We start from the raw sequence: 72089 nt of genomic DNA, 5'->3' as shown, positions 1-72089 counted from the left end.
CCTCCGGGAAATTCGTTCAGGATTTCCTCCGGGAAATTCCTTCAGGATTTCCTCCGGGAAATTCCTTCAGGATTTCCTCCGGGAAATTCCTTCAGGATTTCCTCGGGAAATTCCTTCAGGATTTCCTCGGGAAATTCCTTCAGGATTTCCTCGGGAAATTCCTTCAGGATTTCCTCGGGAAATTCCTTCAGGATTTCCTCGGGAAATTCCTTCAGGATTTCCTCGGGAAATTCCTTCAGGATTTCCTCGGGAAATTCCTTCAGGATTTCCTCGGGAAATTCCTTCAGGATTTCCTCGGGAAATTCCTTCAGGATTTCCTCGGGAAATTCCTTCAGGATTTCCTCCGGGAAAGTCCTTCAGGATTTCCTCCGGGAAAGTCCTTCAGGATTTCCCGGGAAATTCCTCCAGGATTTCCTCGGGAAATTCCTTCAGGATTTCCTCCGGAAAAGTCCTTCAGGATTTCCTCCGGGAATGTCCTTCAGGATTTCCTCCGGGAAAGTCCTTCAGGATTTCCTCCGGGAAAGTCCTTCAGGATTTCCTCCGGGAAAGTCCTTCAGGATTTCCTCCGGGAAATTCCTTCAGGATTACCTCCGGGAAATTCCTTCAGGATTTCTTTCAGGAAATTACTTAAGGATTCCCACGGAATATTCCTTCAGGATTCCCACGGAAAATTCCTCCAAGATTTCTTCGGGAAATTCCTACAGGATTTCTGAAAGTGGCACAATTTTCATTTCCCAGAGTACATACCCAGCGGGTGTGGGTTGAAACCTCGGACCAAATTTTTGTGCCATCTGGTCTGGTTGGTTGGCATGTTGTTGGGTGTGTTTTGTACCGGAGGCTTGTGCGGGCTACCACACACTAGCAGCAGCAGCAGCAGCAGCTCCGTCTGTGCATGCCAGCTAACCAGTTACCTACTGTTGCTGCTGCAGGAGTTGCATACAACATTGCACATTCCGAACACGAATATCACGCCCTGGCATTGTCATCAGTATGCACGACGATGTGCGGGTTGGTTGTACGAAACGAACTCACTACTGGCAGCAGTACACTCTCAGTCGTTGCCCTTGGTCGGTTGGTTAGTTTCGCAAATTCTGCGTGACGGTGAACCTATCCTCCAAACAAGTACTTCTGTGTATCTCTGGACAACAAGATCCAGAGATGGGAAACATGTAGAGCAGCTTTAGAGTCAGAGTGGTACATGTTCGTTTGTGTGAAGGTTTCAGGTCCTGTTAGCTAAATGTAAGATGAAGATTTATATCCTGCTTGCTAACACAAATTTGTACAGTTCTGAGATGAACCAGCCTCGGGCTGAAAATCTCATTAATAAAGACATAAAAAAAAAAAAAAAAATTTGTACAGTTATTGAATGATTGTAAACCAAAGTAACATTTTAGGTCAAATAAATTCGAGGAGGCCCTTAAACCTTCAAAAAACCTAAAAATTGACCATTTTGGCTTTATAATAGTTTTAAACACCTCTCTTAAACAAATTAGACTTTAATATATTAATTCAGATACAAAGTTTGTTTGTACATAACCTAACCAAAGTTGGTGAAACAGATTCTAACGCACCACAGATTTGAGAAGGCAAATAAAACGATCAAAAAATTACATCATTTAGGTTTTATGAAGGTTCTCAGACCCTCCTCAAAAGTGTTGGTCATTGAAATGTTTGTATACTCTGAAAATCCTCTCAGAACTCATACCAGTCTGCTCCACAACAACGACTCTTCTCCATACCCCGAAGGAGGCACGTTTTTTTTTGCTTCTCCATCACAGAACGAAATGTGCACATCATGCTGGGAATTTTTCGGACATTTGCAAGTTCTGCATACGCAAAAGCAGTAACCCGTCAGCATCACTCCCCACCAACAACCGCACCCTCTAGGTTTCACCAGGGTTTCTGGTCGTTTATGAGATTATGGTCACCATTCAGAGTTCTTTACTGACAGACAGACAGTCTCCAGATACACGGAATCTCTCTTCAAAACTGCAAAGGGAATGGTGAACGATTCCACACTGCTGGCTGGCCGGCTCAACGGGCAAATAGCTGGAAGCCAACCGACGAACATCCAACAGACGACAGCCCTGCGCACAGAAACACAGAGACCAGAGCCAACCAGCAGGACACCAATCATTTTGTAATGGACACCATTGTTATGCGTAAAAGTACGGACGGGCTGCTGATGCTGGCGGCCGGTGGCTGCCTAGGCGATGAAGCTCGAGATTGAGCAATGCAAATTGTTCGGGAATATCGCAATCGTGTCTAATGCGTTTAGGTTCACAACCAAGTACTACGGACAATAGGAATAGGAACAGATAGGCAGGCAATGACTGTTGGATTGATTTTTTACTGCCCACACTGGAATTCTAGTTCTGCAGTAAGCCATTGTGGATGTTGCTTTTGTGAAGGGTTTTCCATTGCTCAAATTACATCGTTAGCTAGTTCTACTAACCTGAAGTGATTTTTGGATTCGGCTTATTACTGGGCAGTGATTTGAATGGCTCTGAGTGATTAAGATGGAATTGTTGTTGAGCTGTTGAAATGAGTTTTCTCTATGTAGTGTGAAGTTCCAACTCAGATGAAGTCTGTTACCCTGCGCAGAGTTCTATTTCGGAGTACTTCGAAAGTAACTGACTTAGAACTTTATTTGTCAATTGACAATGTTTACAATTTCGGTTAAAGTGCATATTTTGACTCCGAGCATGATCACTAAACATTATCATTCAGCTATTTTACAGCACTTTCACAGCAGTCTTACAGAAGATTATTAATTTTTTTTCTCTTTTTCTCTTCCACAGGTAATAACATCAAAATTTAAAAAATGTACATTGACTGCTGGCTCTGAGGCAACAGGAACAATATGAGATGGTTTCGAAGAATTAAGGTCTGTCAATGTGTACTTTATTTGAAAAATTTTACTCCGTTATATTGTTATTTACTGTGCTACACTGAAGCTATAAAAATAAATACAAAAGGTATATAAATGACTGGAATAGCTATTTATGCAACGAGTTACAATGTTGCAATGACAAAATTTATTCATCATGATTTCTATCAGTATCATCATGCTCCCGGTAGCTCAATGGGAAAGCCCACGTGTTCCATGACATGAAACTTTAAAGTTTAAACAAACTAGCCGTGCTATAACCGTCACAGATTTCCAAGTTCTTTCCGCGGATACCGAGGTTGCCAATCAAACAATTGCATTATGATTCATAATGCAACCGAAATAAGTTGTATTATTTATCATAATGCAATTGTTTGATTCAGTAACGAAAAGTAGGCCGTAGTGATACTGAAATCGTTAGTGTAAAACTTATTTTATAGTGCAGAGTTACAAAAAATATATTGCTGAATTAATGTTGGTCCAGTCCAAGTGGGCTGCTCCACTGTTGCGAGTAAATAAAATAGCCACAATGTACTATTCGAAATAAATGTAGAGATTTAAACATTACTTATTGCTAGGTAATCCAGAACTTTTTGTATACCGTACAACGTCGTCCAACCTCAATTTTTTTCTCGTAAAATTACGGAGTATCAGGGATAATAATGACCGTAAACCGCAAGCGTAGATAACTTGCTTAATGTGATAGATTTGGTAGAACTTCAAAGTTCTGTACTTCAGGACATTTAAGCAACTTTAAAATATTCAACAAGCGAAAAAAGGCCTTCTCGTTGGGTTTTGGAACATCATGGATATCACAGGACAAATAGCTGCAAACGTGGATTGAATGCAAAAGGGGTAGATTCTGTAGAAATTGAAAGTCCTGAACTCAAGAACATTTTGCATAGTATGTCGTACTATACTTAAAATAAATCTCATTGCATTACGGAATACCATGGATAACAATGACCGTGAACCACAAGCGTAGATTCATTGGAAACTGTGGTTGATTTTATAGAACTTGAAAGTCCTGAACTTCAGGACATTTCGCAAACCTTGCAATGTCCTGAAAATGTATAAGGAACTTATCGTTCAATAACAAAGCAACTTGGAACAAAACGGTCAAAGGTCGCAAAGTTATATTGAATTGGACCTGTGGTAGATCCCGTTGACCATGTAAGGCTTAACTCCAGGATAGTTAGGAAATCCTAAAACATCCAAACAAACTGAAAGCAGCTAGTCACTTATGTCTTGTGGCTCTAAGAGTATTCTATTTAACATGAATGTCCCATGAATTTATTGCATTGATTACATTCAGGCGCTTACAGAGCACCTGATACCTTCAACGATTCTGTCATTTTATAATTTCAGGACGCGCACTGTTGTAAACAATACAACACTACCAAAAAAACCTCGCTCGTCGTATTCGCGCGGTGCAGTTTCGGTTGCTTGATGACGCGCGTCCTGAAAGGTTAAGGATTAACCCTAACGATAATATTTAATTTAAGAAACTTGGAATTAAATACACCATTAAAATTACTCCTGGTAGCTGCATATTTTTTACTTTGGAACAGCGGTGCGTGGTCCTCCTAAATTATCAGCCTTGTGTCTGCAACCCAGAAAGCGACTGAAACAACTGGGTCGGTATACTTTAGCCGACTGTTGGACACGGAGGTGTACTTAGGAGATTAAGGTGACCAAAAATTGAAAATTGACTTCATTCAATTGGAACATTGGGCTGCAAAACGGTGAGTCGATAAGGAGAGCATCCAATATAGCTCTGGTCCTCACAAGTTCCTACCTCATGCTTCCACGGGTCAAGCGATGACAAAGACCGCCAGCTAAGAGTTGTGTGCTTAGCTGGTAGTGCAGCCTGGGCACTGTTGTCCTTCTGACTTCAGCTAGATTGAGGAGGTACGATCCGAGTGTCTGTTCACCGAGGAGATGCGGCTCAAACAGCGTCTGTTCTGGCATCCAGCGGCTGAGTAAGAAACGCTGCACCACGCCCAGCTAGATCCAAGGTGGTAGCCCCATCAGCGTGGTCGTCCCAGTGTTGGTTGGGACGTTAAACAGAACTGGCACGATGGCCCTCCGGCGAGACAGGAGTGTTGGCGTAGGCCCAATAAGCCACCCGTAAAAATCCCCATTGCGAATAACATAGTAGAAAATACGACTCGATACAATCGGCAAAGACCCACGCGACGAAATAAGGACTACGATTGGAAACTTGGAACATGGAATTGCAAGTCACTAGGTTTCGCAGGATGTGACAGGGTAATCTACGACGAACTACATCCCCGCAACTTCGACATCGTGGCGTTGCAGGAACTTTGTTGGACTGGACAGAAAGTGTGGAAAAGCGGGCATCGAGCGGCTACCTTCTACCAAAGCTGTGGCACCACCAATGAACTGGGAACAGGATTTATAGTGTTGGGCAAGATGCGACAACGTGTGATCGGGTGGCAGCCGATCAACGCAAGGATGTGCATGTTGAGGGTTAAGGGCCGTTTCTTCAACTACAGCATCATCAACGTCCACTGCCCACACGAAGGGAGACCCGATGACGAGAAAGAAGCGTTCTACGCGCAGTTAGAGCAAACATACGATGGTTGCTCGCCGCGTGACGTGAAAATCGTTGTCGGCGACATGAACGCGCAGGTAGGAAGGGAGGAAATGTACAGACCGGTAATCGGGCGAAACAGCCTGCACGCCGTATCGAATGATAACTGCCAGCGATGTGTAAACTTTGCAGCATCCCGTGGTATGGTAGTCCGAAGCACCTTCTTCCCCCGCAAAGATATCCACAAAGCCACCTGGAGATCACCCGACCAACAAACAGAAAACCAAATCGACCACGTTCTAATCGACGGTAAATTCTTCTCAGATATAACCAACGTCCGCACATACCGCAGTGCGAATATAGATTCGGATCACTGAATGCGCTCAAAACTTTCGACAGTTATCACCACGCGTCGAAGTCGAACGCCGCGGCTCAACATCGAGCAGCTGCGTAACGTAGAAGTGGCTCAAGACTACGCGCAGCAGTTAGCAGTGGCCCTACCAACGGAAGAGCAGCTTGGCGCAGCTACACTTGAAGATGGCTGGAGGGACATCCGATCCGCCATAGGTAGTACCTCGGCTGCAGCACTAGGCTTCGCGACTCCGAATCACAGAAACGACTGGTACGACGGCGAATGTGAACAGTTGAAAAACGAGAAGAATGCAGCATGGGCGAGAATGCTGCAACACCGTACGAGAGCGAATGAGGCATGTTACATACAGGCACGGTGCACGGAACAGGCAGAACTCAGTCTTCCGGATGAAGAAGCGCCAGCAGGAAGAATGAGATCGCGATACGATGGAAGAGCTGTACTGCGCTAAGCACACACGAAAGTTCTACGAGAAGTTGAATCGCTCGCGCAGAGGCTTTGTGCCACAAGCCGACATGTGCCGAGATAATCACGGGAATATTCTCACGAGCGAGCGTGAGGTGGTCGAGAGGTGGCGGCAGCATTACGATGAGCACCTCAATGGCGACATTGCAAGTACCGGAGCAATGTTGCTTGCTGTTCAACATTGCTTTGGAGGGTGTAATAAGAAGAGCGGGGATAAACACGAGTGGGACGATTTTCACGAAGTCCGTTCAGCTGCTTGGTTTCGCCGATGATATTGATATTATTGCTCGTAAATTTGAGACGATGGCGGAAACGTACATCCGACTAAAGAGTGAAGCCAGGCGAATCGGATTAGTCATTAATGTGTCGAAGACAAAGTACATGATGGCAAAGGGCTCCAGGGAGGAATCACCGCGCCCGCCACCCCGAATTCATATCGACGGTGATGAAATCGAGGCGGTTGAAGAATTCGTGTACTTGGGCTCACTGGTGACCGACGACAACGACACCAGCAGAGAAATTCAGAGGCGCATTGTGGCAGGAAATCGTGCCTACTTTGGACTCCGCATCGAATAAAGTCCGCCGTAACACGAAGTTAACTATCTACAAAACGTTGATTAGACCGGTCGTCCTCTATGGGCACGAAACATGGACCCTACGTGCAGAGGACCAACGCGCCCTTGGAGTTTTCGAACGGAAGGTGTTGCGTTCCATCTACGGCGGAGTGCAGATGGAAGACGGGACTCGGAGAAGGCGAATGAACCACGAGCTGCATCAGCTGCTGGGAGAACCAACCATCGTCCATACCGCGAAAATCGGGAGGCTACGTTTGGCGGGTCACGTCATCAGGATGTCGGATAGCAACCCGACTAAAATGGTTCTCGAGAGTCATCCGACCGGTACAAGAAGACGTGGAGCGCAGCGAGCTAGGTGGGTCGACCAAGTGGAGGACGATCTGCGGACCCTACGCAGAGTGCGGAACTGGAGACAAACAGCCATGGACCGAGTGGAATGGAGGCGGCTACTATGTACAGCAGAGGCCACCCCGGCCTTAGCCTGACCGGTAAGGTAAGTCAATTGGAACATTTCAGTGCGGTTGTTAAAACAAATTTGCTTGGTGCAGCAAATACTGCAGAATCATACTATTACCTTTTTTTTGGTAAAATCAATAAATTATTCAGCTTCGCGTAACTTTGGGTTCAATCAAATTTTTTGATTTTTTTAAGATGTTTTTAAAATCTTGTCTAAACCCTTTCTAACATCATATCATATGTAGAAAAATAGATTGCAGTAATAATACTTTATAATACTTTACTCAAAAAAGTGTGGCTTGGGATTTACGAAAACAATCAGGAGTTTGTTAAAGATTTTTCTAAGCAATTTCTGAATTTTGTTCCCGTACGCCAAATCTCCTGCATCAGAATCTTCCTTTGGACGACGAAATGTGCGATGAATCCTAAGGGATCGTAGAGCTGCATCACTATATGCAGCACCTTACGTTTCGTTTTGTGCTTTCCTATCGTCATTTACTGATCGCAGTACTGGTCTCTCGTAATCAACCCCTCACTTCCTTCTCATTAGGCAGTATTTTCCCAAACTGGACACCCGTCGCTGCGCGGATATCTTGCACTTGTTGCATCAACTCTACTACTTGTTCCACCCAATAGACGCCTTCGAGGAAGTCGCCAACATGGTTCTCGATAATTGCTTCCACTGTCCTGGGAAACTGTTCGCTGTAGCCGAAAGCATTCCAGCTCTTCACAAACTGCGCTGTACATGACGAGCTGCTTGCACCGACCATCGCTACGACGATCACATAGACTTGCACTTCTCCCTCCGGACTGTTTCATCTAAGAAAACACTGCGACCAACGGTCTTCATCGCGGATGAGGATTCAGAGCAACATTTCCCGAATGTCAGAGCACACCGCAACTTTTCCCTGTTTGAATCGTAGCAGAACATCCACTAACGATACGAGTTGATCTGGCTTTTAGCAGCATATCGTTGAAGCAGACTCCGTAAGCTATTTTTTAATTTTTATTACTGTGTATTTTAACTTATGTTAATTCTACACATCTCTGTAAGATTTTGAGGTCGCATCCCGTACCATTCAAATTTTGCGAGGCTTGGAATTGATAAACACTCCCAGCGGTACATACCAGACACATCGAGGATCCAGACTGCTGATCTCTTATTGTACAACCTTACAGATGTGCTGCTTTAAATCGGAGCTGTTGAACTGCTCGTTCACCCTTTGTTGCAGTTCGGCATCTCTGCACAAACGCTTCTCCAATCCCAGAAGTCTGCCCAACGCTCCCTAGCAGCTCTTCAAAAAGTGGATATTGTTCTTTTGCCTCAACAAATCAGATTATAGATTCTTGACCCTCAGCGAACTGTAGTTGACTCCAATATGCTGCGAGCTCACTGATGTTCTTCGGACTCAACAAGTGCCTTTTTTTGCGGCGATGGTTTAAACATCAACAGTGCAGTAGCTGATCAAAATATATGCTTCTATCCGCCTAATTATGATTTCAAACCCATTAAATGTTATCAAATCAACGATGCAACTCTAGCCTGTACAATTCATAGTGTTCTCTTTATATTGTCTTTCCTTTTTTCTAAATAAGTTATTAAATTGCGCCTATCTGGGGTAACAAGCTACCCCAGTCGCGTCAACAGCCTTCGTTACCACAGCTTCTTCAATGGCGAAAAACTTCGTCGTATCTTACAAATTACTCATTTCTTGGCCGCAATTTAGATTCAACAGTTACTGTTCTACAGATCCTTCGCTACCTGAACTTCTTTCGTGAACGCACCGTTAAGGGGACTCCCTGTATCACTCCCATTTCAGCACTTCTTTTTCGATTCTTATTTCTAACAATCATCGAGCGCAACAGTGGTCCACTGCACGAATTTCTACTGGCCTGTTTACTCTCACACGAATTTTGACGTTTGAGCGGTGCCGACACCGCTCAAACGTCAAATTTCGTGTGAGAGTAAGCAGGCCAGTAGCAATTCGTGCAGTGGACCGTAGTGGTGTTGCCTTTTTACCTCTTTGTCTCGCTTTCACCAATGTAAACATTTCAAGATTATTAATCATTTAAAAGCAATTCAAGCAGTAGACTACTTTGTTTTGCTAAATAACAATGAAACATGTCGCAATATTACGAAAAACACCGAATTTGATGTGTATTAAGCTAAAAATGATCGAATACCCTTAGTATGCTCTTTCGCTGTTGATGTTTGCAAGCAGCAGCAGTGTTGGCGGACAGTGCGGAGGAGATTTCACAAATAAAAATTATTTGCTTTTATTACTATCATAAGTAATTCAAAGTACAACAATAATCATTCGAAGAATAGTTTTCGATTTTACGACGTATAATCGATAAATTTGAGTTGATCATTTCAATGATTTTGATTGATTTTATTGATGAATTGGCCCGCAAGATCGACATCACTGCATTCAATGATCAATGATTGTGCCCCGGACGGCACCCTCGCGTCGCGCTGCTGCCGTCGTCGTTGTACTGTGGTGAGTGGTAAACATTGCCATCGAACTCTTGGTGCGATTGAGACAAATTTGAATAATTTTTAAGTTTGAGTGAAAATATTTCTTTGTGGTATAGATAGTTCGAAAGAGAATTTTAATTGGAATAGTGTGTTCTATATTTCTCTTCAAAATATCTTGCGTGAACTGAAAAATTTTAGAGAAAAGATAAGCGTCGATTTTCTTACGTAAATGTATTAGTGCAATACTGTGTAAAGTTGAATTTGGATGATGATTCTGAAGAAGCCATTTTGTGATGACACAAGAAAAGGCCTTAAAGGCGAATTTTCTTTGCGACTGGATCACTTCTTTCGCCATCGCGAAGCTTCAAACTGGTAAGTAGATGCAGGTGCTCGATGCTGATGATCTTACCGGGTTTCACCGCCACATAACTGCTGACTGGAACACTTGATATGTGCGGGTTTGATCTTGACAGCTTGGACTAGTTCAACGTTTGATTGGGAAGTCCTAGCATACGCATCGCTCGTAGACACGAAAGTCCACCCACTGTCCTGGCCCCGTCGAGATGTGGATGAACCATAGAGCTTTCTCGAGGAAGCCGACGAGGATCTGCTATTGACGGAATTGCTGGAGGATTTGCCGAATGGCAAAGATCTGGTCTGTTGTCGCTCGGCCATCTATAAAGTCACTTTCCACAAACTCATTCTTTATAGATGATAGACGATGGAAGATGATCTGGGATAGCACTTTATAGGCGGCATTCGGAACGGGGATCGCACGGCAGTTCTCATAAATTATTTGACACCTTTAGTGAAAACTACATAGATCTATCCTTTATCCTATTTGACGCAGAATTGTTTGATGTTCCGATAAAGTCTGCTGTTCAATCAGTGCGCACTAGTATTTATAAGGAGATAGGTTTCAGTCATCAATCCAGGACAGTCGCCAGGGCCAAATCTAAGGGGGTCCGGGGGGCAGGGTCCCCACATTTTAGGGGCCCCACCAAAACCATTTTTGGCTGTTAAAAACAAAGAAAAACTTTGTTGCTTATCGCATTAGTGCCTGCGAGAGGCCTCCACAATCCTTTATCCGGGCATGACAGTCGGTGTAATGCAAATCTAACGTACCGTATCTGAACTTTTTCGATTCGCATTTCGTGGACACCGCGATACGGAGTCCAGATTTGCATTCCATAATATTCAAGACCGCTGCGAAGTAATGAGCAATGCATTGCTTTTGAAGCTTAGATGTCATCGACATCAGCAATGCTATGGAGAGTTATTTCAAGATCCTTGATGGAGTTAACTCTCAAATCTTATCGATTCCTGCTTTCGAGTATAAATGATGTCTTTGAATTTTGATGAATTTGTTTGCATTTCGTTCATTCGACGCTGCAATATCAATCTATCAATATCAGAAAGAAAAGCACAGCAATCCAGCACTGATTTGACTTTGCTATAGATTGTTAGATCATCTGCATATATCAGCTTGCCCAAGTAGTTTCAGCTTTGCGACAACGAGATCGTGAGAAACCTTGTCAAAGGCCTTGGAGAAGTCAATATAAATAATATCAACTTGTTGCCGCTTCTCGATGTTGTTAGTAACGGTGCTGATGAATGCCATTAAGTTGGATATTATCAAGCGTTTTTTTCTCGAATTCATGCTAAAATTTCGATATCGCCGGTTGAACTACCGGGTACACCAACTGATATAGTAGACCTTCCCATACTTCGGCCACACCGTTCAGATTCGAGATTGGGCGATATTTATCAACCAAGTGAATATTTCAGGACTTGATAATCGGTGTAATGGATGCGAGTTTCCAGGCTCTAGCTTGTTACTTGTAGATAGGGTAAATCATCCCTTCCTCTTCCGGTAACTGTTCCGTTTTCCAGATTCTGACAATCACCCGGTTCAGATAAATCGCTGAGTATCCGGGGCCGTCTTGTGAGTTTATCTGCGTTACAATCCTTATCAGCCGCCTTATTATTCTATAGCTGTTGGATGACATCTTCTACTTGACTCAGCGAGGAACAACCGGGCTGAAATAGTCATTTCTTCCGCTGACACGATCATCAGTGCCAGCGTTCTCTGTACCAGCCAGATGTTTGTCGAAATTTTGTTTCTATTTTTCAATAATCCGTTGCGGGATGCGTTGAGCTTCTAGTAGAAAGTTCTACTACGTTTAAAGTTCCTACTACAACGTTTCTTGTCCTTGCCGTTCCTTTCTACTGCGTTTCTTGTGAACGACATAGCAGTTCCATTTCTTTCGTACACCACTTCGTCTGAGCGGCGTTTCTTCTCCTAAAGGGTATGCAGTATGGGATTTTTTCAAGGCGAAACGAAACGAAACGAAATATAAAATTTCTGATATGATGCGGTACGAAACGAAACGAAAATCAAAAATGTTTCGTGAGATCGATACGAAATCCGAGGTCACTCGGTATTTTTCGAAACGAAACGAAATTTTCGAAAAAGTTCCGCGGAATTTTGCAATTACATCAGTTTTGTGCGAATTGATACTGCGTGTTTGCGGTGGCGCGAATTACATTTCCATAAAGACTCTCATATCCTAGTTTCTTTTGCTACCAGTGTCATTTATATTTTTTTTTATTTTTGCGACCTATATTTAAAATTTGGATAATTACACCAATAACCTAATATGATTGCTCCAATGACTTAATAAGAGCAAACCAATAATGCGTTTCATAATTGCGACTATGCTATAAGATGCTCTAATGCTGATTGAAACCTGAAGCAATGAGATGCACACATCAGCCAGATGTTTACCAATCAAGCTTTGTTGAATAGCGTACCTTCTGGAGAAAGCTCTAAACCAATCCTTAGAATTTATAGATGATTGAACGTATAAGAAAATACGCAGAAAAATTTATATAGAAATGGAAAAGAATACTTAAAAAAATTTTGCGCACTCATTAAATTTGAAGGCATACACAAACTTGAAGTTCGAAAAATAAAACACAATCATCTCGAAGCATTAGGCCAAATACTTCGAGATGATTGTGTTTTATTTTTCGAACTTCAAGTTTGTCTATGCCTTCAAATTTAATGAGTGCGCAAAAATTTTTTAAGTATTCTTTTCCATTTCTATATGAATTTTACCAGATAGATCTGGACTATAGTGGACCAAGTGTAAGGGTTAAAGTGCATGTCCTTTTGGCCGAGGACCTGGGATCAAATACCACTCCCAAAAAACATGTAAAATGTGAGTTCTACCTTCGGGTCTTTCGATTCGAGAATGTGGGTTCCGAAATTAGGTAAGCTAGAGCTAAACATATTGTTACAACAGTTGAAGAGAAAAAAAAAATCAGGCCTTATGTAATTGAAAAAAAAAATCATCTGATATCATCAACCCAGAGTATGTTGGTGAATAATCTGATGAAATCCAGCTAACAAACGTCTTTTTTACCGAAATTTAGTATAAAAGTTGGCTGCTCACACAGCGCTGGTAGATTTTGTCAAGCTCGTCTGACCTTTTGACATTTTCAATTTACTTCTGAAATTCATCAAAAAATATTGGTATGAACTCCTACGATCACATACTTTCCACTTGAAATACTTCAAGAATTCCGCTATGAACTCCTACATCGATGTCTTCACCTGAACATATTTTAGAAATTTAACAATAAAAAAAAACATGGTTTAGGATTCCACTTAACTTGAATTCATCTATATATCTCCCACTCTTTTCAGTGTCTCCAAACTTTCTCATTTAAGTAGAACTCTATGAAAAAACATGACGAACATGAAATTTTACGGATTTCTTATCAGCAAAAGAAATAAGAGTTAAATCGTGTATAATGCGTCGTCATACAGATTTGATGTGGAACTCTTTCGAAATTTATTAGACATTCCGCGGAATTCCGTTTGATTTCGTCAAAATCTATTTAAATGAGACGAAATTTTTAGGTTTTGGCGAAACAAAACGAAATGCAAAATCATAAATTTCGCCTATGTGAATTCCGTGGAAATCCGCGGAATTTCGTTTCGAGGTGTATTTGGCGAAATCATTCGGTATACCGCATACCCTTATTCCTAAAAGAGGCGTTGCTGCAATTTCCGCTTCCTTTTCTAGTGCTCCTCGTTCTGCAGGATCTTATGCTGCAGCATGACCGATGGTCCTCTACGGATACGAGCCATGGGCCATGCTCGAGGAGAACCTGCCGGCACTTGAAGTACTCTACCGACGAGTGCTTAGGACGATCTTTGGCGCTGTCCAAGAGAACGGTCGCTTTTTCCCAGTTCGAACGTTAAGAAACAATATCTAAGGAATCGTATCATGTTCAAAAACTACAACATATTTCAAGTTAATTCCTCTCAAATTGAATGCCCCAATTCTAAAAATAATAAAGTAAGCCACATCACTGTAAATGACGGAACCATGTCGAAAGATTTGCACCGATAATCGACACGACACGCCATCAATCTTTCCGCAACCAACTATTAGAATGTGGAAAGCATTACACACACTTCATATCCCTATAGAGAAAATCTCATAACGCCGTAAATAACCTGCTCGGTTATAACTCGCGTGACTTCTTGCACGAACCGTAGATTAACAGCAAAGAGGTACAAACCCGTAAACCTATAAATAGTGAGAAATGTAAGTGGCTAACCTCTGTTTGTTTCCATCATCAGAACATGCCAGCCGGTAGCGTGACCGTGATTGAGTGACAAAGTTGTCCCAACAAAGTAGGTAACACCAAACACCAACTAACGAACAACCGATCAAGTTTTAAAAAAAAAGATAATTGAATTCGTTTTGTCGGAATCTGACGTCTTGATGGGTGGTACTGATCGATATTTCCGTTTCTAATTTCTCCCGTTTTCGGGGAAACCTTCTAGGTATGCCCAGAACCACCAAGTTTTTGATTACCCATTCACCTGGTGGTTACCCAACAACGATACACAACAAGTTTATTAAATATTAAAACGACCACCGCTGGGCATTGCATTCAAGCTCACACACAGACCTGTTGAGCGAGGCGCCAGCTGTATAGGCTGATAGCTGGCAGGTGCCAACACCCATTGCTGGCTGTGTCACGCGATCCACCGCAATCCGGAGGGTTGACTTTCCTTTTCGCTTTTCCTTACCTTGTCCAATCCGGAACAGTCTCACAGTGTGTCAGTTTGTTCCTGGACAGGTGTTAAGTTGCAATAGTTGGTCCCAGCAACACAACGCACGGACCGACCAACAACGGACGACTGTTGCTGTTCAGTCGAGTGTTGGTCCCGCATCCAAGTTATCCACAACCCAGAAGTGAGGGAAACAAACCTCACCTATCTACACGGTGCGGTGGTGTAAGTATATTCGAAAACTATGCCCGTATATTTCGCCTTAATGGTGGATGGGTGACCGCCGTCGTCGCCGGATTGCGCCTGTTGCGCACCACCGCCCAAAGCAAAACCACAGGCATTTGGCTGCCTTTTCTCGGTGGAACAAATCCGGCTGGAACGGGTGTGTCTGGAAAATCTCATTAGGGTTCGCTCATTTCGCATTCAATATTATGCATGAAGCATAGAAAATTATGTTTACCTTTAGTGCCGTCGACGAAGTCTCCCCCGTCCGTTCGCGTGGAATGTGGCGGGTTGCCGGAAAACTTTCGTGTTGTAATGGAAATTTTTATGGTCCTCAGTTGGACGAGTTTCTAGTTGTGGGATGATGGTGCTCGTGGTTTTCCCTGGTAACAGCGAATGAATGAACTGAAAAAGGCCGCAGCTTGACGATTTTATTCCTCTCAGAGTATAGCATAGGCGTAGCCAGAGGGGGGCAGAGGGGGGGCCGTGCCCCCCCCCCCTGGCCGCAAGATTTTTTTTAATATTGAGCCAATTCAAAGATTATCAATAATTCAGAGTTCCGCAAAACAATTCTCAAAACAATTAATATTTTAATAATTTAGGTTTTTATCCACAATTATAAAACCTTTTTTACTCGAGAACCACAGGAAATTTTGCCAAATATTTCTCTAAGAGAACCACTTCAATCTTATCTTAGATTTTTTTTACCAAATAACAAGCTTGGTTGAATGGCTAAATTTGGTGACGTTTATTCATGGAATACAAACAGCATGCCAAATTTTCCAGATATGCCGGATCCGGTTCCGGTAGGGAAAAGGAAGGACTTTGTAGAACCATATGCTGCTATAGAGTGCAGTTATGTGATACTGCTACTCGAAATTTCACTAGTATTTAATTAAAAAAAAAACGTCATGCTAAGAGCAAAACACCTGGGATTTCTTTACGAATACTTCTAAGGACACCTTCAAAAATTCCTTTAGGCATTTATTCAGAAACTTCTTCAGGGATTCTTTCAGAAATTTCAGAGACTTCTCTAGGAGTTTTTCGTGAATTCTTCCATAGGCATCTTGCAGGGTTCCGATAGTGATTGTTTCAGGTTTTGTTCCAAGAAATGCATCAAGAATTCCTCCCACGATTCCTACAGATTTTTTTTATAGATACTTCTGCAAGGATGCATCGACAAATTCCTCCAGGATTTTTTTTTTCATAGCTTCCGTCAGTGATTCTATCATAGATTGCCCCAGAGAATTTTTCAAGAGTTTCTCTATGGGTTATACCAGACATTCCTCCGGGAATTGATCCTGGGATATCTATAGAGATATCTCCCAGTGATTGTTCCTGTGTTTTTTCGAAGTTTCCTCCAGGAATTTCTTCAGTGTTTCTTAAAGGAATGTCAACAGAAATTCTTTTAGGTATTTCTGCAAGTGTTCCTTCAGAGATTTCTTCAAGAATTTCTTCATATATTCCTTAAAGCACTCCACTAGAGATATAATTCAATCTGGAATAATTCAAAATATTTCAGCAGGAATATCTTCCAGAAGCCCTTACAGGAAATTTTATCAGAGATTTGCTAAAAAAAATCCAGGAGCTCCTTAAAACATTGTACAAAATATTTTTTTTGGGGTCCATCCAAAGAGTCCAACAATTATTGTAGACATGCATTCTTCCATATTTTTTTCCAGTAATTTGTCAAGAAAGTTTCACTGGGATTTCATAAGGAATTCCTCATGGGATTGCTTCCTGGATTCCTCATGGTTTATTTCAGAAATTTATCCATGTTTCCCTTCAAGAATTCCTCCAGGGATTCACCCGGGAATTTCTTCTGTGTTTCTTTCAGGAACAACTCAAGGGATTATTTAAAAAAAAAATCCTCGAACGATTCCTCTAGGAACACTTTTTAAGGAGTTCCTCTTGAAATTCTTTCAGGAAATTATCCAGTATTTCCTCCATGGACTGCTTAGAGATTCCTTTAGGAATGCCTCTAGGAATTGCTTCCGGGGTTCCTCCTTGGATTTCTTCAGGAGCTTCTGCATGGATTCCTTCAGGAACTGTTAACGAGATTCCTCAAGGAGTTCCTCCAATAACGCTTCTTAGAACTCCTTCAGGATTTCTTCAAGGATTCCATCTGCAATTTCTTCAGGAGTTCTTCCTGGGATTTCTACAGGAATTTCTCAAGGGATTCCTCCACGAATTTCTTCAGAGATTCCTCCAGGAATTATTCCAGGGATTCCTCTGAGAATTGCTGCAGGGATTCCTCTAAATAATCATCTAGGGATTCCTTCAGAAATGCCTCTAGAGATTCCTCCAGAAACTCCTCCAGGAATTCTTCTAGAGATTCCTCCAGGAGTATTTAAAGAGATTTCTCCGTTAATCCTACAGACGTTTCTTTAGGATATCCTACAGGAATTCCTCCATCGATTCCTCCATGGATTCCTGCAGGGCTTAACACGGGAATACCTTCTGTGATTCTTTCTGGAACAACCTAATTTAAAAATGTCCACAAAGATTCTCCCAGGAACTCTTCTTAAAATTCCTTCAGAAATTCATCTTTAAGGAACTCCTCCAGGAAATAATTCAGTACTTCCTCCAGGAACTGTTTAGGAATTTCCTTAGGAATTGCTCTTGAATTTGCTTCCGGGATTCTTTCTGGATTTTCATCAGGTACTATTCTGAGAATTCCTCCAGAATTTTTCCAAGAATTCCATCTGCGATTTTTCCTGGTATTCCTCTACAAAGTTCTTAAGAGATCCATCCACGAATTTTCTCAGGAATTCCTCTAGGAATTTCATTTCATTTTGAGATTCATCCAAAAACTCCGCCAGAAATTCCTCTAGAGATTTCTTCAGGAATGTCTACAGGCATGCCTCTAGGATATCCTCCATGGATCCCTCCAAGAATTCATGCAAGATTTTTTTTTTCAGAGATTCCTCCAAGAAATCCTCCAGGTTTTCTTCAATGCATTCCTTCAGGACTTCCTCCAAGCATTCCTCAAGAGATTCCTCTAATAATTGCTTCCGGGATTCTTCCAAGAACTCCACCAAGAAATCCTACAGAAAATTATCCTGGATATCTTCAAGGGATTCTTCTACGTTTTTTTTCCAGAGATTCTGAAGGAATCCAAAGATTTCTGAAGGAATTACTTCAGGGAATCCTCCAAGAATTCCACTAGGAATTTTCCTAGGCATTCTTCCAGGAAATTTTCCGGGCATTCTTCCAGAGATTCATCCTTGGATTCTTGCAGAGATTTCTCCAGGAATTTTTATCAGCGATTCCTCTACCAATCAACCAGATATTCCTCCAGGAGTTGCTTCAGGGATTCATCCATAAACTCCTCTTGGAATTCCCCTGGAGTTGTTTCAGGAGTTTCTCCTGGGATTCCTTCAGAAATCCACGCAGGCATTCTTCCAGGATTTCTTCCATGAATTGCTCCAGGATCCCCTCTTCAGAATTTCTCCAGGGATTCCTCCAGGAATTTCACCAGGGAATAATCAAGGAATTCTATCATAAGTTATGTCAGTAATTTATCCAGGAATTTCTCTAGGAAATCCTTCAGGGATTCCTTTAATAATTCTACCAGGGTTTTCTCTAGATATACCTTCTAAAATTTTTTCAGAAATTCATCCAAGAATTCTTGCAGATTTACCTCCAGGCATGGATTCCTCTAGGAATTTCGCTAAAAATTTCTTCTAGGAACATCTTCAGGGATTTTTCCAGGGATTTCTCCACGAATTTCCCCAAGAATTCTCCCAGGGATTCCTTCAGAAATTCCTTCGAGGATTTGTCCAGAAATTTCTCCAGAAATTTCCCTAGAAATTCCTACAGGAATTTCTCATGGGATTTTTCAGAAATTTCTCCCACAGCTACTCTAGAGATTCCCCAAAAAAATCATCCGGTAATTATTGCAAGAATTTCTCCAAAGATTCCTTCAGGAATTTATTCAAGGATTCCTGCAGCAATCCTCAAAGGAAAACTTCCAAAAATTCCTCCAGACATTTCTCCATCCTCCAGGATTTAATCCAGGACTATCTCAAGGAACTCCTCCGGGAAATTACCCCAAGAATTTCTTCATGAATTCATCATTACTCAAGGAATTGATCCAGGAATTGACCCTGCACATCCTTCGGAAATTATGTTTCCAGGAATTTTTCCAGAAAATCTTCTGAGATTAGTTTTCAGAAGTTCTTCCAGGAAATTCTCCAGGAATGCTTCAGGGATTCCTCCAGGTACATTTCCAGGAAATTCTCCTGATATTCCTTCACGAATTGCTTCAGGAATTCAGGGATTTCTTCTCGAATTTCTCCAGGAATTTTCCCAAGGATTCCTCCAGGAAATCCTTCGAAGATTTCTCCAGGAAACCTCCAGAAGTTCCTCTAAGGATTCTTCCAGCAAATCGTCTTGGGCTTTATTCAGAAATTCTTGCAGGAAATTCTCCAGAAATACCTTTAGTAATTTTTCAGGGATTCCTCCAGGAATTTCTCTACAGACTCCTCCAGGGATTTTTTCACAAATTCCTTTAAGAATTCCCCCAGAGATTCCTTCAGGAATTTCTTGGAGGATCTCCAGGAATTCCTCCAGAAATTCCGCCAGAAATTCTCATGGGATTTTTTTTTCAGAAATGGAATAATAACATAAATCTGCCAGAATTGCTCTGAATATTCCTCTAGAAACTTATAAGTAATTCTTTCAAGAATCCCTCTAGAGATTCTCCCAGGAATTTCATCATGGAATTCTCCAGCAGTTCCCACAGAAATACCTCAAGGAATTCCTCCAGGTATTCCTCCAGGATTTTATACTGGACTTTCTCCAGGAACTCCTCCAGGAATTCCTCCAGAAATTACCCCAGGACATCCTTCATAAATTTTGTTAGCAATTCCATTGGCATTTCTCCAGGAATTTCTCCTGAGATTCCATCATAATTTGCTTCAGGAATTCCTCCGAGATTTCTGCACGAATTTCTTCAGGGATTTTCCCATGGATTCCTCCAAGAAATCCTTCGAAGATTCCTCCAGGAAATCCTCTAGAAGTTCCTCCAAAGATTCTAAGGATTTCTTCAGAAATGATTCCAGTAGGAGAACTTCTTGGAAATCCTTCAGGAATTTTTCAGGGATTTCCCCAGGTATTTCTCCAGGGTTTTCTCCACAAATTTCTTCAAGGATCCCCCAGGGATTCCGTCAGGAATTCCTTCAAGGATTTCTCGAGGAATTCCTCCAGAAATTCCGCTCCAGGAATTTCTTGAAGGATTTTTTCAGATATAGAAATAGGAATTTCCATGAATTTCTCTGGAGATTCTTCTAGAAATTCATCTAGTAATTCTTCCAAGAATTCCTCTAGAGATTCCTCCAGCAATTATAGGCATTCCTCCAGGGAGTTATCTAGGATTTTATTCAGGAATTCCTGCAGGAAATACCCAAGGAGTTTCTTCAGGAACTTCTCTAAGAAATTCTCCAGGAATTGCTCCTGGACATCCTTCAGAAACTATGTCAACAATTCAGGAAATCCTTAAGGGGTTTCTTCAGAGATTCTTCAGGAATATTTTTGGGAATTTTCAAGGGATTCCTCTAGACATTCCTCCAGGAATTCTTTCAGAGATTTATCCAGGAATTGCTCAGGGATTCCTGCCGGTAATTCTTCTCGAATTTCTTCAGGGATATTCCCAGAGATTCCTCCCGGGGATCCTCCAGAAATTCCTCCAAGGGTTCTTCCAGGAAATTCTCCTGGAATTCCTCAAGGGTTTTTTTCAGAAATTTCTCCAGCAATTCCTCCCAGAATTCCTCTGGAGATTTCTCCAGTATTTTTTCCAGGGATTGCTCCGAGAATTCATCCAAGAGGTTTCTCCAGGAAATTCTTCAGGATTTCCTGTTGGGTCTCATCCAATAATTCTTCCAGCAATTACGTCAGGAATTTGTTTAAAAGTTTCTCCATGCATTTCTCCAGGATTCTCTCTACAGATTTTTCCAGGAATTGCTTCAGGGATTCCTCCTGAAATTCCTTCAGAGATTTCTCCAAGAACTCCCCTAAGGATTTTTTAAATTTCTCTAAGATTTCCTCTAGGAATTCCTCAAGAAATTTATTCTAATTTTTTTTTTCGAGGGATGCCTCCCAGAATTACTCCAGGAATTACTCCAGAACTTCCTCCAAGGAATTCTCCAGAAATTTTTCTAGAATTTCATCTAGGATTTCCTTATGAGATCTCTCCAGATATTTCTCTAATTTATACAGGAGTTTCTCCAGGTATACTTTCAGAAACTCTGCCAGGGATTGCTCCGGAAATTGATCCAGGAATTCCTCCAGGGATTCTATAGATAGGGCGTTCCTGTATGAATCGCTCCAGGGATTTATCCAGGAAGTCTTCCAGGGACTGCTCCAGGAAATTCTAGTCCTAGAAATCCTTAATCTTCCAAAAATTGCTCACCGCTACCAGCACCACCTTGAATCATGTAGATCAGGCGAGTTTTTTTTAACGTATTGTACAAAATACAACAGCGTGACTGCTGAAGGGTTAAATAATGCTTTTAGAATATAATGTTATTATATTCAATTTCATCGTATTGCGTATAGATATAGAAGCAAGTAGGCACAAATTTAGTAAGGGTGCTTGCCCCCTCCTGACCGAAAAGCTGGCTACGCCCTTGGAGTATAGGGATATCTTTCTTCTCTATTCAGGAAGGGGGTCTGCTTAGCAGCCACCTCACGGTAAGCTAAGGAAGTTGGAACCTGGGTCCACCTCAGAAGTCAACGGAGAAGGGAGGATTACTTTCCCGACCTAACCCTTAATTGTTTCAAACTAGTCTAATCTCGCAACTACGGACTCCATTATGGCTCTTTCAAAGGGACACCAAGGCTTGGCACTTTAGTGTATTGCCAGCTTCTTAAATGGTATCACTATTCCTTACGTACTGGAAAACCAGGCAGGACAATAACACAAATGCTGTTTGCACAACTAGTATCAAAACTCAAACATGGTACATTGTGATTTTACCACCCGCAAGCAAATGGCGCTCCATAAAGAATGAACATATGTTCCATGAAAATGTGCAATGTTACCCATAAATAATTGAAAACGTTCCATACTTTATAAAAAATGTATCGGTAAAACATAAAAGTTTCCCATTAAAAGTGAAATTTTGCGCCAATAAATAATACTGAAATGCTCTAAATAAAATACAAATGCTCCATAGAAAAATGCAAATGCTCCATAAAAAATCAAAATTGTACCCATACAAAATTGAATATTGCTCCATAGAAAAATTTAATTGCACCATAAAAAATTGATATTGCACCATAGCAAATAGACGAATTCTCCGTAAGTACTATCAAATTGCACCACAGAAAATATGAACCCGTAACGTGGGTAGATCACCTAGGAATGGTGCGTTACGGTGTAAGATCTACCATTTCAAGTTTTGATCTTGCTATTTTCCAGCCTGGTTTATTTAAATGCAGGAACATTCCAGGATCAAGATTTGGTGTACTTTTTTACACTATTTATTTATTTATTTTTTATTCTATTTATTTTTCACTGCTAATATACCGTTTGTTTCAGAGGGATGGAGGTAAATTTAAACTATATATAAATAACAATTTACAAAAATATAACAGTGGAGAACGTATCACAATTTAATACTTTTTTCTATTTCAGATTTACAAGCAGGCAATCAGCGATCAAAACGGCGAAGTATCTCTTTCTTTAGAAAGGTCAAGATTACCGTACGATACAGTGACAAGTAGACCACGTTTTCCGCGTCGATTCATTCGTGCCGAGTTCCATAATTTCGATATCTTTTTCTAACATTTACGATAATGTATTTCTGTTCATCACACCTTCAACTTATATTACGCGTTGCGAACATTCGCGGATAATAAATATGTACAACGGTTTTATTATTCCCAATCTTATTAACACGGGAACGCGAAAAAAAAAGTAATACAAGAACATAGATGAAACTCAAAAACAACGATTCTAGTTGTTTAGTTGTCCAGTTTACTCGTAAAGCTACGGCGCGGGTTTCGGTTTTTCAGCATTGGCAGTAACACTAAACGGAGTTGTATACAGTTTATTTTCTGACTGAGAAACGATAAGCTTAAAACGTGCGTTATTACGAGTTGATCCGACATAAGCGTGGTTTAAAAATTATTCATACCCGGTATATAATTAAATTTAATACACAAACATACAATAAAATTATTGTATTCTTCCGACAGCCGGCTGGCGGAAGACTAAATCATCTCAAGGGTTGCATAGCTCACATCACTTACCAATGTGAATCCAGATCTATGTAACTTTCTATCCCTTCCCTTCCTTTGTAACAAACTTCCTTCCTGTGACAACCGTGGGGATGCGGAGGTACACACGGTCTTTAGTAGCAACGGATGTCACACCAACATTCCTTCCCTTCCCCGATGACCGTAAGGACGTGGCCGGCGCCGGTACTGACAATATAAAGTTTTGAACCTTCAAAATTGCACATTGAGGATGGAAAGCTACACCCAGGCCCCATCCATTTGGTTCCCTGTGCAATGTTGACTGTTCTGATCAGTAACGGAGTAGCAACTACGAATTGTACGGTCATCTCATGCTCATGCTCACATGCACCACAGAAAATATGAATTGCTCCATGAAAAATTGAAAATCCTCCCTATAGATAGCCCATTCTAATAATTCAATTAGACAGGGCTGAATTACTTTACATTGCGCTGCTTTAATGTTATGGTGAATTCTTATTTTTTTATGGAACAAATTGTATTTTATGTGGTGCAGTTTGATAATACTTATGAAGCATTTCTCTATTTTCTATGGTGCAAATTCAATTTTTGATGGTGCAATTTAATTTTTGTATGGAACAATATTCAATTTTCTATGGGTACAATTTTATTTTTTTATGGAGCGTTTGCATTTTTTCTATGGAGCATTTGTATTTTATTATGGAGCATTTCAGTATTAGTGATGCAAAATTTCACTTTTAAGGAGAAAAATTTATGTTTTACCGATACATTTTTTATAAAGTATGGAACGTTTTCAATTATTTATGGGTAACATTGCACATTTTCTTGGAACATTTCATCATTCTTCATGAAGCGCTATTTGATTTTCTATGGAGCGTTTGCAATTTGTTATGGTTGCAATAACCTTTTGCCCAAGTAAAATCCTATCCATCTTCCGAAGAACTTGCCGACATTGTACCTGCATCTTCCCTTGACAATTCCTCAACACCTCTTCGTAATGACATTCCATAACACCGGACCCAGGATGAAACTGGGAAATTGGGAATTTTTGAAAATTTACACAAAGCTGCCTGTTTTATTTCATTTGATTAAATTGGGAAAAATATATATTATTGTCTTGAAAAGGGTATGAATTCCCAGGAAAAACTGCTGTAAACATGCAAAAGAAACTCTGAACAAATCTGTATATATAAAAATGCAACAACAACAAAAACACGATAATTGTGGGGTGTGAACATTCCCCTTGGCCTTGTGTGTTTCTGAGATACAGTACATTAGTTTGAATCCTGTTAAAAACACCATCTCATCCCTTCCAGCGTTTGGCTAATTTGGCGCCCCTCTGAGGCTGGCGCCCTTGGCGGGGGCCAACCTGGCCAACCCCACGCTACGGCTCTGCTGGTCAGCACGGAAATGTTCCATTTCAATTGAGATCAACCTATACTACAGTATTTAACGTTTTCCCGGGTTATATGTCGGCGGCAGAGGTTTATCTTTGCTACTTTGTTATGTTTTGCATTAAAATAGTGCAAAAAAGGGCAAAATGGGGCGAAATGGGACCTTTCCCGTGGTCTGCACAAAACGAGACCACCACCTTTCGATTCCTTGTCATTTTTTACATAGAAATAGGTATTTGATGCTTTTTCAAACCAACGGCTTCTAAAAGTTGCGATTTTGGGTCCATTTTTTTCCCACTGCGCAACGGTTGCATCCGCTTGTTGCCATTCTTCCGGGACGGGCCAGCCTTTTCAGGCCCACACTTCTCAGCTTTCCGGGGTTCCTGGCTGGGGTCCGACTGACCGGAATTACTGCCGATCTTCGCAGTTAGCATTCGCCTAGCCTTGTTTGCACCACCAGACAGCTCCTTACCTGACAGCTGCCTCATCCGCTTCTGCGAGTGCTTATCACGAGGACTCTTATACACCACACCTTTTGGACTACCTGCGAAAGCGAAGACCTCCGTCTGGGTAGACTTTGTGACCTTTTTTCACAGGTTCAGCCGCTGCTGCAGTCTTCACGAGTCCCACGTGATCCTGCTTGGCATCATCCATCGACTTCCGAAGTCGCAACAGGGCCGGTTTCAGTTCTCTACTAATGTTGGACTTCGTGGACGCAAAGTCGATGATCTTACCAAGCTGCTGCTCTGCCGTCTCAATTGCGGGCAGCCCATCTCTTTTTTTGGTTGATGGCCCTCAATACCCTCGCTCCGTCTAGTATATCATCTTGCTCATCTTGCCGAGGAGTGGATCGGAGCTCCCACGCTGGAGCTGCGTGCGCAGTTTCCCTCATCTGCTTCCTAACTTCTCCTTAATGGAGACCTAGTCAACCGACTTCTGGCAAAGGTACTAGCCTCGCCACTACCACTAGCATCTGTTTGATTGTTTTGTTTATTACATTTCATAGTTAACCCCACGAGTTGTACGGGAAAGGGGATTCGCCATGCCAGAGTTCTGTATTAACGAGGTAAGGGACAAAATACTGTGGGGGTGCCCAGGTACCCCACAGGCTCTGTTAATGATCGAGCATTTTTTTGACCCCTCGATCACTCATTTCTCGGCACGGGTCGCTTGACACCTTGAATTGGGGTTATTGGTCCTCTTCTCAGCCGGCGGCTACGCGGTTTGGTTTTGATGACAAGCGTATGTCATTCTTCTCGCACTTGGCCCATACTTTTTTATGTCTTCTAGGATTGTTGTCCTTACGTTCTTGCGGCTTCATCTTTCTTCTCGTCTGCTCGACAGTGGGGTGGTTGTGACCCGCCCTAACTAGTAATTTCTGAGGACCCACCAATGGTTGCAACCCCCGGTTCCCTTCTATTCGGGACGGGCCAACCTTCTCAGGCCCACCCTTCTCAGCTTTCCGGGACGCCTGGCCAGGGTCCGAAATACCGGCTTCGGGGGTTAACAACCGCCTTGTAGCTCTTCACCTGACAGATGCTTTACACGCTTCTGCGATCGCTATGTCTTCGCGGGTGCCGCTACTGCTGCCGTTTCCATGAATTTCTCATGGTCTTGCTTGACTGCCGTCATTGACTTTCGAAGTATCATCAGGGCCTGCTTGAGGTCCTCACTGATGTTGAACTTCGAGGAAGCAAAGTCAATGATGGAGAGAAGCTGCTACGCAGCCACCTTCATTTAACCCTTTCGGGACGGAGCGCAAAAAAGTCGAATCTCCATACAAATGGCTCAACTTTGGCTCTCCAGAACTCTTAGATTTCATAAACCAAACAACAATTATTTTACCTCATTTAAAAGACCTATTCTTTATCTTTCGATTTCAAGCTTTAACTACCTTGATAAATCGGAAATAAAAAATATGTGACCAATAAAACTATTTCATGTTTTACGGTTTTTGTCCACTTCTTGTTAACCTCACGGGCAGCGTAAACAAAAGATTGTTTATACACATACCAGTATAAGTAATGGCTGAATTATTCAATCAGTTTACATTACCTAAAACAAAGTCTAACAGATGAAAAAATATGCAAAACTATAACCGCTCAACAGCACAGTTGTGCTGGTTCGTCAGGAAAGGGCTAAGAGATCCTATCTCGGTTCTTGTTGGTTTCCCTTCTCAACCACGCTTCGTCCAATGCCTTACCCGGCAAACTATCCGGGGAGGAAATCGGGATGCCACCGCTGGAACTACGTGCGTAGCTTTCTACAATTCCTTCCGTTCTCCTTAACGGAAACCTAGCCAGCACACTTCTCGCGAAGGGGTTAACCACGTCACTACCGCTACCTCCACTAGATGTGTAATTATTTGTTAATGTACATGTTAGAATCCCACGAGAAGCACGGAAAAAAGGTTTGCCACACCAGAACCCTGAAATAACGCGGTAAGGGACAGGCCCAGGTACCCCATAGGCTCCGTTAACGATCGAGCATCTTTTTCAACTCGTCGATCACTTATTCCTTGGCACGGGTCACCCGACACCTTGAATTGGGATTATTATCCCTGTTTGTAGCCGGCAGCTATACGGCTGACTCACAGAAAACGGGGGAGGGGTGTCATCAAGCCTCTGGTCAACCGTCCCTGCTGACCCTCGATACTTGTGCTTGAGCTCGAGAATCAGGCGTCCTCTGCCTGATCTGTCCTAACCTATGGTGACTGAGGATGTTCAAATGGGCGCAAACTCGTGCTTTCTGGGACGTCTGGCCGGGGTTCGACTCACCGGCATTAGGGGGCATCCATAAAGTACGTCACGCTTAGAGGGGGGAGAGGGGGTTCTGAAAATTGTGTCAAGCAGTGTATAAAGTATAGGAAAATCCCGTACGAAGGGGGGAGGGGGGTTGAAAATGCCCATTTTGAGCGTGACGTACTAAATGGATGCCCCCTTACTGCCCTTCACTCTCCGTGTTGCCAACCTATTGACCTTACGAGCTGTTCGTCTATTTGATGGCTGCCTCGCACGCTTCTGCGAATGCTTGTCGTAAGTAATCGCGTCTGGCGTACCCTTCGGGGCTATCTGCTAATGTGATTCACCCCCACGATCATCGATCGTTCAGCACAAGTCTCATAACACTTTGAATTCACACTTATTGGGTGGATTCTTATCACCGAAATAGATGATCCGTAGCACTATTCTAAGCCGGCAGGTACACGGCCAACCTTGCTTGATTTACCAATTCGGAAGAACACTGTAGCGTCCGCTACTGGTAGTCGAATTATGGCTACCTGTGTTCGCAACGTTATTCAAAAGAAGAAGCGCCAGTAGCGATGGAAGAGCTGAACCGCACTAAGGACACACAGAAGTTCTACGAAAAGCTGAACCGCTCGCGCAAAGGCTTTGTGCCACAAGCCGACATGTGCCGAGACAATCATGGGAATCTTCTCACGAGCGAACGTAAGGTGGTCGAGAGGTGGCGGCAGCATTACGATGAGCACCTCAATGGCAACGTTGCACGCACCGAAGGTGGTGTGGTAACTGATCTACGAGTATGTGTGCAGGACGAAAGACTTCCGGCTCCTGACCTCCAAGAGATTGCGGAGGAGATTGGCCGGTTCAAGAACAACAAAGCTGCTGGAGCAGATCAATTACCGAGCGAGCTTCTAAAATACTGTGGAGAAACACTGGTGAGAGCACTACACTGGGTCATTATTTACCAAGAATTAAAAGAAGAAAGTATTAGCGGAGGAATGAATGGAAGGTATCATGTGTCCCATCTATAAAAAGAGCGACAAGTTGGATTACGGGAACCATCGCACGATAACATTGCTGAGCGCTGCCTACAAAACAATCTCTCAAATGTTATGCCGCCGTCTATCACTGATTGCAAGAGAGTTCGTGGGGCAATATCAGGCTGGATTTATGGGTGAACGCACTACAACGGACCAGATGTTCGCCATCCACCAGGTGTTGCAGAAATGCCGTGAATACAACGTGCCCACACATAACTTGTTCATCGATTTCAAATCGGCGTATGATACAATCGATCGAGAACAGCTATGGCAGATTATGCACGAATACGGATTCCCGGATAAACTGACACGGTTGATCAAGGCGACGATGGATCGAGTGATGTGCGTAGTTTGAGTATCAGGGACACTCTCGAGTCCCTTCGAATCACACAGAGGGTTACGGCAAGGTGATGGTGTTCCGTGCCTGTTGTTCAACATTGCTGTAGAGGGTGTTATAAGGAGAGCGGGGATAAACACGAGTGAAACGGTTTTCACGAACTCCGTTCTGCTGCTTGGTTTCGCTGATGATATTGATATTATAGCTCATAAATTTCAGACGATGATGACGGAAATGTACATCCGACTAAATAACAAAGCCAGGCTAATCGGATTACTCATTAATGTGTCGAAAACAAAGTACAATCTTGTACCGACTTTTCGAACCTTCTAAGCAGAATACCCTCTTCGAATTAGTGTAATCAGTTTCGTACCTTTTAATTCCGCCCTAATTGCTTACCCTTTGACAGATACGCGTATTTCGACTACCACTTGTAATCTTCCCCAGTGTCAGTTATCCACTCAAAGTACAAGATGGCAAAGGGCTCCAGAATTTCTATTGACGGTGATGAAATCGAGGCGGTTGAAGAATTCATGAACTTGGGCTCACTGATGACCGCTGACAACGACACCAGCAGAGATATTCCGAGACGCATTGTAGCAGGAAATCGATCTTACTTTGGACTTTAATACATAGTTCTTGAGAGCCATCCGACCGGTTCAAGAAGACGTGTAGAATGGAGACGACTCGTACGTACAGCAGAGGACACTCAGGCTTTACAGACCTATCCAAAATTTCAAAAACAAAAAAAAAAAAGAAATACACTGGGTAGTTGGTTTGAAAAAAATGGTAGTGTTTCTCGAACTTCATTTGGATGAAGTAGGGTAAGTGTACCAATTATGGCTATAGTACTAATTATTTGCCATAGTTAATTTTCACCCTTTTACGATGTAAATCAACAAGAAAATTTTTGTGAACAACAGATCACATTCACAAAAGATAGTCGCACTCATTTAAACTCCACATTTTCCTCAAATCATGGTAGAAATAAATCATTTTCCTTAAAATTTCGGCTTCCTTGCACCCTTTTTCGCCATAGTGTACCAGTTATGGCTAACCCCATAAGGAATGCATGCAAATAGTGCGAAAAGGAACCGAAGTTAAAAAGTGTAACCATAACTGGTACAGGGTTCCTATCGTTGGCACACGCTGGAATCAATACTAAAAGTAGTTTTGGCTCCATTTCTATATTTTTCCTGTAAAGTATGGAAACTATACTGTCTTTTAACTTATTGATGACATTCGTTGCTCTTCTCGTTATTTTTGTATATATTACTTTCCTTATGTAGTGCCATAATTGGCACACTCATCCTAGATATATTTCAGGCCAAATTAATGATGTTTTCATGTGGTGCAAGAGTTTGCACCAATCTCTCCTTCGTGAAGGTTCAATAGTGCCTGCATAAATTTCATGTGTGGTCATTAGCCTGGTACACGGTTTATATGGGAAAATATAAAAAATGGAAAAACTCAAGTTCCTGTATACTTTTTGAGTTCCACTTTGGTCCAATATCAACTGTGCAAAGTTTCAGATCGATCGGAAAAACTATATTTTAGCGCCCGCCATTCTTAGTTTTTCATACGATTTACTATGGGGAAACTTTACTCCTGCAAAGAAAAATCGCTAGGAATCACCCCTAGATCCCTAAAAATAAGTCGATGAATGATTTCTGTAGAAAACTTTACTAGGAATCAGACCTCTAAAGACATAAAATCGATGAGACGTTCCTGGAAAAAGTTATTAGGCCTCACCCGATCGATAAAATAACGAGATTTTATTGTTTATTGTTATTCCTTACATGTTAAACAGCGTTTGCATGCCATTCGGTTTTCAGTCAATAACTTTTTTCACATGCCTCTGATCGCTTTGCGGTCTTCGGAGGGTTGGTTCTTCGTAAAATTTCCAACAGAAATCATTCATCGATTTATTTTCAGGGGTTGAGGGGCAACCTGTGGCGATTGTTCTTTGAAAAAGTGATTTTTTCCATACTAAATCGTATGAAAACTTAAAATGGCTGGCGCTAAAATATAGTTTCTCCGATCGATCTGAAATTTTGCACAGTTGATATGGGACCAAAATGGAACTTAAAAAGTGTACAGGAGTAAAATGTCTTTTTGTGTCCCACGCTAGTGGTCATACTCCGGGATAGAATGTAAAACCCAATGTCTCCGCATTGCATCAAATCCAGTCATGCGTCCAAACGACGATGGATCACTTGTTCATCCCTGAAAATCATGTCCCCCTTGAACCATTGTTATTATAGGCACTGCAACACCGCGACTTCTCCCGATGATGGCGGTCTGCTTTCGAGCACCACCAACCACATTAGCTAGCCATCTGAGCGGCGAATCTGTCGCATTTGTTGGCACTACTTCATACCAAGTCTATTTACGTAGGGACGTGATGCTGCAAACCGAAACCACACCGGAGAGGACCCACAACAAACGTACGAACCACCAAAATCACAGCAAAACCCAACGACCATGCCAGTCGAGTCGTGGATAAATTATTGCATTCGGTAGGTGTGTTTCTGGCAGATATGTTTATGACGCAGCTCTATTTTATGGGAAAGCGCTAGCTGCAGTTCCAATTCGGCGTGGTTGTCGTCGTCACCGTAGTAGTAATCCTTTGCTCAGCGGTAGGATTGGCAAAACTTACACCATCCATCTGGATTTGGATCTGTGGAAAGTGTGTACTGAAACGAAACAAACCAGTATTTTGTATGGCGAAAAAATGTGAATCTCCGAGTGAATGAAAATAACATGAATGACATTCCCTGCTGCATTTCTTTCACGGTTTTGGTCCTCCATGCTTATGTTCTTCACATCGCTCAGGTGTGTGTCGAAGTGCTGCTTTCACCTTCCAATAATCTCACGTTGGGCCGTCATGAGGGTCTCGTCATTATCCCGGCACATTTTGACTCGCTGCACGGAATACACAAGTACCCCCATGGATGATGAACTGCTATCACCTCTAGCTCGGGTCCCGCAAGTCTGCCGGAGATTGCTAAATCAAATTTCGTCGCTTCTCTGGGGCAACAACGACGAGGACGAACAACGAACGATGATGGTTGATTGTATACCCTCAGCTCTGCTGGTTCGCCCGTTTTGACACGAACCGCAAATAAGCTATTTCCCGTGTGGCACATTTCTTGCGCTCCGCGGAGATAAGCACTACATGTCACGCACACGTGCAGTTTCAGCACACCAAAGTGCACCGCATTGAGCCGGAATATTACTTCCTCCGAGTGTGCCATGTATCAATGATGCAATATGGGGAAACGGGGCGGTTTGCCTTGTAAGTGCATATTGAGATGTTGCGTGCTATAGTTGGTGAACTCGTTCTTGATGCTATTCGTCGCTGTCTTGGGCGTTTGCTAAGAATTTACATGAGCACATCACGATTTCTGCCGTTTCGAAATGTTTGCTATTCTAAACGAAAACTGTAAGTGGGAAGAAGGTGGGTTTGAATTGCCATACGTGCTAGATCCTAGTTTTGCATGCATTTGTGCGTTCACAATACCGCATATATAGGGTGTCTTACAAGGGTGAATGGATTTTGGTTGACTTGGTTCTTAGTTGCCAGGCAGTATTCAGTTCAGCTATTCCTTCGACACATTTTGTGAAGAAATCAACAATGAAGACCAGAAATTCCACTACGTCGGCTCAAAATTCGAGACGGCAGCCCAATATTGAAAATGGCGGCTCCAAATTCAAAGATGGCGATTGCTTAATAAAGATTTAGGCTCTAAAACCATGCAATATGGGTGTATTTGGTATGGGTAAGATGTCTGGATTCCAAAAATGGCGACCACAATATCAAAGATGGCGGTCTAAAATTCAAGATGGTGGCTGTTTAATGAAGTCTTAGGCCCCAAAACCATGCAATATGGGTATAATTGGTATGGGGAAGATATCTGGAGTGCAAAAATGGCAACCACAATATCCATATGGTGGTCTAAAATCCAAGATGCTGGCTCCAAGTTCAAGTTGGCGCCAATTTAACATAATTCCTCCTGGGATTCCTCCAGGGATTCCTCCAGGGATTCCTCTAGGGATTGCTCCAGGGATTCCTAAAGGGATTGCTCCAGGGATTCCTCCAGGAATTCCTCCGGGAATTCTTCCAGGGATTCCTCCAGTGATTGCTCCAGGGATTCCTCCAGGGATTCCTCCAGGGATTCTTCCTGGGATTCCTCCGGGGATTCCTCCAGGAATTCCTCCGGGGATTCCTCCAGAGATTCCTCCAGGAATTCCTCCGGGGATTCCTCCAGGAATTCCTCCGGGGATTCCTCCAGGAATTCCTCCGGGGATTCCTCCCCGAGCAGAGGAAAATATCAAAATAATAACAACGGAATCACAAAACCTGTTTTTATATCTCGGTTTGTTATTATTAACTTATTAAGTCATCACCGTTCCATAACATGTTCTGTTGGGCAATCTTATTTTGTTATGATCGTGCTCTTGGTATATTTTCTATAAATTACATTTCAATAACATGTTTTGTTGTAGCACAAGTTCAGTTATTATTGTGTCATTGAGACTAGTGCATATATTTGATCATTAACCCGTTAACGCCCAAGGTGTCTCACAATTTAAATCTTCAAATAAATTTGTTATCAAAGGTCAAGTTCCAATAAAATAAGCATGATTTGATGAAAAAAATGGAAGTCTATGGTGTAGTTCCAAAAAAATTCTTTATTGTAGGTCCTCAATATCAGATAATTTTCTTGAGTTCTACTTCAGCACAACTTCTACGTTATCGTTATATTCTGATCCGTATAGATAAAATGCAGCTCTAAACAAGTGAGAGAGATGATAACCACTCAAAAAGAATAGAAAAGGACTTATAAATTGGGGCAGAAATATAACCCGATAAACGCCTAAAAGTACGCAATGCATGGTTCTTGTAATTTCATGTAGTCTCGACTGCAGGGTTCAACATTTCTCATTTTTTTAACAAATAAAATAAAGAGAGCTCACTATGTGTGGCATAAGCAAACGTTAAAACACTTTAGAAGTTAGATTTTACACAGATAATTATTTCTAATAAAGTAATTGAGTTTTTCCTTCAGCACCCCACAAACTCTCTTTACGTACTCACCATACGTAAACTTTTCAGAATTTTTTTTTTCATATTAAAAAAAGAAAATCATGTTAAGTAATGTTCCATTTAATTTGTCTCCTTTGACAGATACGTATTTCGACCTCAACTATATGGTCGTCTCCGGTGTCTCGTATTTACAGATATTCTACTAACACGCCCAGGTTCATCATCATTCCATGTTTTGATATAAAATTTCAACCAGATATACTCTACACTCTTAGAAAAAATCATGTAAATTTAAGTTCACTTGGATGCACATAAAAGGAGCTGCCCGTTTGACACAAATTTACGTCTTTTATCACAAATAAAGTCGAGCTAGCAATCGCTAGAGCAGAAGCGAGAGATAAAACATGTGTATGTAAAATAATGAACTGGATTTGAACTCTGGTCTGCAGATTGAGAGACACGCACTATACCTCTCGGCTGTATCACCGAGTTGTGAGTCAAACGACAAATGTAAAACTGTTTCTACCTATCTGGTCAAATAGGTTTGTTGACATCTTGGGCAACCAACTCAAACTTACACGATGGATGTAAAATTAAGTCAAATTTGCCATTCGGTCATGAAATGTTTACGTACGTTGATGGTTTACGTCACGTGTAAATTCCTAATTTTTTAAGAATGTACACGGCTTCTCCACTTATGTTTGTACTACTTCATGATTGTTTATTCGTGAACAATATGTGAATTTTTAGTGTTATTCTGGCCCCTATCAAAGTTACATTGAAAAGATAATGTGAAATCGCCGAATGAGTCCCGGGAGGATATACAGAAGGAATTCTGAGAGTCATATCTGTTAGAGTTCTGAGGGAATCTCAACTGAAAGCTTGGTAGGAATCCCTGAAATAATCACAGAAGAAATCCCAGGAGGAATTGCTGTATAAATCCCGAGCGAGGATCCCGGCTCAAAAAAAGAATTCCATTAGGATTCTCTGAATATGTTTCGACTTATGTCGAAAGTATACTAAAATGAATCTGTGAAGTAATTCCAGAAGAAATCCGTGAAAGAATGCTGGGTAAAGCTTCTGAAAGAATCCTTTCAGGATTTTCGAAAGCAATTCTGACAGTAATCCCTGAAGTTATTCCTGAAGGAATCCCGTAAAGAATACCTGATGTATTCCTTAGAGAGATCACGACAAGAATGCTGGCCAGAAGCTGAGCAGACATTCCTGCAAGAACCATAGAAGATGTCTCTATGATCTATGATCTAGGGTTGCCTGAAAACAATCTCGGAAAAAACATATATTTTTTCATTTTTTTCGGAAGGGATCCCTTAAGGAATAACAGCAGGAATCATGGAAGGAATCTTTGAAGGAATTCCAGCACAAATCCCTGAATGAATGCAGAAAAGAATAACTAACAGAATCCTTTCAGGATTTTTCAAAACAACGCCTGCAAAAATCCCTGAAGAGAACTCCGGAGCAATCCATACAGCAATCTCGGAAGCAATATCTGAAGGAATCTGGAGAATAAACCTGAGAAGATTCTCGAAAGGAATGCCTGAAGAAATCCTGGAAAGAATTCCTGAAGGTATCTCAAAAAAGAACCTCAGCTCATCTAATCTCATCTCAATTCTTCACCCTATTCTCTAGCCTCTACCTTACTGTTTTCTTTAACCTCTATTCCAACTCATTATCCTATGCTCTATCATAACCTTGAACCCTACCATCTGCCCTACCCTCTAAACTATCCTCTACTATAACCACTGCCATATCCTTAACCCTCTAGTCTATATTGTGCTTAATTGTACCGTCTACCCTACTCTCTATCCTAACATTTTTCCTACCCTCAAACCTACTCTCTATTCTACCCTTCTCCCTACCGTCTACCCTATCCTCTACCCTAACCTTCTACTCCACTCCCTCTACTCTATCATTCACCCAAACCCTCAACCCGACCGTCTGCTCCACCTTTTATCCTACCCGCTACCCTACCATCTACCCTTTAGATACGCATATTGCATGGTATTATAGCTCAAACTACCATTCCGTGGCCACTAACTTGGGTATGGTCCACCATCTTGGATTTCAAAATAGCGTCGGATATTAATTTTTGAGTTCTACTCATGAAGCCCGATCGATAGATACCCATATTGCATGGTTTCATAGCTCAAACTCTTATTCTATGGCCGCCATCTTGGATATGGGCCGCCATCTTGGATTTCTAAACAGAGTCAAATATCGTTTTTTGACTTCTACTCATCAAGCCCGATCGATAGATACCCATATTGCATAGTATCATAGCTCAAACTACCATTCCGTGGACTCCATCTTGGATGTGGTCCGCCATCTTGAATTTCAAAATGGCGTAAAATATCGATTTTTACTTCTACTCATCATGCCCGATCGATAGATACCCATATTGCATGGTATCATAGCTCAAACTACCATTCCATGGGCGCCATCTTGGATATGGTCCGCCATCTTTGATTTCGAAATAGGGTCAAATCTGGAGCTCGATTTGAATAGGTCGTATGTACTTTTGTCGATTAAAAATTCGATCAGTTGGATTCGCTTATTATAGCGAAAACCGTTGAAATTGAGCAAAGTTTATACATACAGCAGAATCCTCACAAAACAGGCTTTCTGTTCCATGATTAAAAGTTTGCAAAATATCTGCCATATTGCTACAATGACTAAAATAAACTGATCGAATTTTATATCGACAAAAGCACATACGACCTATTCAAATCGAGCTCCAGAAATATCGATTTTGACTTCTACTCATGAAGCCCGATCGATAGATACCCATCTTGGTTTTAGAAATAGGGTCAAATGTCGATTCGAGACTTCTACTCATGAAGCCCGATCGGTCGATACCCATATTGCATGGTATTATAGATCAAACTACCATTCCGTGGCCGCCATCTTGGATATGGTCCGCCATCTTGGATTTCGAAATGGCGTTAAAAATTGATTTTTTACTTTTACTCAACATGCCCGATCGGTCGATACCCATATTGCAAGGTATCATAGCTCAAACTACCATTCCGTGGCCGCCATCTTAGATATGGTCCGCCATCTTGGATTTCAAAATGCCGGAAAATATCGATTTTTGAGTTCTACATGTGAAGCCCGATCGATAGATACCCATATTGCATGGTATTATAGATCAAACTGCCATTTCATGGCCGCCATATTGGATATGGTCCACCATCTTTGATTTCAAAATGGCGTCGGATATTCATTTTTGAGTTCTACTTGTGAAGCCCGATCGATAGATACCCATATTGCATGGTATCCGAAGCAGCATTGTCGTTAAAAAGCATATATTCTGGAGTTTTGACCGCCATCTTGGAACCTAAGCCGCCATCTTGAATTTAAATATCCTTGCTACCACCTCCACATCCTAAGGAATGTGTGATTAACAACTCTGCCGAAGAAAAGAACTGTAAATCATTAACCATTGTCAACATTCCAGGCAAATAACTTTTTTTTTCGCATTGGAAATGATGCTCACAGATCGTGACAATATGCATTCTTTGCAGTATCGTTTACGCCACCTAGTGAACCAGTCACATACTATATTGTCCACTATGAGCAAGGTATGGGTGTGGGGAATATCTTCTCTGAAGAAAGTATTCTAAAATTTTGCATAATTCTGGAGATATTCACATCCAAAGGACTGTCCTATTTATAGGACGCTGGGCGTTCGGGGCATCTGTCCTATAAATAGGACGCTGGGCGGATATGGGTTAATATTACAACATAACTAGTTGCCTTTCTCGTACACTAAGTGTACTGGAAAGGCTATATGTTCACCCCAAAAACGACTTTTTGATAGAAGGCCCGGAGGGTCGAGTCACATATACCAATCAACTCAGCTCGACGAATTGAGGTGATGTCTGTGTGTGTGTATGTATGTGTGTTTTTTTTCCCTTCTAAACCATAGGGGGATAATCTGCTCAACAGACACCCTAACAGAAGGTTAGGGTAGTGTAGGTCTGACAGGCCGTCTTCTACAACAAAAGTAAAATTCAGGACTACTCTCTCCTCGTACCCACTAAACCATTCCTATGGTCGCCAAACCCTACGTCTCTCCGGAACCACCAAGAAGGTATTGCTTCAGAGAGGGGCTAGTGCACATCGCACCAACAAGGTTAGCTGCGTAGCCTGCAGCAACGAACATCGATGACTCGCTTTGGAGAGTCCATCACGGTAGCATGCTGGCGCTTAGCCAGTTTCCCGAGTGGTCCTCGCCACTCCCTTTGTCCTCGGAAGGCGGGCAGGGTCAACCCCGCCCGCGCCCTACTGCTGAGCGGACATCAAGAACTGATGCCCACGTGCAACCCGATCTGACCTGCCCGTAAGGAAGGGTATCACTACCCTTCAGGCCCTATCAGATGCACCCGTAGGTTGCAGACAGCAGGATCTCACCTACCCCGACCCTTGCCGGGGACCCCTTTCCAACCGCGGGCTCGGATCCAACCCAGTAGACCGACGCCACGACAGCACCACTACCGGGACTTCCTCTCCGCGGCCACTTAATCGTTGTAAGGGTCGATCTCGACCGCAGGGCACCGGTATGACCTACGAAGCCGACTCCGAACCCCTGGACCACCTCTTGTACTGCATCTGGACTAGCCATTCTCCGAGTCCACGCGCCACCTCCTCTGTAGCTCCCAGACGATGTGGGTAATAGCCGTTGAAACGGCGTTCCAGCCAAACTCATCCCTACACATCCTCTGGACCAAGTTGTCCGGAGTTGTGTCCTCCCCGCATGTGGCAAGCATGCGGTCACGCATTGTGCGAAAACGCGGGCACACGAACAAAACGTGTTCCGCCGTTTCCTCTAAACCATTGCACACTGGGCATTCGGGAGAATCCGCATGCCCGAAACGGTGTAGATACTGTCGGAAGCAACCATGACCTGTAAGGACCTGTGTCAGGTGGAATGTGACTTCCCCATGGCGCCTATTAATCCAACTATCTACCCTCGGTATCAACCTAGATACTGTCGGAAGCAACCATGACCTGTAAGGACCTGTGTCAGGTGGAATGTGACTTCCCCATGGCGCCTATTAATCCAACTATCTACCCTCGGTATCAACCTATAGGTCCACCTTCCTTTGGTGGAACTGTCCCACGCGCGCTGCCATTTGACCATAGAGGCCATCCTGACAGTCCTGCGTATGCCTCTTGTGCCGCGCATCTCGAAGCACTCCATGTCCTCACTGATAAGAATGCTGATAGGCACCATACCAATAATGACGCAGAGAGCGTCATGTGACACGGTACGGTACGCGCTCGCAACCCTCCGGCACATAAGCCTGTAAGTACTTTCCAGCTTCCGTCGGTAGCATTTAGTACTTAGCGCGGTGCCCCACGCCGGGCCGCCATACCTAAGTATGGATGTAGCAACACTAGCCAGAAGCTTGCGCTTACTGGCGTACACCGCAGAGCTATTGGACATCATCCGGGACAGTGCCGCAATAGCTGTGGAGGCTCTTTTACAGGCATAATCGACGTGGCTACCGAAGGTAAGCTTATCGTCGATCATCACGCCCAAGTGTTTGACGGAGCGCTTTGACAGGATAGTACAGTCTCCTACACTGATCTCCGTCTGCTGCTCCGACTTCAGGTTGTTAACAACCGTCACCTCTGTCTTGTGGTGCGCCAGCTCCAGTTTCCTGGACCGCATCCACGCCTCCACAACCTTGATCGAGTGGTCGGTAGTCAACTTTACCTCCTCGATCGTTTCACCGTAGACTTCGAGCGTAATGTCGTCGGCAAATCCGACAATCACCACTCCCACTGGATACTCTAACCTCAACACCTCGTCGTACATGACATTCCATAACACCGGACCCAGGATGGAACCTTGCGGGACTCCTGAGGTTATGTGAAAGCACTTCCGACCCACCACCGTGTCGTAGACTAGTACACGATTCTGAAAGTAACTTCCGAGAATCTTGTACAGGTACTCCCCAGACGCAAGAGCGCATCGGCAATAGCAGACCAGCTGGCGCTATTAAACGCATTCCTTACATCCAGAGTCACTACCGCGCAAAAGCGAATTCCCCTCCTCTTAGGCTCGAGTGCTTTCTCGACGGTTTTTGTAACCGACAAGATAGCGTCTACGGTGGACCTCCCCTTCCGGAAGCCGTACTGGTTACTCGAAAGACCATTTTCGCCCTCGGTGAACCGCAACATTCTATTGAGGATGATCTTTTCGAGCACCTTCCCCGCCGTGTCAATCAAGCATATTGGTCTATATGCCGACGGGTCTCCGGGTGGTTTCCCCGCCTTTGGCAATAGTACCAGGCTCTGCCTCTTCCAAGCTTCTGGGAAGACTCCCTCGTCCAGGCATTTCTGCATAGCAGACCTGAACATCTCGGGAGCCTCTGCAATAGCTACTTTTAAGGCCAGGTTCGGAACTCCGTCCGGACCTGGGGCCTTACCTACGCTAAGGGACTTAGCTATCCCCGCAAGTTCCACATCGGTGACCCTCTCCTCATCGCCAGCCCCAGTCCACGGCTGTCCTACGAAAGGAGGCCAAGGACTAGGATCATGACGCGGAAAAAGTTCTCCATTGATCCCCTCCAACATCTCTGGAGATTGCTCTGTAGGAGCCATCACACCTCTCGTCTTGGCCATAACGATCCTGTAGGCGTCACCCCACGGGTTCGTATTGGCACTCTGACAGAGACCCTCAAAGCAGGCCTTTTTGCTTGCTCTTATCTCGGTCTTAAGCGCGGCTTTTGCAGCGGCGAACACCACCCGCCGTTCGTTTCGCTCTTCCTCTGATCGTGCTCGCTGCATCCGCCGCCTAGCCCGTAGGCAGGCGCGGCGCAGGTCCGCAATCGCGTCGGTCCACCAGTAAGCCGGTGGCCTCCCATTTCTAGGGTGGACTCGCCTAGGCATGGTCGCATCACACGCACGTGAGAGCACCGCTACCAGCTCGTCGCCGTCTAAACCGATTAAGTTTCGCTCACGGCGGAGCGCCTCCCTAAATACCCCTTCGTCGAAGTATGATGTCTTCCACCTGCGAGGGCTTGGCCTTGGCCTAGCCGCCTCTTCTTCTATCCGCTGTCTGCTGTTATTGTAGTCGATACTGTAGCGAACCGCCAGGTGGTCACTGTGAGTGTAGCCATCATCTACTCTCCAGTTCGAACTACTTGTTAGGCCAGGACTACAAAAGGTCACGTCAACAATTGACTCCGCTCCGTTTCGACTAAAGGTACTCTTGGTACCGACATTAGCCAAGTCGACATCTAAGATGGCCAGTGTTTCTAGCAGGATCTGACCCCGCTGGTTCGTGAAACGGCTTCCCCATTCCACGGCCCAGGCATTAAAGTCGCCCGCTATTACCACCGGCCTTCGCCCTGTTAGCACGGTCGTTAAGCGGTCCAGCATTTGCGTGAACTGCTCGATCGGCCACCGCGGAGGCGCATAACAGCTACAGAAGAAGACCCCGTTTACTTTGGCGACCACGAAGCCCTCATAGGTAGTAGACACCAACTCCTGAACGGGGTATTTACCCGTCGTCCATATCGCCGCCATTTTTCTGGTCCCATCCGCGACCCAGTTGCCGTTGCCGGCGGGTACTCGGTATGGGTCCGATATGATGGCGATATCCGTCTCCCATTAAAAAACTGCCTGATAAAGCAGTTGCTGAGCCGCATCACAGTGGTTCAGGTTCAGCTGCGTTACCTGCACTGTGATTTGTTGTTCACTGCGGCTTTCTTGAAGGCCGGGCACCTTGGGCCACCCATCGGATGTCTGTTGTTCGAGGATTTCCCGGTACAGATCATGCAGATGGGCGGACTCGTGCAGCTTTGGGCCTTATGACCTTCAGCGCCGCATCGCCTGCACAGTTTGCGCCTGTCGGGGCCTTTGCAGTCCCACGACTTGTGGTCTGGTTCCAGACACCTGAAGCAAACCTCTGGTGGCTCGTGGAATGTCAAGTGACATACACACCAACCCACCTTTATGCTCCCTACTTTAACGGACTTTTTGACGTCCGCCACAGGTAGCTGAACCAAAGCTATCTGTGTCCCTGCTGGCCCTTTCCGTAGCTTAACGGCTGCGGCGGCCACCTGCACATCGCACTGTTGCCGCAGTGCCGTGACGAGCTCTTCCACTTCGGTGATCTCATCGATGTCCTTGACCTTCAGAGTCGCCTCATGTGTCAGAGCCCTCACCTGCACACCCTCACCAAGGACCTCTTCTGCCAGCCTCTTATAGGCGGCGCTCTTCTGGCGCTTCAGCTCCAGGATCATCTCGCCCGTACGAGTACGTCTAATACTGCGTACGTCGGCTCCAAGACCCTCAAGCTTGGCTTCGCTTCGCATCATCTTCAAGACGTCCGAGTACTTGGACTGTTCCGTCTTGATGACGATAGCGTCGCCTTTCTCGCGCTTGGCACCTGCCCTCCTACGCCTTGGCTTGGCGTCCTGCGCTACTACCTGCGGATTCGCCTTCTTCTTCCTCTTCCGCTCTACCTTCGTCCAAGGGGGGTCCTCCCCTTGGATCGCCCTACTCTGTGGCTGTTGAGGGCCCACTAGCGGTCGCAACCCCTTGTTCCCATCGTTCCGGGACGGGCCAGCCTTTTCAGGCCCACCCTTCCCAGCTTTCCGGGAACCCTGGCTGGGGTCCGACCTTCCGGCATTATTACCGACTTTCGGGGTAATGATTCGCCTGGCCTTGCGGGCACCGCCAGACAGCTCCTCGCCTGACGGTTGCCTCGCCCGCTTCTGCGATTGCTTGCCCCGTTTGTCGCGAGCAGTCGCTTCCGCCTTATTCGGACTTCCTGCGAAGGAGAAGGCCTCCGTTTGGGTAAACTTCGGCACTTTCTCATTTGCAGGCTCCGCTGCTGCAGCAGTCAGCAACGCGAGTGCCGCGTGCTCCTGCTTGGCATCGTCGATCGACGCCCTAAGTCGAAGCAAGGCCGTTTTCAGGTCCTTGCTTATGTTCGACTTAGTGGACGCAAAGTCGATGATTTTGCCAAGCTGCTGCTCAGCCACCTCTATTGCGGACCGTCCTTTGGATCCTCGGTTGACGGCCCTCAACAACCACGCTCCGTCCATAACCTCCACCGGCTGGCTTGCCGGGAAGTGGACTGGAGCACCCACGCTTGAGCTGCGTACGCAACTCCCAGCGCCTATCTCCTCACTTCTCCTTGTCGGAGATCTCATCAACCCGCTTCTTGCGAAGGGGTTGATCCCACCACTATTTCCACCTAGATTCTGATTTTTATTTGACTTCATGTGTGACGTCATATCGGACAGTCCGCACCTACCATATGAACACCCTGCTCCGAATGGTGTCGATATAATGGACAGCCAGCGTGACATTGTCCACTGACCACTGACGTCTCCATAAACAATAGGTAGCTAGAAAGCGAGATAGATTAAAATGCTGAATCATATAAGTGAACCGAAGTGCGTATAAACTATTGCTTTTTATTAGATATAATTTATTGCACCTAGTAATCAACTAGTGGTGGAGTAATGTATGAACAGATATAGTGCATTTGTGGTTTAATACTAATAAGTTTTGTTCATCACAGATCATTATTAGCATTTGGTGTACGGTCGAGTATTTACCAAATATTTTCTATTCTACAATTTATTATTCTAAGCTCAAGGGTAAGAATTAAAACCTAACATGCAGTGAATTTGTTAAAAACTATCCTAAATTTGTTAAAATAATAGATACATGCACATGCAATTTGCCTCTACTAGGAGGAAAAACCATCGGGGAGATTGGCAGTAGATGATATAAGGAGGCACTAAACGTAAGAGTATTGTTATCATCCAAATCGCATAATACTAATTATAATTTCATTAAAGGAAATTTTAACCAACCAAAAATTCCTGTGGTGGTTTAACGTTTCGGAAATCCCCTCCAGTTGGCGCGGCCAACATATTAAAATTTCGTTTACCCCGGAACGATGTCGGATCCAGGTATGGATGCTGCGAAGAAGACCAAAGGTAAGCAGCAAAAGTCTCCTCCTAGTATAAGGTCAGTTAATAAAGAACCCCCCAAAGACCCGTCTAAACAGACCCAGAACAAAGCCTCAAAAAGCGACATCGTCGCCAGTTCGACCTCTAAACCTCTAAATCCCCCTAAATCAAACCCTCAAGCCACCATTTCGGCTGAAAAGAGTTGTGCGTTATGCGAAAACCCGGTCAATGAGCGTATGGTGCAATGCAATACATGTGACGTGTGGCACCATTTCTCGTGCGTGGGTGTTTCCGAGGATATCAAGGGCTACAATTGGACCTGCTTGAAATGCGATACCGCGAAGGCAGTCAAAGGTGCGATTCCACGGAAGATGATGACGCGAGCTGCAGCTGCAAAAGGTGCAAAGAAGGCGAATCGGAAGGAGGGGCAGACAGATGGAGTGAACGAGCAGACGAAAGAGGCCGATGAGCTAGCCGGTGCAGTCAGAGGGTCAGCTCCTAGCTTGAAAGTGAGCCGGGCCGGTTCCGTAGTTTCAGCAGCATCACGAAAGTCGGCAAAAGCTCGTTTGGACGTGGAACTGCAGCAGATCAAAGCTGAGGAGGAGTTGATGCGAGAAGAAATGCAACGCAAGCGAGAATTGGCGAAGAAGAAGTTTGAAGTTCTGAAGGAGATGGCTGACTTGGAAGGTAGTGTCGGATCTGTCGTCGATCAGCCGAACGCGGTCAATAAGGTGGAACACTGGCTGAAGCATCATAACGAACTCCGTGAAAAGGACAAGCTGTCGTTGCACAAGGTGGATGATTGCGAAGACGATGTGGAAGCAGAATCTTCAACCGAACATTCAACGTCTGATAGCGGATCGGACAGCGAGGAAGAAGTGTCGTCTGACGAAGAGATTGAACATGAAGCCAGTGAAAAGGAAATGCAATGCGGCGGAGAGTCTAAACGGCGAAAACATCATCGTCCGAAGCAGACCGTGCGCCGGAAAACCCTGGAGGGTAAAAGCAACAAACGATCCGAAACAGGGCGGCCACAATCGTTGCGGAGTGATAGAAGACTGTCCAGGGATGAGCTAGCAGCCCGTCAAGTCGTTCCACGCGAGCTGCCGAAATTTAGTGGAAATCCGGAAGAATGGCCAATGTTCTTGTCCACTTATGAGGATACTACGGCCATGTGTGGATACACGGAAGCGGAAAACATGATTCGTCTGAGGAATTGTTTGAAGGGAGACGCGTTCAATGCTGTACGAAGTTTCTTGATGCGGCCTGAAACTGTGGAAAGGGCTGTAAGTGCGTTAAAGTTGCGGTACGGTAGACCAGAGACAATCATCGAGTTTTTAAAGGAGAAAATCATGGCGATGCCGATCATCCGACCGGACGCGATGGACAAGCTGGTCGACTTTGCATTGGAGGTGCAAAACCTTTGCGCCACAATCGAAACTTGCGGAGAGAAGCAGTACATGTGTGATACAACTCTGCTGAAGGAGTTCGAGAAGAAGTTGCCGCCGCAAATCAGACTAGATTGGGCGCGATACAAAAGGCAGTTGCGCAAAGTGAAGCTTTCGAAGTTTAGCCGGTGGATATACAACCTAGCAGAGGACGTGAACGTGGTTTTCGAGCCGCAGTACCGTGGAAGCAAGACGCAGGAGTTCAGAGCAGTTCGTAAGGAGAAATACGTTAACACTCACGCAGAAGTTCCAGTCAAGGAAAGAAGTCAGCCAGCTCGGACAACGCAGCAGTCAGCAATCGTAGGAAGCGGAGATAACAAACCCTGTCCGGCCTGCAAAGGCGATTGCAAATGCCTGGCGAAATGCAAGAGGTTCCTGGAGTTGTCTTATGAGTCGAAATGGGCGACCGTTCGTGGTTTCAATTTCTGCCGCAAGTGTCTTCGGCAGCACAAAGGTGGCTGTAATTCTGGAGAATGTGGGAAGAACGGTTGCACCTTCAAGCATCACGTATTGCTTCACAAGGATTTCGCTGCACCCGCTACAACCAGCAAAGACACGTCCAACGTAGGCGGATCTCCAAAGCAGAATGAAGAACGCAATGTCAACACGCATCGATCGGATACGGGTCCAGGTTCGTTTCGCTATTTGCCGGTGACTCTGTTTGGCGACGGAGTGCAAGTCAGCTGTCACGCCTTCTTAGACGACGGATCGGAGTTAACTCTCATCGATCAGCAGCTTGCGGAGGACCTGAAGCTCTTTGGAACGGTTCTTCCCCTCTGTCTGAAATGGACGGGAGGAACGCATCGCTACGAGTCCGACTCTCAGAGCATCGACGTTGAAATTAGCGGAAAGGATGGAAGGCGAACGCTGCTTCAGGGTGTAAGAACGGTAGAGGAGCTACAATTACCCTTCCAGTCCCTGGACATGGGCCTACTAGCGGAGAAACATGGATATCTACGTGGTTTACCCGTGGACTCGTACTGTAACATCCGTCCACGGATACTGATTGGGCTGAAACATGCAAACCTCATGCTGGTGCGGAAGAGTCGTGAGGGCAAGATGGGCGAGCCAATCGCTGTCAAAACCAATTTGGGATGGACTGTATATGGAGGCTGGACATCTCAGAACTCTTCGAGTACGGCCAGTCATACGTACCACATCTGCTCGTGCAACGAACAAAGCCTGACGCATCTAAATCAAATGGTCAAAAATTACATTTCCATCGACAGTTTAGCAGTACAGCCAAAAGCCTTTGGAAGGCTTTCCAAAGAAGATGAACGCGCTATGGCTCTTTTGGAATCCCGCACACATTTCAACGGAGAACGCTACGAAACGGGCTTGTTGTGGCGCTCTGATAAAATTCGACTTCCGGACAACAAGGTAGTTGCAATCCGTCGTTGGCGGTGCTTGGAGAAGCGCATGGAGAAGGACACGGAGTTGGCGAGCATCCTGCACGAAAAGATTGCGGAGTACCGATCGAAAAACTACATTCGCAAGCTTGCATCGGAGGAGCTGTCAACCAAGCATGAGCGGGAATGGTATTTGCCCATATTTCCAGTTTACAACCCGAACAAGCCAGGAAAGGTCCGGATTGTATGGGACGCCGCTGCCCAAGCATTCGGCATTTCTTTGAATTCGGCGCTTCTTACCGGTCCAGATCAGTTGGCGTCACTTGTGGGCATCATGTACCAGTTCCGTGAACATCGAATAGGCGTATGTGCCGACATCCGCGAGATGTTCCACCAGGTCGGAATCGTTCCTGAAGACCAGCATTGCCAACGTTTCCTGTGGCGTGACCGCGACAAACAAGGTGAACCGGACACGTACGTCATGCAGGTAATGACTTTCGGCGCGAGCTGTTCTCCTGCCGCAGCTCAATTTGTGAAAAACAGAAACGCCGAAAGGTTTGAAGAAGAACATCCAGCAGCGGTGATGATCATCAAAAAACGGCATTACGTGGATGACATGGTGTTTAGCGTTGAAACAGAGTCGGAAGCAGTCACGCTCGCTGAGTCTGTGCGTTTTATCCACATGCAAGGCGGATTTGAAATCCGCAATTGGATTTCCAACTCTCCGTTAGTTCTTTCTTCAATGAATGGAGGCGAGTCGTCAGAAAAGGACTTGAACATATCAGCCGAGTTGTCGAGTCAGAAAATCCTCGGTATGTGGTGGGATACGAAGGACGATGTGTTCAAATACAAAATCTGCTGGACGAGATTTGATACGGCGCTGCTTGATGGAAGTCGTTGCCCTACTAAACGGGAGATTCTTCGAACGCTGATGACCATTTACGACCCTCTAGGTCTCATCGACCACTTCCTGGTCCTGCTAAAGATATTGCTTCAGGAGGTGTGGCGTGCTAATGTAGATTGGGACGAACAAATTCCTGATAACCTATTCGAGAAGTGGCGTGACTGGTTGCGGTTGCTGCCGGAGCTAGAGAAACTACGGATTCCTAGGTGTTACCGGCAAGTAGTCTCGTCGTTAGAAGCTGCTTCCATCGAAATGCACGTATTCGTTGATGCAAGCGAAAGTGCGATGTCAGCAGTTGTGTTCTTGAGACTCGTAGAAGGAGATCAAGTTGAATGCTCGCTGATTGCTGGGAAAACTCGCGTCGCACCGTTGAAGTACACCTCCATCCCACGGCTGGAACTACAAGCTGCAGTTCTTGGTTGTAGATTGGCGAAAAGCGTTACCGAGAACCTGACGATGAACGTCTCAACGTGTACGTATTGGACTGACTCCCGAAACGTCCTATGTTGGTTAAGAGCCGACCATAAGCGGTATAGCGCCTTCGTCGGATCGAGGATCAGCGAAATTCAAGAGTCGACAGATGTCCGAGAATGGAGATGGGTTCTGACTCGATCCAACGTTGCTGATGATGGGACCAGGTGGCGAGACCGACCCGATTTGTCAGCGGATAGCAGGTGGTTTAAAGGTCCTGAGTTCCTGATGCAAGCAGAAGAAGACTGGCCTACACTTCCGCTGAGATCGCTTTCGACGGATGAAGAGATAAGACCCAGCGTGTTGCTCCACTTCAAAGTTCCTGAACCGGCAATCGATGTAGGAAGATATTCAAGTTGGCGACGATTACTAGCGGTGACGGGCTATGTTCTTCGATTTTGCTCAAATCTTCAGCGCAGACGTAGCAAGGAGTCAATCACCATTGGACCGTTGACCAGCGAAGAACTGCGAGGAGCGGAAGAATACCATTACCGGCAAGCGCAACGAGATGTGTATCCGGACGAAGTCGCAGCATTGGAAGCAAAAGAAGATACAGCCAAGCGTATTTCAAAGGCGAGCCCACTCTATAAGTTAAGCCCATTCGTTGACGATTTTGGCGTAATGAGGATGAAGGGCAGAACTACAGTGTGTGCGTATCTGCACAGTGACGCAAAGAATCCGGTTATTCTACCACCAAAACACCCAGTAACAACACTAGTCTTGATACATTACCACGAGAAGTACCTGCACCGTAACTACGAAATTGCAGTTAACGAAGTTCGCCAGAAGTACAGCATCTTTCGCTTAAGACAAGCCCTCGCTGCGATCCGTAGAAACTGTCAGTGGTGCAAAAATCGAGACGCTCTGCCTCAACCACCGGAAATGGCAGATCTTCCTGCGGCCAGACTGTCTGCGTACACGAGGCCATTCGCACACGTAGGGGTGGATTATTTTGGTCCGATTGAGGTAACGGTAGGTCGAAGGGTCGAGAAAAGATGGGGGGTTCTACTGACTTGTCTGACGGTAAGAGCCGTCCATATCGAGGTAGCTCACTCCTTGACAACAAGTTCCTGCATAATGGCTTTGAGGAACTTCACGGCGCGAAGAGGTATACCTGTCAGCTACTATAGTGACAGAGGTACGAATTTTGTGGGCGCAAACCGGGAGCTTCAGGAAGCACTTGAAGCGGTTGACCAAAATCAGCTGATGCGAGAGTTCGTAACCTCATCTACTGCGTGGCACTTCAACCCGCCGGCCTCGCCCCATATGGGAGGCAGTTGGGAGAGGCTCATACAATCGGTTAAGCGGAACCTGATCGAAGTTCTACATGCCCGGCGACCTTCCGATGAAGAACTGCGAAACGCGTTGACGGAAATAGAAGGAGTTCTGAATGCGCGCCCTCTTACTCACGTGCCAATTGATGACGAGGCGGCACCAGCATTAACACCCAATCACTTTCTGTTGGGATCATCCGACGGTTCAAAACCGTTGTCCCTGGTTGATGCAGATACTGCGGCATTGCGGAGAGGTCATCCGACTTCCCAGTGGTTGGCAAATCTCTTCTGGAAACGCTGGGTAAGGGATTACCTTCCCGACATAACACGGCGTACGAAATGGCACGAGCAGGTGAAACCTCTGCAGGTAGGTGACGTGGTAGTAATTGTGGATCACGAGCACCCCAGAAACTGTTGGCCCAAGGGACGGGTCATTGGAGTAACCACCAGTGGAGGGCAAACTCGCAAGGCTACCGTGCAAACCGTTGGTGGGATCTACGAGCGACCAACCGTGAAGCTCGCGGTGTTAGATGTTCGGCGCGCGGAGGAGTAAGCGGAACCGGAAGACCTGGTCCGCGTACCGGGGGGGAGTGTGACGTCATATCGGACAGTCCGCACCTACCATATGAACACCCTGCTCCGAATGGTGTCGATATAATGGACAGCCAGCGTGACATTGTCCACTGACCACTGACGTCTCCATAAACAATAGGTAGCTAGAAAGCGAGATAGATTAAAATGCTGAATCATATAAGTGAACCGAAGTGCGTATAAACTATTGCTTTTTATTAGATATAATTTATTGCACCTAGTAATCAACTAGTGGTGGAGTAATGTATGAACAGATATAGTGCATTTGTGGTTTAATACTAATAAGTTTTGTTCATCACAGATCATTATTAGCATTTGGTGTACGGTCGAGTATTTACCAAATATTTTCTATTCTACAATTTATTATTCTAAGCTCAAGGGTAAGAATTAAAACCTAACATGCAGTGAATTTGTTAAAAACTATCCTAAATTTGTTAAAATAATAGATACATGCACATGCAATTTGCCTCTACTAGGAGGAAAAACCATCGGGGAGATTGGCAGTAGATGATATAAGGAGGCACTAAACGTAAGAGTATTGTTATCATCCAAATCGCATAATACTAATTATAATTTCATTAAAGGAAATTTTAACCAACCAAAAATTCCTGTGGTGGTTTAACGTTTCGGAAATCCCCTCCAGTTGGCGCGGCCAACATCATGATTAAATCCCACGAGTAGCACGGGAAAGAATGTCCACCACGCCAGAGCCCTGCATTAACGCGGTAAGGGACAGCTTACTGTGGGGGGTGCCCAGGTACCCCACAGGCTCCGTTAAAGATCGAGCATCTTTTTTACCCCCTCGATCAGTCATTCCTCAGCACGGGTCGCTTGACACCTTGAATTGGGGTTAGTAGTCCTATTCTTAGCCGGCGACTACGCGGCTGACTCGCAAGCGGGGGGTGGGTCAGGCCCCAGGACTTTAGTCCCTGCTGCCCCTATGTATGTATGTGTGTGTGTGTGTGTGTATGTATGTGTGTGTGTATGTGTGTGTACAAAAAAACTCACATCACTTTTTAGCAGTAAACCTCAACCGATTTTAATGACCGATGGTTCATTCGACGCGGAATCTGGTCCCATTGTTTCCTATTGAAAATGGTTCGAATCGGTCCAGCCGTTCCGGAGTTATGGCCATTTAGGTGTTCCGGACCGGTACCCCAGGAAGGGGCCGGATATGAAAATGCTACAAACCCATGCATGCGACACATCAAACCATGGCTTTTTCGATAATATGATCAACGGTAAGCTAGAAAATAGTCTCAGACCATATCTGAACCGGTAGTGTCCCGGAACCGGCTCCGGGTGTCCCGCCGGAAGTGGTCAAATATTAAAATGCTACAAACCCATGCTTGCGGCATATCAAACAGCAGCTTTTTCGATACCCTGATGAACAGTAAGAAGGAACACATTCTCAGACCATATCGGAACCGGTAGTGTTCCAGATGTCCCGCTGGAGGTGGCCAAGTATAAAAGTTATCCAAACCCATGCATGCGACATATCAAATAGTGGCTTTTTTGATATCCTGATGAAAGGTAAGCAGGAAAATATTCTCAGACCATATTTGAACCGGTTGTGTTCCGGAACCGGTTCCGGGTGTCCCGCCGGAAGTGACCAAATATAAAATTGAACTAAAACCATGCATGTGACATATCAAACCGCGGCTTTTTCGATAACCTGATGACCAGTATGCAGGAAAGCATTCTCAGAACATATCGGAACCAATAGTGTTCCGGAACCGGTTCCAGATGTCCCGCCAGAGGTGGCCAAGTTTAAAAGTTAACCAAACCCATACATGCGACATATCAAATAGTGGCTTTTTTGATATCCTGATGAACAGTCAGCAGGAAAATATTCTGAGACCATATGTATCTGAACCGGTAGTGATCCGGAACCGGTTCCGAGTGTCCCGCCGGAAATGACCAAACAAAAAAGTAAACCAAGCCCATGCGACAAATGAAATCGCGGATTTTTAGGTATCTTGATTTGGCAAAAAAAAAAGGTTCCGGCCATATTTGGAACAACCGGTAGTATTCCTCACCGATTAAGGGTGCCCCATCGGAAGTGGTCAAATGTAAAGGAGAACCAACCCCATAAATAGCTGGTTTGGTAACCTGTTGCACGGTTAACAAGAGAAACAATCATAGACCACACTTTGGAAAACCAATACTGTGCCGAAACCGGTTCCAGGTGCTCCGCCGGAAGTGGTCAAATGTAGAACGGAATCAAACGCATACACACCGCGTATTAAATATCGGCCTTTTCGATGACGCGCAGAACGATCAGCAAGAAAAGTCTCAGGCCACTTTAAGACTACCGGTAGTGTACCGGAACCACTTTCGAGTGTCTCGTCAGAACTGGCGAAATGCACAAATAAGTGTTTGACAGTACATCAAATAGCAGCTTTTTTGAATACACGATGATCGATTCGTAAGAGCATAGCCTCAGACCATATTTTAGACAACCGGTAAGTGGTCAAATGTAAAAGTGATCTATACCCACCCATGCATGAGATAAATCAAATCGTGTTTTTTTTGGGTGACCTAATGAACGTTAGCAATGAAATAGTCTCAGACTATATTTGGGAGACCCGGTGTGCTCCGGAACCTGTTCCGGTACCGCATCGAAAGTAACCAAATGTACCATGCAACATATTACATCACGGCTTTTTGAATAACCCGAGAAACGGATAACTAGAAAATAGGCTCACACCACATTACAGACTACCGGTATGGTTGCACAACCAGCGTTTGGTGCTTCGCCGAAACTACAAAAGTAAATAAAACCAATGCAAGCGATAAATATGTGTAAGAGAACAAAATCTTACAAATTAAACCCACATACAAACAGACGTCGCACTATACTCACTACCTATCGCTCTTGTTTTCAACGGTCAATAAGATATAGCCCAAATGTTCAGAAAAAAGATTTGTGATCTGTGATTGTGTAAAGAGTTATAGCTTAGCTTGTTAGTATTGTCTTGATATTGATCAGCCTCCAGTGTTAGCGAAAGTGCTCAACAAAGTGCTCAAGCAGTCAACTGAGAAGTCTGATATTTTTCAGCCCTGCTTATACGTTGAACATAATGTCGGACTATGTGCAATCAATAAGTTTTAAGTCAATTCAAAGATGTCTGATAAAATGCATGCTTTTCTATAAAAATATTCAGATTCAGAAACACTTTGACTTACGTTGCCGGAAAGATTGTGAGAACATGTTCGACGAGAAAGGCACTATCACCACTAGGTGGATTAATTTGGGTTTTTTGCAATCAAAACTACACCATTCGAGATTTTCGTTGTTCACAGCATTCCGTGAGGAACTGTAAGAAAAAATATTATTTTGTCATCAGTTCCTCTTCTTACTGACATTACGTTACAGTGCCAACTTATCAGCCTTTTGTTTTATAAGCACTTTGAAAAGTATACCTGTTTTTTTTGTCCCAGTTTCAGTTAGGTATGAATACGAAAATAGAGAGTGTAATAGAGTGTTAGCCATTTTATGAAACATTTTGGATCAACTGGTGGAATTCAACGACGAACAACACATTTTCGACAAAAATGTAAAAAAAAAAATCAGTCATCAAGAACTCCATTGGTTATTTTTAGACATTTCTTTATTATTGATTTCACTACATCGCGCCCACTTAGATTAACTAGGATAAATGTGTCAATCAATGAGGTTATAATGTAAATTAATCTTATAAACAATGAACCACCTAATAAAGGGTTTCAAAACGACGGTAGTTTTTCATCGTAAGTTGTTAGGAAAATAAACGAGAACTATTGTTTGTCTCTGTTTTCGATAAGAAATCGCTTGCGACAACAATAGCGTCCCAATTACAGTGATAGACATTCGTTTAGCCGAGAACAAAAAAAGTGTCAGGAAACTCATACAAAAGATTTTATGATAAAACTTTTTTATCGTAGTAATAGTATATCTAGTACAGTTTTATAAAAATGTGATACATTAAACTTACATATACACTGAAACAAAACCGAGGGTAAAAACCCTTCAAATTTCATTTTTTGCCTAGACATTCGTTTAGCCGAGGTAAATGAAAAATTGGTTTTCAATAGATTTTTTGCAATGTCGTGAGTATATTTCGAGAATATACTCCAAGGCATTTAGTTTATGACGTGTTAGCAAGATATTTGACCTTAAAAGTTTATTTATTTGTGATATTCAGAGAAATATTATAAAAAAATGTCCCGATAAGGAGAAGTGACGATAAACAAATTTATTTAAGAAAACTGATTTCTGTAAACACTCAAACGTAAGCTAGATTAGCAGTTTTGAACATATGGCACAGAATTATTGTCAGAAATGTTCCAATTATTGCATTAAATGTCATGAAAAAAATAAGTATATTGGTTTTTGGTTGGTTAAACTTTGAAATGGGATCGATAAAAGCTTAAATAAATAGTTCTACCTGTTTGATACTACCATTACTAAATGAGTTAGAAGACTGCAAAGTGAAAGAACTGCAAGAAGTGTCAGATTTTGTGTACCCTGTTTATTCAAAAGCAGATGCTTATACAAAAATGCAAGATTTAGTTAAATAATTGGCTTATTTCATTCAATCTGTAGAAATATATTATAAATGAGTCTTAGTTGTGAACCACATTCATTTTTAACATGATTTATTTGGAAAGAATGTCTTAATTATGAAACAAGTAGTTCATGCTAGAAATTTGAATACTTTCAGTGCCATTTCTTGAAGTATGAGCCGTTCAATGTATATTATTTCAGTCAGAATACAGTCTAGAAGATATTGGGAGCTATTAGAAGACGTAATAGTAGTAAACGCTGTGATTTATGCAAGTGAAACCATCATATTTCATCAAAACAATACTTAAATACGTCATTGTTTGATGATTCGTGTTATTTTTTTCTGTTAAAAACGTTGTTTTTCGCAAAATTTCAACCTGCTTTGGTCATGAATCTTTCATTAGATTCTTTTGAAACACTTCTGATAAAAATAATTACATCAAATCTCAATTGAGAAACATTTAAAATATTATGACATATTTGAGATGCATGCAAAATTAATATGGCAACACTTCCAAAAACGATCTAATTCATGATATACAAGTCGATCTATAATGCAGATCACCATACAAAATGACTTTGTTGTAAGGGTATGCGGTATACCGAAATATTTCGCCAAATACACCTCGAAACGAAATTCCGCGGAATTTCACGGAATTCAACTAGGCGAAATTTATGATTTTGAATTTCGTTTCGTTTCGTCAAATTCTAAAAATTTCGCCTTCAAAAAATATAATTTGACGAAATTAAACGGAATTCCGCGGAATGTCTAATAAATTTCGAATACAAGTTCATAATATAAATGTCAAAATCATCTATCGGAGTTCTTGCTAATCCGAAATTACTGAAAAGTGTTAAAAAATCATTTCAAACATCGAGAAACAAACCAGTGCCAGGCTGAAAGTCTCTATAATAAAGACAAAACAAACCTCGAATATACCTCTTATCCAGGATCTACCATAAAGATATTTTTCAGAAGCCATAGTAACACACTTATCACTGTCACAGTCATGGTGACGCAGGTTATTGTTGCGCAGAGTCACCGTGACTTACTTTTAACAAATTAACACATACTTGCTAGAAGTAAGTTACAGTGACTTCTGTGCAACAAAAACCTGTGCCGCCGTGACCTTTCTGTAACAAGGAAAGTGTGTTACTTGGGAGGATGCTTCCAATACGAAGCCATAAATAATATGTTGGTTAAATTTCCTGATAGAAACAAATGTAAAAAAACCCGGATTAATCCACCTAGTGGTGATAGTGCCTTTCTCGTCGAATAGGTACTCATGATCTTTCCGTCAACTTAAGCATCCTGAATCCTGTGAATAATTTATTTATAAAAGCAAGAATCTAAGCCATCATCGAGTTACTGATGGCACAAATTTCCGGTGTTATGTTCAATGTATAGGCAGAGCTGAAAAATATCAGACCTCTTAGTTGACTGCGTGACCACCTTTACTATTACTGGAATACCATCAATACCAAGATAATAACAAGCTTAAATATAATTTATTTCACAACCAAAAATCACTTTACAGTCTTCGATAAACTTTATCGTGCACACTTCTGGCTATATTTTATTATAATTGGTTACTAGATTCAAAAAATTTGACCAAAAAATGGAAGCAAGTGAAATTTTTCGAAACTGAATCCAATTCAAATTAGAACCATATCACAGAGCGCGAGGAGCAATCAGTCGGATCAAAATTTTGCGCAGCAATTTTAGACGCAAAAGGGGATTGAAAAACTTTGCTCGAGGTTGATGCAATTAAATTTCAATTTTCTCATGGAACCCCATTCTACTGTATATTTACACCTCAGGAGTATGAGAAGATGTGATTTGATGAGCCTGCATCAGTTTTGTCAAGATTTTGTTCTCTTACACATATTTATCGCTTGCATTGATTATTTTCACTGTTTTTACCACTTCCTTTGAGATAGCCGGAACCGGTTACAAGACTATACCTATTGTCTCAAATATGGTCTGAGACTAGTCTCTTGCTAGCTGTTGAACAGGTTTTCTGAAAAGCCGAAAATTGATGTGCATGCATGGATTTGATTCATTTTATATTTTGGTCATTCTGCCGAGACATACAAAACGGGTTCTACCGGTAGTCTCAAATGTGATCTGAGACTATTTTTTGTAAACCGTTCATCAGGTTATCGAAAAAGCCGTGGTTTGATATGTCGCATGCATGGGTTTGGCTCTTATATGCATTTGACCACTTCCTGCAAGACACCTGGAACCGGTTCCGGAATACTACTGGTTGTCTCAAATATGGTTTGAAACCATTTTCTTGCTAACCGTTCATCAGGTTATCTAAAGAGCCGCGATTTGATGTGTTGCATGCATGGATTTGGTTCACTTTTACATTTGACCACTTCCGGCGGGACATTCGGAACTGGTTCTAGAGCACCATCGGTAGTCCCGGCTGGCTATTTTCCTGGTTACTGTTCACCAGGTTATCAAAAAAGCCGCTATTTGATGTGTCGCATGCATGGGTTTGGTCAAGGGTTTGGTTCACTTTAATATTGGATCACTTCCGGCGGGACATCCTGAGCCGGTTCCGGAACACAACCGGTAGTCTCTGCTGTGATTAAAAGCTATTTTCCTGCTTACCGATCTTCAGGTTTTCAGAAAAGCTGCAATTTAATGTGTCGTGGGTTTGTTTCCTATCTACCGGCGGGACATCCGGAGCCAGTTCTGGAACACTACCGGTAGTCTCTGCTGTGATCTAAAGCTATTTTCCTGCTAACCGTTCTTCAGGTTACCGAAAAAGCTGCTATTTAATGTGTCGCATGCATGGGTTTGGTTCCCATCTACATTTGACCACTTCCGGCGGGACACACGGAACCGGTTCCGGAATACTACTGGTTTTCCTAAATTTAGTCTGATTCCATTTTATTGCTAACCGCTCATCAGGTTATCTATAGAGACGCGATTTGATGTGTCGCATGTATAGGTTTGGTTCAATTTTATATTTGGCCACTTCCGGTGGGGCACCGGAACCGGTTCCGGAACACTACCAGTAGTCTCTGCTGGGTCAAAGGCTTTTTTCCTGCTCACTGTTCATCAGGTTGTCGAAAAAGCCGCTATTTGATGTGTCGCATGCATGGATTTGGCTCACTTTTATATTTGGCCACCTCCGGCGGGACATCCGGAACCGATTCCGGAATACTACTGGTTCAGATATGGACTGAGAGTATTTTCCTGCTTACCGTTCGTCAGGTTATCGAAAAAGCCGTGGTCTGATATGTCGCATGCATGGTTTTGTAGCATTTTCATATCTGACCTCTCCCTGGGGTACCGATCCGGAACACCTAAATGGCCATAACTCCGGAACGGCTGAACCGATCCGAACCATTTTTAATAGGAAACAATGGGACCAGATTCCGCGTCGAATGAACCATCGGTCATAAAAATCGGTTGAGGTTTACTGCCAAAAAGTGATGTGAGTTTATTTTGTACACACACATACTCACACACACATACACACACACACACATACATACACACACACAGACATCACCTCAATTCGTCGAGCTGAGTTGATTGGTATATGTGACTCGACCCTCCGGGCCTCCTATCAAAAAGTCATTTTTGGAGTGAACATATAGCCTTTCCAGTACACTTAGTGTACGAGAAAGGCAAAAAATAAAAAAAAATCATTTTAGATTCTCGATAAGATTTTTTAGCAGAGTTATGGGAAATAACAGGATTAGATGCTATAGGATGTGGGTTATACTAGCAAAAGTTTTTAGAAAACGTGGAGAAATATTGGAAATCCCAGGAGAAATCGATGAGGGCACAATCTGTAGAAGGTTTGTTCCATGGAAAAGTTTCTGGTTAAACCCATTTAAAATAGTTTAAATTTCCTCTGGAACTCTTAAAAAAAGATTCACCATTAAGGCGAGGAATGGACCTAAAATGGAATCACTCAAGTAATTTCCGTTCAGTACATTATTTTCCCTTTTGAAAGGAATTCTATTTTTTTAAGTTAATTTCCAAAATATGTTCGGGTTCTGAAGACATTGATGTAGGAGTTTGTAGCGGTATTCTTAAAGTTTTTCAAGTACATCTGCAGGGGTTCAAATCGATATTTTTTGACGAATTTCTTTAAAGACTTTCAGGTATGATTTGAAAATGCCGAGCACGACAAATGACAACTCCGCCATGCGCCCAGCCAACTTTTACGCTAAGGGAATCCACTTAACAGTTAAAGTTGCCGCGTAGAGTCCAATTTCGTGTTTAGGATTCGAGAAAGTTCTTGAGCGATTCCTGGCAGAGACTGTCTTTTGAATTGTCATTCCTTCAGAACTGCGTACTGCGATCGAAGAAAAACGGTTGTCTGAGCGATTCAAACAAGGAATTTCTCATGCATCATGATAGGCCGAAAAAATCCTTCTGAACTGCAAACTGTCCTTAAACCATAACTTTCTGCTATTTGAAACATTTCATTAAATTGTGAATGAAATAATCAAAGATTGCCTTGGTGATCGCGACGTGTAACCAGGATAATCTTCAATCAGCAGTTTACACTGTTAAGTGCATACCCCTATTTAATTCGGTAAAACGACGTTTGTTAGCTGGATTTTATGAGGATATTCGCCAACAAACTCTGGACTAGTGAACCTTTTTTTTTTAATATGCGTAAATATGAAAACTTGGTTTTTATTTATTCATCTTTAGTAGCAAAATAGCTCCTAGGCAAGTTTATTTTGGTACCTCAAGTCTTTCACCTGAAGGTTGAACACACACTGGTTTTACCGGGTATTTTCTGAGAAATTCAAGCATCTATCAGCTTCTTTGAAGATTTTAGATTACAGGTTTTTTCAAGAAGATACGCTATTCACAGAGCTTGATGGTAAACATTTAGTTTCTTATCATATGCCTCAGAATTAGGATAAACAATCGGCATTAGAGCATCTTATAGTGCTTTTAATTCTGGCACTGCAGTCTTGGGGAATTAAAACGAAAATTTCAGATTTTTCCCAACATTCGACTCGTATTAGAGTCTCCTTCAGGGGATAATTCCGGCTAACCGTTTTTTTCGATTGAGGTGCCACAGAACTGTTGGTGTCTGAACTACTGAACATTGGATATTCGAATATTAAATGAAACGTAGCGGTTTTTCTTAATTTCACTTAATAAAGCAATTGATTTCTTTGCACTACACCTTTGGTAGAGGTACCGTTTGGTTTAAAAATGGTGATTCATTTGTAGCTCGAGCATTTTATAACATCATCGTATTTAATAAGTCATTGGAACAATCTTGTTAGGTTATTAAAGTTATTGTTGAAAATTTCAATATCTGTGATTAAAAATTGTTAAAAAATAGGATCTGGGACAATTTGGGCAGGAGGACTTATTAAGGGCACTTTGCGCGCTAACACAGTCAACTTTGAACCAATTGACTTGATTGTTCGTATGCAGTAAGATGTGTACAATATCTATCTAGTCACGTTCAAAATTTCGAGTAAACTGGTCCCCTTGCACAAATAGTCTTAAGGGAAACACAATTCATGCCACCGGTAGGAAAAAAAATGCAAACACGCAACATCAATTTGCACAAAATTTATATAACTGTAAAATTCCGCGGAATTTTTACGAAAATTTCGTTTCGTTTCGAAAAATACCGAGTGAATTCTGATTTCGTATCGATCTCACGAAACATTTTTGAATTTCGTTTCGTTTCGTACCGCATCGCATCAAAATTTTTTCATACCGTTTCGTTTTGAATCGCTTTGAAAAAATCTTATACCGCATACCCTTACTTTGTTGGATATTTTTCGAAATTTGAAAGTTTTTTATTATGGAATTCTAAAAATTGTACAATTCGGCTAAACGAATGTCTAGGCAAAAAATGACATTTGAAGGGTTGTTACCCTCGTTTTTGTTTCAGTGTATATGTAAGTGTGATGTATCACATTTTAATAAAACAGTATTAGATATACTATCACTACTGTATGCGGGGAGCTGAACGGGACGAAATAAAACGCGGCGGACTACATTCGAAATAATAATGGACTGTATTTTAACTTATTTTACAGAGGTTGAAAGAAAACGTTTTTCTGTCGACCGTTCGGTACGACGACTGTACTTGTTCTGTCTTGTTAATAGACTCTCTCTCGTTGTAGGAAGTTGGCCGACGCTGGCGGCGCGCGCCGACGGCGGCGACGTCCGGGTGCTAGAGGTGTGCAGGCGTTACCCAAAAGCGCGCAGGGTTGAACTGCACGCGAACATCCACCCGGCCCTTGAGGCGGATGCCTCAATCCAGTGGAAGCGGAACCAACTTGTGCACCGCTCGTTGGTATTCGTTCTGCCCACGACGAACGGTTACGGTGCGGACTACACCATATTGATCCGGATGGGTTGCGATGATTCTTCCGAGTTCCCATGCCGCTGGTGACGTGTTGTCGTTTTTGATCAGGACCAACTGCCCCGAATCCAAGTTCTGTTGAACGGACTGCCATTTGTTACGAGGCTGAAGCGTGGCGACATATTCGTTTCTCCATCGTGCTGGCACAAGGGACGCGAATTCAAGCACGCCTCGATTTGCGTCAAGACGGTTGAAAGCTCCTCGTACGTTAGCGTCGCATGCCCAAGGACGGCCCGGAGATGCTTCTTGAAACTTTTCACGGCCGCCTCCCAAATTCCTCCCATGTGAGGAGCGGATGGAGTGATGAACGTCCACTTCACTTTCAGGTCCGCTAGGTAGCGGCTAACAGCTTGGTTGAACTCCGGCGATTGCAGATGTTCGCGGATACTTCGGTCGGCACCCACGAAGTTCGTGCCATGGTCAGACCAAATTTCGGTGCAGAGACCACGACGACCACAGAAGCGCTTTAGGGCTGCCAAGAAAGCATTCGTGGACAGATCAGACACTGCCTCAAGGTGTACTGCCTTTGTTGCAAGGCAGACAAAGACAGCAACGTAGCCCTTTATTGTCTTCGCCGATCGTAGGGTTGATGAGCGCAGAAGGATTGGGCCCGCGTAGTCCACGCCGCAGTGCACGAAAGGACGCGCTGGAGTTGTGCGGACTGATGGCAGGCTTCCCATTAGTTGAGTGGCTGTTTTTCCTTTCAACCGACAGCAGCGCATGCAGCTCGCCACAGAGCCACGCACCACCGTCTGGCAGCCGACTATCCAATATCGCTGGTTGAGTGTCGCAATCATCAGAGTTGGCCCTGCGTGTAGGTTACGAAGATGTACTTCTGACAGAAGCAACTTGGTGTATTGGTGATCCTTCGGTATGATGATTGGATGGCGAACGTCGTATGGTTGGCTTGAGTTCTGGAGGCGACCACCAACCCGTAGAGTGCCATCAGCGTCGACGAAAGGAAAGAGGTTCTTCAGCTTGCTGTTGCCTGGAAGAGGAGCGTTCTTGACCAGACAATCGATTTCCCTTTGGAAGCAGTCGCTTTGCGCTGCTCGTGCCAGCTGCAAACAGGAGTTGTCGATTTCCTTCGGTGTGAGCGGTCCTTCAAGTCGGGCCACACCACGTTTACGGACCAAAGCGTTGTGTCGTAGGCGATTGATCCAGCACAACACGCGCCGAATATGGGACAAATTTGAGTATCGGTTGAGGAGGTACGTCAGTGTTTCGTGGCCACCGCTGGGACACACCGTAGCACTAGCGTGCAAGCAGGTCACCGACGTTCGCTGTTCAAGAAGCTCGTCGTCCATGACTGAACGAACCGATTGAGTAGGCCATTCGTCTTCTGGTTGTGCGAGCCAACCGGGGCCCCTCCACCACAGCGGATGTATCAGTAGTTCCAAGGGCGTGACACCGCGCGAGGCGCAGTCGGCCGGATTGTCCTTTGATGACACGTGACGCCAGTGGTTCCTGGGAAGATGCTGCAAAATCTTGGAGGTGCGGTTGGCCACAAAAGTTTTCCACTTTCTTGATAGCGAGGTGAGCCAGTGAAGAACAATTTCAGAATCGCTCCACGCAAATAGTTCGACCTCCAGATGCGAGAACGACTCCTGTACCTTGACCATCAGATCGACGAGTAGCTCCGCCGCCATGAGTTCCAGACGGGGCAGCGACACCTGGAGAATGGGAGCCACCCTGGTTTTGGCCACCACCAGATTCGTTTCAACCCTTCCATCCTGGTTAACGGTGCGTGCGTACACGACGGCTGCGTACGCGGCTTCAGAAGCGTCGGCAAAACCATGTAGTTGGAGCTTCCCTCCGGCGTGCGGAATCCATCTTCTAATTCGAATTCTTTCGATGTGGTGCAGGGTCTCCTTCAAGGTAATCCACTCCTCCAGGATGAATGCGGGAAGTGGATCGTCCCAGCCCAGGTCGTAGAGCCACAGGTGTTGGAACAGTATTTTCATTCGGATGATCACCGGCGCGATCCAGCCGAATGGATCGAAGAACTTTGAAGAATCGGACAGCAGTTGACGTTTGGTGTTTGTGCTGTCGATGTCGAACGAGAGTTTGAAGCTGAACGTGTCATCTTGAGGTGACCATCTGATCCCCAACGCCTTGACGGAATCATCTTCCTGCGGCAGCTTCATGTGGACCGGTTCATCTTGTACCGCATCGCTTTCTAACAGTTGCGGTTCGCTGCAGCTCCACTTGCGAAGAGCAAAGCCACCGGTATCCAAAACTTGAACGATGTCGTTGCGGAGAGATTTGGCTTCTTCGATGGTATCCGCCCCCGAGAGCAGATCATCCACGTAGAAATTTTTCGGAATCCGCTCGGATGCCAGCGGATGTGCGTCCTTGTTGTCTTCAGCAGCCTGTTGCAAGGCCGCCATAGCTTGATACGCCGCGCTCGCGGTACCGTACGTAACGGTCAGCAAGCGGTAATGGTCCAAAGGTTGGTCGGGAGAATTGCGCCACACTACTCGCTGGAAATCGGCATCTTCTTTGGCGACAAGAACTTGCCGATACATCTTTTCGACGTCGGCGCAGAAAGCAATCCTGTAGGTGCGCCAGCGGGTGAACACGTTGAAGAGAGATTCGTTCACGTTCGGTCCCACTAGCAGGCGATCATTCAACGACACCCCGGAAGCACTCTTGCTCGAGGCGTCGAAAACGACGCGAAGCTTCGTCGTTGCGCTGTCCACCTTCCACACGCCGTGATGCGGAAGATAGAACGACTTCTCCGGTGCGACTTCCACCTCGCTTGGCGGAATTTTCTCCATGTGACCGAGAGCCTCATACTCAGTCATGAACTGTCGGTAGTGCTGTTGTAGTTCTGGATCGATGCTGAACTTCCTTTCCATTGCCTTGAACCGCCGGATGGCAGCGGTAGCCGATTCGCCCAGTTCTGGCTTGGTACGGTCGAAGGGTAGGCGAACCACGTATCGCCCTGTTTCAGTCCGAGAAAGGGTGGAGTGGAAGTGCTCGACAGCGCGCAGCTCGTCCGGGGTAAGCTGCTTGGATTTAGGCACCTCCTCCACTTCCCAGAATTTCCGGAGCGTTTGATCCAGATTCGTCGTCGTCGTCGCGAGTCCCAGTATCGGACGACCATCGGTGGCACGTGCTGTGTTGAAGTGGCCACCAACCAGGTAGCCGAAGACGGAATTCTGCGCAACTGGTACGCCTCGACCGTCGTAGAGCTTGCCCGGTTCTAGAATGGAAAAGAAAGCTTCTATTCCCAACAAAAGGTCGATCTTACCACATTCGTTGTAGGTTGGATCTGCGAGAGGCGCCTCGGCCAGGGCACCAACGTCGACGTCAAACTGGTGACTCGGTTGGTCCGGAACCAGGTGATTCAGGATTAGCGCATTCACCACGATGACGATACGATCGTCGAATCGCGATGAGATTTGCAGTGTGACCGCTCCTGTTGTCTTGCTGGGTTTCCCGTCGGTGATACCGCTCACGAGAATGTTGGCGTTGCGCCTTTCCAGGCCAAGACGTTCGAAGGCTTGCTTGCTGATGAGCGAGTTCATACAGGCGGAATCGACCATTGCCCGTACTTCGTGGAAGACGTTGTTCTTCCCCAACACCTTGACGACAGCCGTAGGCAGCAAACTTAAGAAGTTCACTGAACAGCTGGTCTTGAGATCCGCGACATACGATGCCACCGAATCCGCTTGTTTTGGTTCTCCTGCTTCTTGCTTCTTCGCAGCTGCTTCTTCCCGGGGCTGGCCTGAGTCGGAGGCAGAGCTGTCACTTGTGCAAAGCAGCGAGTGATGTTTTTGTTTGCACTGTTTGCACACCAGTGGGGATGTGCAGTTCTTCACGCCGTGGGTCGCTTTCAAGCAATTGAAGCAGAGCTTGGCTCGCTGAACGAGTTCCCGTCGATTGACCACCGGTATCCTCTTGAAGCTGGCACACTGGTATATCGTGTGAGCCTCTGTGCACTGCGGGCAAGCTTGCTGGGTGTTTGCATGGAAGCTTTGGATTTGTTTACCCACCTTCGTGTTCGGATCCACTTTCCGCTCCTGCTCCTTCTTCGTTGTGGCATCGGTCCCCTTCTTGGAAAAGGACGCGCAGGTTTCCAAGGCATCGCATCTTCGCTCGAGGAAGGTGATGAAATCTTGGAAGCTGGGATTGTCCTCATCGACCAGCATTTGGGCCCACAGCGATCGGGTTTCTCGGTCGAGTTTCTCGAGGAGCAAATGAATCAGCCACGGGTCACGAGATTCGTATTCCTGTCCTAGGGCCTTGAGCTGCCGCACTACATCATCCGAGGTTGAGGTAAGCTTGCGGAGTCCGACGAGGGTTGGCGCAGTAACTGGCGGCTGGTCCACAAACTCCTTGACGAGGGCCGCGACAGTGTACTTTTTCTTCCCGTAGAACTCGTTGAGCCGGTCCCATACCTCCACGTAGTTGGCGTCGGTGATAGCGTAAGAGCTAACCATCTTTTTCGCCTCCCCATCCAGATGGGAAAGCAGGTACTGGAGCTTCACGGAGTTTTTCAGATTCTTCGAATGGATGCAGCTTTCGAAGAGGTCCTTGAAGGATGGCCACTGTTTCCGGTCGCCTTTGAAGACTGGCAGGACAATCGTTGGCAACCGTACCTCCAGCGGAACTTGGCCCCCGGACGCCTGAGCGTCAGCAACCGGACGGGAAAGGCTAACGGAACCGACTTGGCCAGCCAACTGCGACACCGTGTTCGAAGCTGCAGCCTGGGACGTCATCAGGATTCGCTGCGAATCCAGAAGCAACCTGATTGCCTCCTTCAGATCATCCGCTGGTTCGACGATAGTTCCTTCATTGCTTCCGTGGGGGTTATGTTCACCGAGGAGCATGATGTAGCGTCCTTTCACTTCATAGTACATTTCCTCTAATTCCAACCGATGGTTGAAAATCGAGTTGATTTCCACGAGCGCATCAACTTGTTCCTCAATTTCACTTTGCGCTTTATCAAATTGTTCACAAAGGTCCGAAAGTTTGTGCAAGCGCTCCTGGATTTCACCGGCAGGAGGCTGTCTTTTTTCCACCACACTCGCGTTTTTCAGCTCCCACTTCATGCGCTCGAAAAGCACATCGCGGCGTCTGCGAATCGATTCCATAGCGGTTTCGCGAAATATCCGGCGACGAAGGTCCAAAATGTATGCGGGGAGCTGAACGGGACGAAATAAAACGCGGCGGACTACATTCGAAATAATAATGGACTGTATTTTAACTTATTTTACAGAGGTTGAAAGAAAACGTTTTTCTGTCGACCGTTCGGTACGACGACTGTACTTGTTCTGTCTTGTTAATAGACTCTCTCTCGTTGTAGGAAGTTGGCCGACGCTGGCGGCGCGCGCCGACGGCGGCGACGTCCGGGTGCTAGAGGTGTGCAGGCGTTACCCAAAAGCGCGCAGGGTTGAACTGCACGCGAACAACTACGATAAAAAAGTTTTATCATAAAATCTTTTGTATGAGTTTCCTGGCACTTTTTTGAATCTTTTTTAGCCTCGGCTAAACGAATGTCTATCACTGTATGAATGAAACATTTAACAATAGATCCTCTTGTTGCGTATCCCATTGAATGCATATGGGACTTTGGAAGAGTTCCTATCCGTAACAGAAAAAAAAAGCAAATTTTGTTTTCTGATTGTCATCAATAACGTATTCATATCAAAATTTGTTATTGATAAATTTCCAAATTCGCTGTTATTAAGTTGTTATTGAAACTAACAAAACATGTTATTAAACAGGTCTTCCAGGAACATTTTTTTGTTATAATATTTGTTGTTTTGCCGCTTATGACAGACAAGTTTATAACAGGCTATGTTATGGAAATAACATGAAAATAACTCTTTCCTTTACTCAGTTATTTTTCCAAAATAACACATTTTATTATGCTGTTGCTATTCCCTTCTGCTCGGGTCCAGGAATTCCTCCGGGGATTCCTCCAGGAATTCCTCCGGGGATTCCTCCAGGAATTCCTCCGGGGATTCCTCCAGGAATTCCTCCGGGGATTCCTCCAGGAATTCCTCCGGGGATTCCTCCAGGAATTCCTCCGGGGATTCCTCCAGGAATTCCTCCGGGGATTCCTCCAGGAATTCCTCCGGGGATTCCTCCAGGAATTCCTCCGGGGATTCCTCCAGGAATTCCTCCGGGGGTTCCTCCAGGAATTCCTCCGGGGATTCCTCCAGGAATTCCTCCGGGGATTCCTCCAGGAATTCCTCCGGGGATTCCTCCAGGAATTCCTCCGGGGATTCCTCCAGGAATTCCTCCGGGGATTCCTCCAGGAATTCCTCCGGGGATTCCTCCAGGAATTCCTCCGGGGATTCCTCCAGGAATTCCTCCGGGGATTCCTCCAGGAATTCCTCCGGGGATTCCTCCAGGAATTCCTCCGGGGATTCCTCCAGGAATTCCTCCGGGGATTCCTCCAGGAATTCCTCCGGGGATTCCTCCAGGAATTCCTCCGGGGATTCCTCCAGGAATTCCTCCGGGGATTCCTCCAGGAATTCCTCCGGGGATTCCTCCAGGAATTCCTCCGGGGATTCCTCCAGGAATTCCTCCGGGGATTCCTCCAGGAATTCCTCCGGGGATTCCTCCAGGAATTCCTCCGGGGATTCCTCCAGGAATTCCTCCGGGGATTCCTCCAGGAATTCCTCCGGGGATTCCTCCAGGAATTCCTCCGGGGATTCCTCCAGGAATTCCTCCGGGGATTCCTCCAGGAATTCCTCCGGGGATTCCTCCAGGAATTCCTCCGGGGATTCCTCCAGGAATTCCTCCGGGGATTCCTCCAGGAATTCCTCCGGGGATTCCTCCAGGAATTCCTCCGGGGATTCCTCCAGGAATTCCTCCGGGGATTCCTCCAGGAATTCCTCCGGGGATTCCTCCAGGAATTCCTCCGGGGATTCCTCCAGGAATTCCTCCGGGGATTCCTCCAGGAATTCCTCCGGGAATTCCTCCAGGAATTCCTCCGGGGATTCCTCCAGGAATTCCTCCGGGGATTCCTCCAGGAATTCCTCCGGGGATTCCTCCAGGAATTCCTCCGGGGATTCCTCCAGGAATTCCTCCGGGGATTCCTCCAGGAATTCCTCCGGGGATTCCTCCAGGAATTCCTCCGGGGATTCCTCCAGGAATTCCTCCGGGGATTCCTCCAGGAATTCCTCCGGGGATTCCTCCAGGAATTCCTCCGGGGATTCCTCCAGGAATTCCTCCGGGGATTCCTCCAGGAATTCCTCCGGGGATTCCTCCAGGAATTCCTCCGGGGATTCCTCCAGGAATTCCTCCGGGGATTCCTCCAGGAATTCCTCCGGGGATTCCTCCAGGAATTCCTCCGGGGATTCCTCCAGGAATTCCTCCGGGGATTCCTCCAGGAATTCCTCCGGGGATTCCTCCAGGAATTCCTCCGGGGATTCCTCCAGGAATTCCTCCGGGGATTCCTCCAGGAATTCCTCCGGGGATTCCTCCAGGAATTCCTCCGGGGATTCCTCCAGGAATTCCTCCGGGGATTCCTCCAGGAATTCCTCCGGGGATTCCTCCAGGAATTCCTCCGGGGATTCCTCCAGGAATTCCTCCGGGGATTCCTCCAGGAATTCCTCCGGGGATTCCTCCAGGAATTCCTCCGGGGATTCCTCCAGGAATTCCTCCGGGGATTCCTCCAGGAATTCCTCCGGGGATTCCTCCAGGAATTCCTCCGGGGATTCCTCCAGGAATTCCTCCGGGGATTCCTCCAGGAATTCCTCCGGGGATTCCTCCAGGAATTCCTCCGGGGATTCCTCCAGGAATTCCTCCGGGGATTCCTCCAGGAATTCCTCCGGGGATTCCTCCAGGAATTCCTCCGGGGATTCCTCCAGGAATTCCTCCGGGGATTCCTCCAGGAATTCCTCCGAGGATTAGTCCAGGAATTCCTCCAGGAATTCCTCCGGGGATTCCTCCAGGAATTCCTCCGGGGGTTCCTCCAGGAATTCCTCCGAGGATTAGTCCAGGAATTCCTCCAGGAATTCCTCCGGGGATTCCTCCAGGAATTCCTCCGGGGGTTCCTCCAGGAATTCCTCCGGGGATTCCTCCAGGAATTCCTCCGGGGATTCTTCCAGGAATTCCTTCGGGGATTCCTCCAGGAATTCCTTCGGGGATTCCTCCAGGAATTCCTCCGGGGATTCCTCCAGGAATTCCTCCGGGGATTCCTCCAGGAATTCCTCCGGGGATTCCTCCAGGAATTCCTCCGGGGATTCCTCCAGGAATTCCTCCGGGGATTCCTCCAGGAATTCCTCCGGGGATTCCTCCAGGAATTCCTCCGGGGATTCCTCCAGGAATTCCTCCGGGGATTCCTCCAGGAATTCCTCCGGGGATTCCTCCAGGAATTCCTCCGGGGATTCCTCCAGGAATTCCTCCGGGGATTCCTCCAGGAATTCCTCCGGGGATTCCTCCAGGAATTCCTCCGGGGATTCCTCCAGGAATTCCTCCGGGGATTCCTCCAGGAATTCCTCCGGGGATTCCTCCAGGAATTCCTCCGGGGATTCCTCCAGGAATTCCTCCGGGGATTCCTCCAGGAATTCCTCCGGGGATTCCTCCAGGAATTCCTCCGGGGATTCCTCCAGGAATTCCTCCGGGGATTCCTCCAGGAATTCCTCCGGGGATTCCTCCAGGAATTCCTCCGGGGATTCCTCCAGGAATTCCTCCGGGGATTCCTCCAGGAATTCCTCCGGAGATTCCTCCAGGAATTCCTCCGGGGATTCCTCCAGGAATTCCTCCGGGGATTCCTCCAGGAATTCCTCCGGGGATTCCTCCAGGAATTCCTCCGGGGATTCCTCCAGGAATTCCTCCGGGGATTCCTCCAGGAATTCCTCCGGGGATTCCTCCAGGAATTCCTCCGGGGATTCCTCCAGGAATTCCTCCGGGGATTCCTCCAGGAATTCCTCCGGGGATTCCTCCAGGAATTTTTCCGGGGATTCCTCCAGGAATTCCTCCGTGGATTCATCCAGGAATTCTTCCGGGGATTCCTCCAGGAATTTCTCCAGGGATTCCTCCAGGAATTCCGCCAGGGATTCCGCCTGGGATTCCGCCAGGGATTCCGCCAGGGATTTCTCCAGGGACTTCTCCAGGTATTTCTCCAGCAATTTCTCTGGGAATAACGCTAGGAATTCTTCCGGGAATTCCTCCAGGGATTCCTCCAGGGATTCTTCCAAAGATTCCTCCAGGAATTCCTCCGCGGATTGCTCCAGGGATTCCTCTAGGGATTCCTCCAGGAATTCCTCCGAGATTCCTCCAGGAATTCCTCCGAGATTCCTCCAGGAATTTCTCCGAGATTCCTCCAGGAATTCCTCCGAGATTCCTCCAGGAATTCCTCCGAGATTCCTCCAGGAATTCCTCCGAGATTCCTCCAGGAATTCCTCCGAGATTCCTCCAGGAATTCCTCCGAGATTCCTCCAGGAATTCCTCCGAGATTCCTCCAGGAATTCCTTCGAGATTCCTCCAGGAATTCCTCCGAGATTCCTCCAGGAATTCCTCCGAGATTCCTCCAGGAATTCCTCCGAGATTCCTCCAGGAATTCCTCCGAGATTCCTCCAGGAATTCCTCCGAGATTCCTCCAGGAATTCCTCCGAGATTCCTCCAGGAATTCCTCCGAGATTCCTCCAGGAATTCCTCCGAGATTCCTCCGAGATTCCTCCAGGAATTCCTCCGAGATTCCTCCAGGAATTCCTCCGAGATTCCTCCAGGAATTCCTCCGAGATTCCTCCAGGAATTCCTCCGAGATTCCTCCAGGAATTCCTCCGAGATTCCTCCAGGAATTCCTCCGGGGATTCCTCCAGGAATTCCTCCGGGGATTCCTCCAGGAATTCCTCCGGGGATTCCTCCAGGAATTCCTCCGGGGATTCCTCCAGGAATTCCTCCGGGGATTCCTCCAGGAATTCCTCCGGGGATTCCTCCAGGAATTCCTCCGGGGATTCCTCCAGGAATTCCTCCGGGGATTCCTCCAGGAATTCCTCCGGGGATTCCTCCAGGAATTCCTCCGGGGATTCCTCCAGGAATTCCTCCGGGGATTCCTCCAGGAATTCCTCCGGGGATTCCTCCAGGAATTCCTCCGGGGATTCCTCCAGGAATTCCTCCGGGGATTCCTCCAGGAATTCCTCCGGGGATTCCTCCAGGAATTCCTCCGGGGATTCCTCCAGGAATTCCTCCGGGGATTCCTCCAGGAATTCCTCCGGGGATTCCTCCAGGAATTTCTCCGGGGAATCCTCCAGGGATTCCTCCGGGGATTCCTCCAGGGATTCCTCCGGGGATTCCTCCAGGGATTCCTCCGGGGATTCCTCCAGGGATTCCTCCGGGGATTCCTCCAGGGATTCCTCCAGGAATTCCTCCGGGGATTCCTCCAGGAATTCCTCCGGGGATTCCTCCAGGAATTCCTCCGGGGATTCCTCCAGGAATTCCTCCGGGGATTCCTCCAGGAATTCCTCCGGGGATTCCTCCAGGAATTCCTCCGGGGATTCCTCCAGGAATTCCTCCGGGGATTCCTCCAGGAATTCCTCCGGGGATTCCTCCAGGAATTCCTCCGGGGATTCCTCCAGGAATTCCTCCGGGGATTCCTCCAGGAATTCCTCCGGGGATTCCTCCAGGAATTCCTCCGGGGATTCCTCCAGGAATTCCTCCGGGGATTCCTCCAGGAATTCCTCCGGGGATTCCTCCAGGAATTCCTCCGGGGATTCCTCCAGGAATTCCTCCGGGGATTCCTCCAGGAATTCCTCCGGGGATTCCTCCAGGAATTCCTCCGGGGATTCCTCCAGGAATTCCTCCGGGGATTCCTCCAGGAATTCCTCCGGGGATTCCTCCAGGAATTCCTCCGGGGATTCCTCCAGGAATTCCTCCGGGGATTCCTCCAGGGATTCCTCCGGGGATTCCTCCAGGGATTCCTCCAGGAATTCCTCCGGGGATTCCTCCAGGAATTCCTCCGGGGATTCCTCCAGGAATTCCTCCGGGAATTCCTCCTGGAATTCCTCCGGGGATTCCTCCAGGAATTCCTCCGGGGATTCCTCCAGGAATTCCTCCGGGGATTCCTCCAGGAATTCCTCCGGGGATTGCTCCAGGAATTCCTCCGGGGATTCCTCCAGGAATTCCTCCGGGAATTCCTCCTGGAATTCCTCCGGGGGATTCCTCCAGGAATTCCTCCGGGAATTCCTCCTGGAATTCCTCCGGGGATTCCTCCAGGAATTCCTCCGGGGATTCCTCCAGGAATTCCTCCGGGGATTCCTCCAGGAATTCCTCCGGGGATTCCTCCAGGGATTCCTCCG

The 72089-nt window shown here is 45.1% G+C and overlaps 2 protein-coding genes across 2 annotated transcripts; one reads left to right on the top strand and one right to left on the bottom strand.

The window, feature by feature from the left end:
* The first annotated feature begins 43846 nt into the window (after positions 1 to 43846).
* LOC134289315 (uncharacterized) lies at positions 43847 to 49858 on the top strand. The gene has a single exon (XM_062855112.1). The coding sequence runs from the start codon at positions 43847 to 43849 to the stop codon at positions 49856 to 49858; it is 6012 nt and encodes a 2003-aa protein (XP_062711096.1).
* An 11014-nt stretch (positions 49859 to 60872) lies between these two features.
* LOC134289311 (uncharacterized) lies at positions 60873 to 65927 on the bottom strand. The gene has a single exon (XM_062855111.1). It carries the CDS (start codon positions 65925 to 65927, stop codon positions 60873 to 60875), a length of 5055 nt encoding a protein of 1684 aa, XP_062711095.1.
* Between the last annotated feature and the right edge of the window lie 6162 nt (positions 65928 to 72089).

This window comes from Aedes albopictus, chromosome 1, assembly GCF_035046485.1.
Source record: "Aedes albopictus strain Foshan chromosome 1, AalbF5, whole genome shotgun sequence".
In the NCBI taxonomy this organism is placed as follows: domain Eukaryota; kingdom Metazoa; phylum Arthropoda; class Insecta; order Diptera; family Culicidae; genus Aedes; species Aedes albopictus.
Note: the sequence above shows the minus strand (reverse complement) of the source record. Positions and strands in the feature narration are given on the sequence as shown.

What these genes read in the sequence shown, in the direction of transcription:
- LOC134289315 (XM_062855112.1), top strand. Translation starts at nt 43,847, where the DNA reads ATGTCGGATCCAGGTATGGATGCTGCGAAGAAGACCAAAGGTAAGCAG.
- LOC134289311 (XM_062855111.1), bottom strand. Translation starts at nt 65,927, where the DNA reads ATGGAATCGATTCGCAGACGCCGCGATGTGCTTTTCGAGCGCATGAAG.